Source organism: Gordionus sp. m RMFG-2023, chromosome 5, assembly GCF_954871325.1.
Source record: "Gordionus sp. m RMFG-2023 chromosome 5, tfGorSpeb1-WG-v2, whole genome shotgun sequence".
NCBI classification, from domain to species: Eukaryota; Metazoa; Nematomorpha; class Gordioida; order Chordodea; family Parachordodidae; genus Gordionus; species Gordionus sp. m RMFG-2023.
The window spans coordinates 31436419-31508507 of NC_088779.1; the positions used below are offsets into that span (position 1 = coordinate 31436419).

At 28.3% G+C, this 72089-nt stretch overlaps 5 protein-coding genes across 5 annotated transcripts in view; 2 read left to right on the plus strand and 3 right to left on the minus strand.

Annotated features, from left to right (window-relative positions):
• The first annotated feature begins 18593 nt into the window (after positions 1–18593).
• On the plus strand, positions 18594–22549 carry LOC135929260 (nuclear speckle splicing regulatory protein 1-like). Its single transcript, XM_065465762.1, has 8 exons — positions 18594–18635; positions 18680–18776; positions 18841–18912; positions 18969–19085; positions 19168–19375; positions 20474–20582; positions 20979–21070; positions 21766–22549. Exons 1-8 carry the CDS (start codon positions 18619–18621, stop codon positions 22500–22502), a joined length of 1449 nt encoding a protein of 482 aa, XP_065321834.1. The 5' UTR covers positions 18594–18618; the 3' UTR covers positions 22503–22549.
• Positions 22550–24315: 1766 nt separating this feature from the next.
• Positions 24316–28322, minus strand: LOC135930360 (collagen alpha-1(X) chain-like). The gene is made up of 10 exons (XM_065467145.1): positions 28305–28322; positions 27953–28009; positions 27678–27737; positions 27224–27289; positions 25936–26115; positions 25353–25407; positions 25187–25288; positions 24874–24963; positions 24607–24684; positions 24316–24539 (listed from the first exon to the last, which is right to left on the minus strand). Exons 1-10 carry the CDS (start codon positions 28320–28322, stop codon positions 24316–24318), a joined length of 930 nt encoding a protein of 309 aa, XP_065323217.1.
• Positions 28323–29328: 1006 nt separating this feature from the next.
• Positions 29329–35306, minus strand: LOC135930361 (collagen alpha-1(IX) chain-like). Its single transcript, XM_065467146.1, has 7 exons — positions 35297–35306; positions 34096–34146; positions 33662–33800; positions 31670–31895; positions 31263–31433; positions 29811–29882; positions 29329–29667 (listed from the first exon to the last, which is right to left on the minus strand). The coding sequence occupies exons 1-7, from the start codon at positions 35304–35306 to the stop codon at positions 29329–29331; spliced, it is 1008 nt and encodes a 335-aa protein (XP_065323218.1).
• Positions 35307–40821: 5515 nt separating this feature from the next.
• On the plus strand, positions 40822–45878 carry LOC135929470 (maleylacetoacetate isomerase-like). The gene is made up of 6 exons (XM_065466073.1): positions 40822–40953; positions 40994–41113; positions 43197–43358; positions 45185–45308; positions 45370–45472; positions 45530–45878. Exons 1-6 carry the CDS (start codon positions 40945–40947, stop codon positions 45648–45650), a joined length of 639 nt encoding a protein of 212 aa, XP_065322145.1. The 5' UTR covers positions 40822–40944; the 3' UTR covers positions 45651–45878.
• Positions 45879–48113: 2235 nt separating this feature from the next.
• LOC135929268 (nuclear transcription factor Y subunit alpha-like) overlaps positions 48114–72089 on the minus strand; it is a 29635-nt gene continuing 5659 nt past the window's right edge. The window contains exons 2-11 of the mRNA XM_065465773.1: positions 58945–59110; positions 53487–53658; positions 53098–53395; positions 52050–52165; positions 51599–51903; positions 50946–51508; positions 50372–50607; positions 49923–50046; positions 49335–49465; positions 48114–49119 (exon numbers count right to left, since the gene is read on the minus strand). Coding sequence (XP_065321845.1) covers positions 49091–49119; positions 49335–49465; positions 49923–50046; positions 50372–50607; positions 50946–51508; positions 51599–51903; positions 52050–52165; positions 53098–53395; positions 53487–53658; positions 58945–59110 — 2140 coding nt within the window. The 3' untranslated portion in view covers positions 48114–49090. The remainder of the gene's footprint in view (positions 49120–49334; positions 49466–49922; positions 50047–50371; positions 50608–50945; positions 51509–51598; positions 51904–52049; positions 52166–53097; positions 53396–53486; positions 53659–58944; positions 59111–72089) is intronic.

Genomic DNA, 72089 nt, shown 5'->3' on the forward strand with positions numbered 1-72089 from the left:
TTAAAACCAGGCTTCCTATGCACAGTAATAAAAGGATAAACCATGATTTCATAAATTTATATCACTAAAAAATTTTTTAAATCCTTAAAATTAAATTTTAAGAAAAAACTTTTTAAATTGCGTTATGTTTAATTTATAATTCAATAAAAACAAAATTTCTTACCTTTATATATATATCCGGAATTACTATTATTTTGAGGAACCCGGTCCTAGAAATTGTTCTTCCTTTATAATATCTAAAATTCTCTTAACAAACTATTTTGTTTTTTTCTCTTTTTTTAAATTTTCTTATTTTTCCCTAATAAGTGTTCACAGATTCTGATCGGTCGGCACCAATAATTTATTTCTCAATTTTACTAATTTAATTTAATATCAATTTCTTTATTCAAAATTTATTATTCATAATCCATACTTCTTTTTATTAAAATATTACAATTTTTTCGATTCAATCCACAAAAAGTAAAAACTATATATAATTTTTAGAGATATGGTTTTTTATTAAAATTTCAATATCAAAAAAACCTTATATAAAATAAAAAGTTTTCCAAGTGAAAAAAAAATTCAAAAGTAATTGCATCTGTCTTCACGAGAAAAAAAATAAAATAAATATATTCTTTTTGATTGACATTTTCATAATATATATGTATAACTATATATCATAATATTACAAAACTACAACACGCCCATCCTTCATAGGCCACGTGTTCCATTATTTCTAAATATAATTTCATATAATTTATAATATTCGCTTCATTTTCATAATCTCTACATTCTCTTCATTTATTTGAAATCATTCCTTCATAATCCTCAAGCCTTACATTTGTGTCATATAACTCTTGGTCATCATTACTCCCATATTTCAATCAATTTCTTATCTTCCAACACATCCGGGTTATATGTAACATATTTGATAAATATATTTTCAAAATATTATAATCAAAATATATGAAACTTCTAAATAAAATCTCTTTCCCAATATAATCACTCAATATTTTGGTCTCAAATGAAATTTGAATTTTCATTTTACATTTGTATTATAAAAAAAATGATTTTGTTAACATAATTATACTATACATATTATAATAAATTTGTGATCTACGCTATTATTTTGTTAAAATTTAATATAATTATGTAAATATAATTTTGTAAAATTTAATAATAATATGTAAATATAATTTTGTGACATATATATAATATTTTGTTAACATTTGTAAATACAATTTTGTGACATATACACAATTGTTAACATTTGTAAAATATATTTTGTGACATATATACCCTTATTTTGTTAACATAAAATACACTTTAATATTTTCTTTTAAAACAATTTAATAATTTTTATTTATTTCTCATTTAACTAAATTAATTTTATATCAATTTCTTTATTTAAACTCTATTCTTCATAATTCACAATATAATTTTCTTTTTATTAAATATTACAATTTTTTCGATTCAATCCACAAAAAGTAAAAACTATATATAATTTTTAGAGATATGGTTTTTTATTAAAATTTCAATATCAAAAAACCTTATATAAAAGTAAAAAGTTTTCCAAGTGAAAAAAAAATACAAAAGTAATTGCATCTGTCTTCACGAGAAAAAAATAATAATAAATATATTCTTTTTGATTGACATTTTTATAATATATATGTATAAATAAATATATATCATAGTACAAAACTACAACAGTATCATTAAAAAATGATTGACATTTAATTTCATATAAACAAAAGAAAAATATTTGTAAAACTATTACATGCCACCCAGCCAATGACATGTAAATTATATATAATATATTAAATGTAAATTATATATAATATATTAATTTTTTATTACTATAACAAAATAAAGAATATTCATTTTCCTTACGAAGGTATGATGCTATATGGACATCATCGAGTAATCTTTGGCTTGCTTTGAATGACGATAGTCATCAAGTAATCCATAATCATCAGGTGGTTGTGGGTTTGTTTGATTTGAATAACTTGAAACGAAGCGTTATACGTCATGTCATTGTTACGACAGGTTGGGTAAACGACTATTATATTGTCTATAATTAAACGAATTATGCCAATCAAAAAGGGGAAAAAAATATATATCAAAAAAGAATAACAACTTCAAAATATTACAAAACTAGATGAGGCACATAAAATTATTTTATTTACTATCACTCATTATTTCTCACATTAGCCTCATATATATCCATATTACTATCAAAATATCCATGACTGTAGGCGACAAGTTAAAACAAAGCCAAAGCAAAAAAAAAGTTATCTACACAAATAACTAGCTCAATCAGGCCAATCCCCCAATCCTTATTCTTTTCTTTCCAACTTAATTATAATAGCAACGGCAATTTCCATTTTTTCTTTTTCAAATGACTATCTACCCTGACATCTTGTTGGAAGAAAATAAATTTTTTTATCGACGAAAACAACTTATCATAAAAAAGAAAACTTATCTATTGATTCAAAACATGCCTCATCGCTCCTATGATCATCTGGCAAAAATTTATATACCAGATGAGAAAAGAAGAGCAGACCGTAAGAACTGAAGCTTAGATTAGTAGAATCTGTCAGAATGACCCCCCCCCCGAAGCCAAGAGAAGAGAAGAGAAGACCAGAGTATAGCAGTTAAGTTCATGAAGAGAAGAGAAGAGTAAGATATCCGTATAGACACCGCCAGTTAAGAGCAGAGAAGAGCACAGAATGTAGAACCGAAGAGTTTACTACGACAAGGACCCTCTCCTCACACATTTTATTTAATTCATTACCGTCAATAGCAACCATTTGGTTTCCATTAACGTTAATATTGTCCTCGACCATTAATTCCGTGGAATTTACATAGCTATCAGAATCAAGGGTTGAATTCCCCCTTTTTTTACGGTTAAATCCGTCCCTTCTATTTCTCCACATTATTAGCCCTACTTTTATATTTAAAAATATTAGGACCTAGCCCAAACCCGAACTACCCATGAATCTAGGAAAAATGTGGTATCATTGAGAATTACTCTCAACTTAGTTTTTGCCAAAACTACTATTTCCGATCCATCAAATTGCGTGACGCACATAGATTCTTTTCCAAGTATGCCAGCAGGCCAATATTTATAATAATTTTTTCTAGACATTATGGAAATACTAGCCCATGTGTTGAATAACATGTCGATGCCCCTCTAGTCAACTCTTGCGGTAACTCTCGGACAAGGATAAGGTTCTTCTAATCTCTCAGTCATTAAAATCTTATATGTTTTAATTGACTGATCAATATTTATTTCATTTAAAACGTCAGTTTCACTAACATTCACATTTGAACATAAATTTAACTTGGAATTCAGCGGTTCTCTAATAATATTCATATATTTTTTTGCAAAGGGGATATCTTTCCCATTTGAAAGTATTAACATCCCTTTTATCGGAATATTTAACAATACCTTTAGGATATTTCTCCAATCTATAATTATTAAAACCTTTAATAGTATTAATTTAATCATCAGGACAAATATATTTTCTATTAAAACAACGACTTTCATGAGAAACATATCTCATTTCAGAATGGTTATACAATTTATTAATATTTCGACCTCTCGATATGATTACACTTGCAATCAAATAGTCAATTTTCAGTACATTATGGGTACATGTATTGGTTTGCTACACCTTAAAGTTATCGCAATTTGGGAATAGTTTGTTATTAACATCAAGTTTATATATTTTATTATATTTCAATATTTATGGATAATTCAATTTATTCTAAAAAAAACTTTAATTTTCTCATCATATTTTATTTTAAATATTACGAATATCTTTTTTCTTATAAATATCATTAATTAAAAAATTTCAACTTAAATTTTCAATTATTTACTTCAAATTATTTATTTAAAATATTTTTTTTACTTTAAATTTTTCCTTAATTTTCCTTTCCTTGAAAATTTTGAACGTGAGGTGTATAGGTTGCATCGAAATTTATGAACTATTTTATCATATTTTGGCATAAATATTAGGCTATGGTTACTTGCCATTATGGTTGCATTTAAAAAGTAATTTTTAAATAACTTAATTAAATATGATTTTAATAATCATATATGAGGTATGAACCCATTAGCTTTTAATCTTTAGCTTACAAATTTTTCATTTTTTAAATGAACGCATGTTGTTTTTTATTTTAACATTAAAATATTTTATTTTATTTATTTTTAAAAAAATTATTTTTTATATATATAAATAAATTTTTGATAATTTTTTTTTTCGTAAATTATTTTATTTATTTTTAAAAAGAAAATGAATGCACATTATCAGATAAGGAAATATATAAGATGATGCGAAATTTAAAATGATATCGGCAACTTTATTAAGGAGTTACCAATTGATCTGATGATGTTAAGCTTTAAGAAATTAAGGGAAAGATGTGAAAAGATTTGTGATTTATAATACATGAAAACCAAGAAAAGGATAAATATATTGGGAAACAAGGAAAATATTAATAGTTTACCTTCATGTTCAAATCCTTAGAATTTGGTAAAACTTTACAATTAACAAAAAAAAAGCTTTAAACAGAAATTTCCATAGCAGGATATCACAAACCAAGAAAATCTACAATTTCGAGGAAAATCTAGAATTACCCATAGAGGCTCTATTACAATTGCCTAAAACCTTGTCATTTTACAAATTATTTTCAAAATAATTTAATTTATTTTTATTATATTAATAAATTTAAATATTGTAATCATTTAAAAAAATAAATGTTATGAAAAAAAAGTATCCATTAAAGAGTCTAAATTTATCCAGTTTATTGTAAATAAAAAAAATTAGGATATAATCTTTTTGCCTCAGTTTTTAGTTGTTTTTTTAAGTAATTTATATATGGAATTTTTGAATTTAATGTGCAATGATGAAAATTATATTTACAAATTAATCATAAATTCTAGAAGGTTTAATTCTAAGTTATTTCTAACAAGGTCAAAAATCATATTGATTAATAAAATATTTTGCAAAATTAAACTGATTATTAAATATATTCATTAGAATTTATAGCTTAATAAAAATATTCGCCTATAAAGAGACTAAAATTATCCAGTTTATTGTAATGCATAAAGTATAAAAAGAATTAGCGTATAATCTTTTTTAGTTGTTTTTTTTAAAGTCATTTAAATGGAATTCTATAGCTGATCTTTATTTTTAATGTGCAATGATGAAAATTAAATTTAAAAATTTATAAAAAATCCTAGAAGAGTCTAGTTCTAAATTGATTTCTAACATTCCAAATAAAATATTTTGCAAAACTTAACTAATTAGTAAAAATTATAGTAATTAGAATTTATAGATTGATAAAAATATTTGCTAATGAAGAGTCTCGTATAAAAAAGAATTAGGTTATAATCTGTTCATCTAAGTTTTGAGTGGTTTTTTAGGTCGTCATATGGAAATCTTTTGCAGTTGTTACCTTTATTTTTAGTGGTACTAAATTAAATATATATGATGAAAATTTATCATAAATTTCTGAAGGGTCTTCTATTAAAGCTGATTTATTTAAGATTGATTTCCACCTTTGACATAAAAAAAAGAGTATTAATTAATAATTTATGGATAAAAAACATTTTCAAAAATTTATTTATATAAATAATAAATAATTTTTTAAAAATAAATAAATATTGTAATGATGAAATAAAAAAAATGATTAAATTGTAACCATAGTGGCAAGTAACAATAGCCTAAATATTATCACATCGGTAATATATTATTATATCATAATCTCTTATATCGGAGTTATTTAGAATCGTTTTTCGCTAAGGGGATTGGAGTTCTTCATCATCGTTATTTTGGAAGAATATCATCCAATAAATTTTTTATCTTTGAAGTTTCTATCTATATCTTGCCAAGTATTTTTAATTAAAGTTTAAAATTTAATTTTAATTTAAAGATTTTTTTTTGATTTCCTTGGTAAAATGTATATCTGAAAATCTTTTAAATTTACTAATGAACTTTTAACCGCTGCCACCATGTTTAAATCGCGTTCAAAACAATATTTACTTAAATGATAACTAATTTAACAATTTTAAAAAAAAATATGTTCCATTTTTTCCTTTACAGTAAGGTTAAAATCTAAAATCTTTCCTTTTAAATGTTAGAATAACAATTTAAAAAAATATTCAATTTCCAGCACAATTATTATAATCCATACATATATCCTTTATAAATCAATACCATTAATTGACCCAAGCCTAATTAAGTGTATCAATATCTAGGTCGTTTGCTTCCAATCATTAGGAAAGTCAGACTTTTCATATATTTAATTTTGAATAATCCATTTCTTTCTTTCTTTCTTTTCTTAAATTTTTTTACCAACTTTATAATAATTTTCAAAAAAATATTTCTAAATCCTATAAAAATTATTCTACAAAAATCCTTATCCTAAAAATTCAATTCTTATTTATCAATCCTGGCCTCTCATGATCCTTAAAATTTCAAAAAATTTGTATTGCTCAATTATTTTATTATAAATTAATATATATATATATATTTACAAAAATTTACTATTACCTTTAAAATTTTAGACCACAATCGCCTGGGCTAATTATCCTGAATTTACGTGCTCCAATATTACACGTAACAAATCATAAATTTAAGGTAAGTAATTTTTCAATGATATTATAAAAACTTTTAATGAGAGCTGTATATCATAAAGAAAATAGTAGAAGAAAATGATATCGATTATATAATAGATTATTATTTTCATGTAATGTTTTATTTAAAATGATTTAAAATAAATAAATTATATATTTTCAAATATTACGCCATCTGGTGGATCTTAATTTATCAAATTTTAAAAACTATAAAACAGTTTTTGGAAAGAAATGAGCCACCTATTATGTTTCCTTCTAAATATTATATTTAAATATATCTATGTGGCCCACAAATCTAGTGGACCTAGGTTGGAATCCCAGCAAATATTTTTATTTCTCAATCTGGCAAAATATTTTTATCTTTCTTAATCTGGCAAAATTAATCAAATAGTTACGATTCAAAAGTTTTCAGCATTTTTAATATTCAAACTATTTAATAATATATTTTTAAATTTTTTAATATTCAAAATAAAAAATAAAAAATATTCGTCCAATAAAGATCAGCGTAGAATCTCATATCTTATCAAACATTTCATCTTCCATTACCATCTTATACATCATGTTATATATACTAGAACTAACTGAAATGTCTATGATATGTGTTATAAATTGTGACAACTGATATTTTTTAATGCTATGATTTTTTTTCTGAAAAACCTTTACATGGGCGTGAATTTTGAAAAGTGTCTATGGCCTAATCGGTAAGAGCGTCGATTACAAATCTGAGGGACTTAGGTTCGAATCTCAGCAATGATTATTTATTTTCTTAATCCAACTTGGTAGTTTCGTATTTTGACCCAAGTCAAATTAGTTATCTGACTTTTACAGCCACTTACTTCCAATCATTAGTCCAACTCTTCATATATTATATATATATTTAACTTTAAAAAAAAAATATTTTTTTTGAAAAATCTATTCTTAAATTATTTACCAACCTTTCTTTTTAAAATGGAGTACATTTGTGTTTCTTAATTTATATTTGAATTAAAAATTAATATATATATATAAACATTATTTTTTACCATTGAATTTTGGTAAACCACAATTAAGTGATTATCATTGATTTATGTGCATCAATATCACACGCTCTTCCAATAATATATCAATTAATATGAAACTTCTAAAACAACAACATCATTTATTCCGAACAATCATTCTAAGGAAAAATAACTTATGAAAATACACTAATAAAAAAGTATATATATAATAATAATTAATATTATTTTTATTATTTTATTTTGTATGTTCGCAACAGCTACAGTATTATTAATCCTACTCGTTCCTTAATAAATTATTAAATTATAATCTAATGATTATTGTGTTAAGTTGAGTATTAGTGCCTTAGAAATAATAAAATAGAAAGAAAATTAATATAATAAAATTATCGTCTTGATACCATATAAATTCTAATTCCTTAAACCTATAAATTATAAATTAATCAATTATAAAATTAAACATAAAAGAAAAAAAAGTAATAAAATAATCTAATTAAATTAAAAGAGCAAGGTTAAAAAAGAAATAAAATTCCAAAATTTAGAAGGTGGTATAATATTCACAAAATCTTAATTATACATCTTTCCTTAAATATTAATTTACATAGTTTAATCTGAATAATTAATTTCTTTTTATTTGTTTACAAGTACATTTGAAATAATTAGAATAAGATATCAACAACAATTATATATAATACATTAAAAATTATGGTTTTAAAATATTTTGAAAAATTGAAAACTTCTTGTAAAATTGAATATTTAAACTCATTGTAGAAGATGAAAGATTGAAACAAAATCTTAAATAACCAAAAATGGAATTGAAATTAAATACCATCAAATGATTTTTTTTTCATTCCATAAGTAAAAGGCGTAAACACAATAAAAATTATAAAAAAAAATTAAAAGTAAAATTATTTTACAAAATCAAAAACTCAACTTAACATTTGTTAAACCCTTTTTAATGTGGAAACTCTACAATTATCTCTCGTTTTCATCTTATTTACATAAGAAAATTATTTATTTGACAAAATATATTGTCTGTGCCTATCCGATCTTCATAATAATTTTGCTTATAGAATAAAAAAAAGAAGTAAATTTGCATATTATAGCACTTTCTAATGTATTTATTATATTCTTTTTATTCTATCTATGAATTAATTGTAAAATTTGTATAAATTAAATAAATGCAATATAAATATAAAATCGAACCATGAGATTTTTTTTTTGTAAAAAATTTTTTGAGATGGATGCCATGATGGAATACAATTTTGACATTTTCAAAGTGAATTACGATTTTGACATTTGAATAAAATGGAGGGAATTAAAGTGAAGGCAGGTAGAGGATGAGCTACCTTGATTTGGCAGAGAGATGGGATAGGGTTAGTGAAAAGGAAGGGATTGGTGGGGAGTAGGTACCTTCGTCATTGTTTTAGGGAGAAATAGAAGTTTTGATTCTGATAGCTTCACTATTATAATTATATAAGTTGTTAAACATTTCGAAATTCAATAGAGAAAGATTTTTTAAAATAATAAGGCGCCTCCTGGTAAACAGAATATTAGTATCATTACAAGTCAAAATTTTGAAATTTCCCGGAAATTCATATAATCCCATGGAGATACCGTAGAGAATAAAGATAAATTTAACCAATAATATATTTATAAAAGTAAATAAATTTTTAATCATTTTACAAAATAAATAGGTAAATTGAATGCACATTAAATAAACAGCTGTTTATCATAAATGAAGATATTAGTAGAAGAAAATGAAATAATTATTATACAGATAAAATGATATTTAAATAAATAAATTTTATATTTTTAATTTTTGCGCCATCTGATGGGTGTTAATTTATTAAATTTTTACAACTTCAAATACAATTTTTGGGAAAAATAAACAAATTTACTATATTTCCTTTTCCTATGATAGTTACATTAAAGGCATGAGAGGCAAGATTGATATTATTTAAAATTTATTTAAAAACTTTTATTTAATTTTTCTTTATCTAAAATCACTATATCTTTTTTAAAATTTTCAATACTATATTTTTTTTTACAATTTTCAATACTATAATGATTATTATTTTAATAATATTTACATATTTACAATTTACAATTTGTTTTAAAAAATTTTTAAAGTTTTAACATATAAAATTTACACAAATAAATTCCTGCTTTCAAGGCACGTGATGTACACTGGTAAATCAGGACAGATTAAATTCTTAGAATACATATTAGCATTATCCAACTATACGAGAATTGTTAGAATTTAAAATAACCTAATACCATCACATATTATAATAGCACTATGTCTACTGTAAAATTGATAGCTTCTAATTTGAAAGTTTGAAAACATAAAATTATATTGACATATCCCTGCTTTCATGGCAAATGGTGAATAACATATGCTAATTTGAAAGTTGAATGTATAAAATTATTATATTCTTAAATGCCTGCATCCAAAAATGATGAAATTGTAATACCCAAAAGTAGACCCACATATTATGTTGGATAGAAGTATTTGTTCTCAATGCAGATATTCTATTTGAATACTTGGAAATGGCCGTTTAAGCGCCAATAGTGTGAATGGACAAAGATGACCTCTTTCTGGCTCTGTTCCTTCTACCCCTCTTCTAGCAATCCCTCACAACTCCCTTTTAAATCCGACACAGTTATCTATTCCATCAAAATTGTGATGATATTACAACCTTGCTCGAATCTAATACAACTTCAAACATTCTCGAACCTAATCCTAACATTCATATCACTAATTCCTTCATTGACCAATTCCTTGGCCTTCCCGAACCTCGTTTGATCTCCAGATTTACATAAAAAATTCAATAAAATTGATAAATTTAGATATATTTTAAAAAAAATTCAAGATCCGACCCGACCCAGTCCAAATATTTACCCGGCCCGGCCCGAACCCGATTATTTTAAATAGAATTAGGCCCAGACATATGTTATTAGTTTCAACAAAATTATGTAAAATTTTTATTTTACACAAAAAATTCACTATAAAATTGATAAATTTAGAAAATATTTAATAAAATTTCCAAATTCCAATCCGACCCGGCCCGAATTTTTTTTAAAAATATTAGGCCCGGCCCGGTCTGAACCCGATTAATTTGAATAAATCAGCTGATCGCAAAATATATCCTACGTTCAAAACTGTATACACCGATAATATCCCTTTAAGAAATTAGGATATCATGAACAACTTTTAATTAGCTAAAAAAATTTTAAAAATTTTACGCCTAATAACATTTTAAACATATGATTTAAATCAAAACAATGTTTCATCCAAAGTTTATAACAAAACAATTTTTATGTCATTCGTTTTTTAAATTTTATACCCAATTTTCCTACCATATTCCGCATACCACGAGGTGCTCGAAACTTTTTTGCAGACTCCTTCAACAAGTTAATCCTATTTACTGTAAACAATCCGGCAAACCTATCCAATTGGAAAAACTTACTTAGTTTTACTAATTTCACCCTTAAAATACTTAATAATAAAAATATTCTATTATTCAAACATATTAAATCTTGAATTTCCCTGTTCAACCCGTATTCCAAACAAACCCCTTCATCTCGTACCCATCCATACATTCCACCCTCCATTCCCCATAGGGCTAAAATAGTTTCTAACAAAAAAACAGCCTTAATATAAACTCAGCCCTCCCGGCTATGACCTCAGAAAACTTCTTAGCTCCTAACAATGAGTCTACCTTAGAAGCTTTGCTTCTAAAACACCCTATATGTGATTCAGTATTTGCCTTCTCAAGCCAAATTGATCATATAGCCCCGAAATCAACATTGATGAGATTATCAAAGCTTAGATCTATCAAAAAAGACTCTTCTTGATGGCATTCACGCTATTTTCATACAAGACATTTTAAAACCCAACATTTCGTGTAGAACCCTCTTAAAGACCTTACCAGGTTACTAAATAAAATTCCCTCTTCCATCACCTATCATTCCTATTCTCTTTGGTGCCCGCCTTATAGCCCTCAAAAAAAGGATGCCCAGTATTCGCCCAATTGCTGTTGGGTTGTTCTTCCAAAGGACCGTCTCTAAAATTATTGCATCACGAATAAAGGAATCCGTCAACTTAGGTTTAGTGTTCCTGGAGGCTCTGAAATTTCCGCTCACCTTGCTCGTTTAATTATAGCTAACCGTATACCTGATGACGTGGTCATTAAACTGGATTTCAACAATGCATTTAATACTATAAAACGCCAACATTCGTTCCTCTAATGGCAACCAATACCCCGAATACTCTACATACATCCTCCACAGCTATTCGAGTCATTCTTTTTTAAAAAACAATAACATAATCGTATCTCAGGAGGGAATTAAGCAAGGTAACCCCTTAGGCCCAGCCCTCTTTTGCAGCGGGATTCACAAGATTATCCAGGAAATTCATTCTAAATCTAACCTTACTTTAAATTCCTGGTATCTTGATGACGGTATTGTCTCGGGTAACCTCTCCTCAATCATGTCCATTCCCCTCATCATTGAGAATCTCTCTCATATAAATGGACTATCTCTTAACATCCCCAAATGTGAGATTTGTTTCCTAAATCCCAATTCTATCCCTTCAGACATGGCATATCACATCACCAACATAGACGAGATGACTCATCTTGGATCACCTATATGAGGTTAAAAAGACCATCGAGACATTTTTTTTATCCAAATTAAATACATTATTTAATTACCTCCCAGCCCAACAATCATTTTTTTAAATAAAAAAATTATTTCAACTAAAATCCTTTACGCCCTGAGATCCTCTCCGATCTTTAAATTCCGTGACTTGCTTGTTTCTTATGAAACTAAATTAGGGGTCTCCTTGAAAACATATTAAACCTTAAATTTTCCAATTCATCTTGGCTCCAGGCCACCCTTTCCAGCAAATCTTGTGGTATTGGTATCCGATCGCCGATACAACTTTCCCTCTCAGCCTTTATCTCATCTCGTCTTGCTGCACAATCTATTATCGATAATGGGTCCACTCCTTAAGACATTGACCTCTCACAGGCATTCACCTTTTGGGACAGAAACTGCTCACCCACCCTTTGCCGTCCGGCTTCCAGCATTCAGAAAGACTAGAATGCTCCTCTGATCGCCCGTTCTGTTGATCGAACAGGCCCTTTAAGGACAATCTCAATAATCTAATATTATATGCAAGCCCAGGTTACAAATGGCTCGAAGCCATCACCAGTTCAAATCTTGGCCTCCTCTTGACTGGAGAACAAATATGCATCTCCATAGTCCTCCGCCTTAGCTGTAACGCCGTGGTTCCCTCCATTTGCATAGACGGTGGCCATCCTATCGAATCGAAAGCTTACCCCGTTGCACTGCAAGTTCTCTCATGGACGACAATCGCGTCATAAATCTATTAACAACATCCTCCTAACTGCTCTTAAAAAAGTTAATATTCCATCCTCCCTCCAACCAGTGGGTCTCTTAAATGAAAACGCCATACGCCCGATGGCATATCTCTCATTCCCTGGACTAATAGTCTCCCATTAGCCTGGGACTATACTTGTGTCGATTTTGCCGCCAAGTCCAACCTCTCAATTTCTGTCATCGAAAAGGCCAAAATCCTAAAAAAACAAATATGCTTGCCTCACTAATACCGTGTTTATCCCAATCGTTACCAATACCCTAAGCATGTTCGGAAGTGATGCTCTCAATTTCATCAAAACTATAGGAAAGGCAGATCTCAGGGACCCCAATGAAGGATTTTACCTTCGCCAGCTCGGTCAATTTTTTAAGCATTTACTCTTCTCTAGAATGATTTGCACCCTATTTTTTAAAAAAATTAAATAATTTATTTTATTTCATTTATTTTTTATACATACATATTTTTTAATTCATTTTAAATATATTATTAGTTTTTATTTATATATTTTTAATTATAATTCGTAAATGAAAAATTTGTGTAATTTTTATATTTAAATAAAGTATCTAAAATACACTTATAATAGCTTATTTATTTTATCATATTATTTTTTTTAAATTTTGTGTTGAATAAAATTTATCAGGTCTACTTAACCAATAATTTAAAATAATATTATATATATAGTATGTTTAAATTATTTAACAAGAAAGTTAATATCAATATGTCATTAATTAATTAATAAATTTTTCATTATATTAACTTTTATTGCAAAACAATACAAAAACTAATATAAAATTATAAATAAAAAACCATTAAAATATAAATTATAAATACAATGTGTATATCTATTTGGTTAAATTTATATTGTGTTAATTTAAAGTTTTATTTTGTCATCTTAATTTACCAAAAATAGAATTAAAATCAGTTATATATTTGGAATTAAAATATAAATCTTAAGTGGTGTTAACAATTTGATGGGCATTGCTTTGGATGATATATCCTAACTTCTAACATAACCCTTATCAGATAGTACATCATAAGTAGTAAAAAGTCATATTTTTATAAAAATCTATATTTAAACAAGTGTAAAATAGGTTGTTCATTTATTATTATTTCTGTATATATGTTAGAGAATCAGATATTTTGAAATATCACATAAAAATAATAGCATCATTACCATGAGAAGGAAATTCAATTTTCTATAGATTGCATTACATTTCTCAGAATTCTAATGTTTAAAGCGCGGTAATAGAATACTTTAAAATAATCGATTAAATTTTCTTAATATTACGCCATCTGATGGATGTTAATTATTTAAATTTTTAAAATGTAAAATTACCTTTCACAATAAATAAATAACCCGTTATGTTTAATTATTTTTATAAAATATTTCTTACATTTTATAAGCAGCTATCCTTGGGTATGTATTAAATTTTTACTATTATATCAGAAAATGGTCACATAAAATTGAAAATTGATATTAATATAATTAAAAGGTATGTGATAAAAATGGTAAAGATAATTAAAAATTTAATATTTTGTATTCTAAGATGTTGTATGTTATTAGCGATAGTCGCTAAACATCTATAAATTTTTTATATTATTTTTAAAAAATTATTAAAACTATATAAATCTATATTAAATCAGTGCTATTTTAATTATTAGAGTAACGCATTTAAAATTATATTTTCACTATGTTAACAATTGAAAAAAAAATTTCAGTGTCGAAAATGGAATATCAAGATTATTCATAATGTCAGAAATATTAATCAAGTTCTAAAAGTTGAAGCTTAATTAATTTAATATTATTATTATTTAAGTTATTTTTACAATCTTTTTTAATTTATTATAATTCATTATTTTGATATTTATTCTTCAATATAAAACAAGATTTAAACTAATACATTCAAACATATAGTTTTCTCATCTTTAGCATTTTGAACTTTTCCTAATACATTGCATATATTACTGTCAGGACAATCTGATAATCGTTGTACTTCTAATTATGGCTTTACAAGTTTCATTAAAAGATATATGAAATTACTACTTGTTTTTAAGCATTAATCGATATAATAGTTATATAATCATATATATAATATTTTTACAAAAATTAAGAGGTTAAGATATAAAACTAAAAGTAGAACTAAAATAAAAATATAATTTTAATAAGTTATTAATGAAATGAATGCGCGTTACATTATAAACATTATTTAATAACCAAAATATATAATATATTAATTTCTATAATATAACATTCTTCCTCTTCTAAAAAAGCCTTCCCATAAGTTAATCTAAGCAATTCTAAAGAGCAAGTTGTCGCATAAGTCATCTTATTCGTTGGCTTGTCCAAATCGTCTATTGTGTTTGTACGTTGGTTTGTTTAAATCGATTTTGGACTTTGGTGTGTTTAAATTGTAAGCTTGTTATTCTTATCATGTTGTCCTTATAAATCGTGAATTTGTCATGTAGCTTGCTTGTAGTACAGTCGTTATTATTATTAATTTTCAAAATTGTTATTATCATCCGTAATTTATGAATAATTAAAAATAATAATTCATCAAGTTGGATATAAGAATAAATGATGTTTAATATTTTTAGCGTTTTAGTGTTTAATTTAATTTATTTTTCGCGTTTTAGTGTTTAATCAATTTTTTGCGTTTTAGTATTTAATTTATTTTTATTTATATAATAATATTTTCAATCCAAGAGATTTGCAAATAAAATATTATTCACATTTCCCTCTCTTTAAAAAAAAATTTTTAATTTCACACCCTAGTTTTAATTCAATAAGTGTTTTTTTTAAATAATGATAAGATAATTTTTAGAAAATGATATCCTCATCATATCTCATAAATATTTTTCTAAAATGAAGATGTTTTTTACATAACTTCTCTTTGTCTCCAAAGCTTTAAATTTCAAAAACTTTTTATAACATTAAGTATTACTTTAAGAGTTATTCTATTTTTTAATTTTCTAATATCTGTATTAATAACAAATATTTCTTTTTATTTAATCATATTATTTTTATCTTTTAATTCATATGTTTCAATTACATTTTGATATAGACTTAAAATTATAGTTTATTTTCTTGTTTAGGATATTTAATTTTGTAATATTTTTTAATTATACTTAAAATTCTTAAGTATTTTCCACAATTGGTCATAATTAAAGAAATAATATGAAAAATATCAATAGGCATTTACTAAGAAATTCAACTGTTAATTTATTATTAAATAAATATTTTTTAAGGCTTTTTATGTATTCAAATATGTCCATTATGATTGATTTACATTTAAGTTATTTGTTAATTTATATCATAATCTCAGCATATAATTTTAATTTATAATAATTTTTCTTCTTACGTGGATTTAAAATTATTAGTAAAGTAAATCATCATTTGTTTATACCTAATCTAATGTGATGACCAATGCCTATTCTAATGAGATGACCAATACCCAACCTAATGAGATAACCAATACCTAACCTAATGAGATAACCTGCCTAACCTAATGAGATGACCAAGATCGAAGTAGGATGATAGGCTATGAATTCTATATAGTGTAACAATGATGATTTACAAATAATTCTAAAATCCACACAAGAAGAAAAGTTATTTAAAAAAAATTATATGCCAAATTGGTGACATTTTTATAATTTTATGTTTTAGTTTAATCGCGTTAACATTTAATTTTAAGATTTATAAAAGTTAATTATTGTAAAGTCATTATGATGCGATAATTTACAATTTCTTAAAAATGTATTTTTTTTCTTATAATTTAAATTGAGGCATGAGTAGGTGCTTTATAATTGTAAAAGAAGATATTTATTTAAAGATTGTTAATTTTATCATTGAAAAAATTGATTTATATTTCTCTTTAAAAAAATTATAATTTTTTTTAAATAATATTTGATACATTCAAATCCTCTCATAAGTATATTTTATATTTCCTTACTAAAAATTGTTTAATATAGTAAATATTTTTAATGGTAAATTGTCCTCAACCCACCACAACGTAATTAACTTTCACTGTAGTTATTGGGTATAGGCTCTTTTTTTTGTCCCATTCCCTTTTATATAATGCTATAGAGGTTTAAGTAATATTTTTCGAAATGTTGCGCCTACAAGTACGTGCGGCTTGCCCACAAACGTGTGGAGGGCTCCTTATATTTTAACTTTTATACCCAAATTTAACTGTTACAATAAGATGGAAATGAGGAAAACCTAGCGTAGCTCTGTTGCATTTCAACACTAGAGGGCATAAGCGCTATATATCACGTATCACGTAAATAATATTTGAAGATATTAATAAAGTTAAATTCGTAGTGTTTAAACTAATAGTTGAAGTGGACAACGTGATGTTATTAATTATGTTTATCATTTTTATCACTTACCTTTTAATTATATTAAAATCACTTTTCAATTTTGTTATGTGGCCATTTTCTGATATAATAGTAAAAATTTAATACGTACCCAAGATAGCCGCTTATAAAATGTAAGAAATATTTTATAAAAATAATTAAACATGACGGGTTATTTATCTATTGTATAAGTTAATTTTACATTTTAAAAATTTAAATAATTAACATCCATCAGATGGCGTAATAGTAAGAAAATTTAATCGATTATTTTAAAGTATTCTATTACCGCACTTTTAACATTAGAATTCAAATAAATGTAATGCAATCTATAGAAAATTGAATTTCTTTCTAATGGTAATGATGCTATTATTTTAATATGATATTTCAAAAATATCTGATTCTCTAATATATATACAGGAATAATAAATAAACCTATTTTACACTTGTTGAAATATGGTTTTTTATAAAAATTTGACTTTTTACTACTTATGATGTACTAATTTCTAAGGGTTATGTTAGAAGTTTGGATATATCCTCCAAAGTAAGGTCCTTCAATTTTTAACACCACTTAAAATTTATTTGAGATGATTACATATTCTTTAATTTTAATTCTAAATATATAGCTGATTTTAATTCTATTTTTGGTAAATTAAGATGTGACAAAATAAAACTTAAAATTAACACAAAAATTATGATTTATATTTTAATAGTTTTTTATTTATAATTTTTAATTAACAGTTTTAATATTGTTTTGCAGCTATAAAATATTTAAATTGTCGTCAAATGTAAAAGTTAATATAATGAAAAATTTATATATTAATCAATGAAATATTGAAATTAACTTTCTTGTTAAATAATTTAAACATACTATATATAATATTATTTTACATCATTGGTTAAGCATGACTTGATAATTTTACTAAACATAAATTTAAAAAAAATAATAAGATAAAATAAATAAGCTAATAAAAGTGTATTATAAAATTTAAAAACGAATAACATATATATTGTTATGAATCTATAAACTCGTCTGAGTAAAACATTGTTTTGCTTTAAATTATATGTTTAAAATGTTATTAAAATTTTTTAAAAATATTTTAGCTAAATAAAAGTTGTTCATGAGTTGCTAATTTCATAAGTTGGGATATTATAGGTGCTTACAGTTTTGAAGTAGTGAATAGAATATATTTTGTAAATTACTGTCAGCTGATTTTACTATAAAACGCCGTGTTTTATATTATATGGAAGGTGGTAAAAGGTATTTGCCCAATTTATTAATAAAGTTTTCTAAATTAATATCAGATATGGTTTAATTGATGCAAAGGAACTCAAAGTTTCTCTACAATTTAGTAAGGTTAAAGAAAAGCAACCGGCAACTATAGATAATAAACTGAAAGAGGTTCAATTTAAAATTTATTTATTCATCTTAATATATTTATGTATGTTGACAAATTCTATATTAGAATAATGAAAATGATAAAAGGTCAATTATGGAGGACTATAATTATCCTCAGTCAAAGTATGATGCTAAAAAGGTAATGGTTTTGTAAATATAATATTTATACATCACTATTTAAATCTAAAATTCAAGAAAAGCAATTTGCTTGAAGATAGCTCTGTATATCAGTACGATGAACTATATGATGATATGAAAGCTAAAAATGAAAAAGTACAGTTGGAAAAAGCTTTGGAAAAGAAAAGTCATAAGGTAAATATTTTGATAGGACAATAAGATAATATATTTATACTCTTATTTATTTAATGTATAATCTATTTATCCATAACAAAAGCCAAAATATATGACCAAGATCTTAAAACATGCTCAATTTAGACAAATTGAAAATGATAGGAGGGCTGAATCTAAAATACAAAGAGAACGAGAGATGGAAGGGGATGAATTCCAAGACAAAGAAACTTACATAACAGATACTTACAAGGAAAAGATGGAACAGAGTCTTTTAAGACTTGAGATGGATAAGAAAGCTGAAGAATTAGAAAGTTAAAAACAATTATATTTGTATATAATTTTTAAAAATTTCTTAATAAGTAGAATAAATTACAGAGATGTGCTATAACTGATTGGGGAATTCCTTCCAAAAACAACTAAATTTTTATGAGTTCCCTTCCCATAATTTTTTCTATAGCTGGAGATAAATTAAAATATCCTATTTTCTTACAAATAAGGGTGTGTGTGCATCTTAATATTAATTTTTTATTATCTTATGATTTAAATATTTGCCAAAAAAAATTGTTACAAATCTCATTTACATTATTTAAATGATCTATGCTTTATAAAGAAAAATATAGCATCACAACTTATAAAAATGAGCTTATCAATGATTACAGAATGCAGATATTGATATTGCAATAAATAGTAAAAATGAGATTGATACTTCTAATTTAGAAACATCATATGTACCATATACTATAATTGAAGAGCATCTGTCAGATTCAATTTCTTTATGCATATTTTTTTTGGTTTCAAAGGAGAATATTTATATTGTTATGCAACAATAAATTAGAATATAATTTAGATTTTAAACCCATTTTCAAAAAAGGAAAAAATTTCAAAAATACCCTGTTTCAAATTTTAATAAGCAGTTGCTTTGTACCCCCCCCCCCCCTTACTCCCTGCTGTTAAAGTCACTATATTGTTGATCTTTATTCCCTCCTATATTTTCAATTTTTTATAAAATGAAAATAATGTAAATAAATACAGATAATATGTAATTAATGTATTTTACCTCTGATCCTATTTTTTTTTCTAGCAAATTTAAATAAATCATAGACAACTGCAGAAAAAGATCCTGACCCATAAACAAAAAAGTACGCGAGATAAAAATATTCATATTTTAGAGAGAAGAATTATTTTTCTTCTTAAAATACACGGTGTTTTTATCTTGACCATTGGTATCAGATATAGACTTGCGTCGCTAGTTCAAATATGGCGCTATTGAGACCCCTGATTTTATTTTTGAATTATCAAAACTCCCACTAGACACGGGGTCATTGAGGGGTGTCCAGTTACATCAACAATTTCATGTTATTTGTCATTATTTTATTATAACTATTCAATTAAACTCCTTTTCTATCTAGATAAAGATCGGGAGAACCTGACATTCAACAAATTTTACAATAATATTTACAAGCTGAAGTTTGGTCAAGTATTAAATCCCAAGGTGTCTGACGACAGTGATCTCGATGAGTAAATTTTTTAACGTAAAATATTTTTTATTAGACCTATAAATCATCAACTTGTGCCTGCCATCAATGGACGTATTTGCTTACCCCATCCAACTTTAATCTTGATAAGGCATGCCAACAAATTTTTTATTAATTATAAGTTTGTTGTATACCATTAGATATACAACTGTAACATAATATGTTTGGTGCATTGACGCCGCCACCAAATCTTCAAGCGGCTGCGAAATCGGCGCGTTAAACGCCTATTCCATTGTTTATCACGGTTTCGATGTACGGGTGTAATTAAAAATATTATATTTGAATTATTTTAAATCTTGCAATAAGAACTATATTTGGGTGAAAAAAATCATTATCTTCTAAGAATATACATAAATCTTTTAAATATAAATAACTCAAGATCTAATCAAACAAAAGCGTCTAATGATGGCAAACAATCGCCAAAACTCGAGAGAAATGATGATCTAGAAACTGAATTATCATCAATCAAAGGTGATCAATGATAATATAATATTCATTATTTATTCTTAAATTCTTTTAAAAAGTGTCCTTAGGAGTCAGCTGAACCGCCATATTGTTTGCGCTTCGATTAAATGCATTAACGCGCATTCATATTTTGACGCTGTGCCGTTTTCAATGACTTTCCTAAAGAATTTAACTGTCCTTTGGATTGACCGTCCTACAGAACTTACTTATTATGAATTAATTTATTTTACTTTTCATTTTTTTAAGCAAACTGAAACCAAAAATTAATTACTCTATTTTATTTTTTCTTTAAACCAAAATTATATTTTCAAAAAAATTATAAAAAAGTTAAAATTATATTTTCAACAAAAAAAATATATATTCGACTCACCATGAGTCTCCTTTTTTCAAAGGCAAATAAATCCGCCTAGGTTATAAAATATTAATCCGTGCTAAAAAAAAATATATAAAATAATTTCACAAAAATAACCAACATGTATTAACGTTACAATAATAAAATAAATAAACAAAAATCCTATTATAACACATATAATAATAAATAAAGACAATCAGTCGAAGCGCAAATTACAAAATGGGGCTACAGGTGTGACTCCTATCTGTGAGCACTTTTTATTAACGAATCGCCAATCTAGTAATACATTTAATCCAATAGCAACCTTATTTCGTTATTTTATAAAAAAAAAACCTTGACTCCTAACCAGCACGTGATATATCACATGATCGAAAACGTAATCACAGAAGTCCAAAACACCGAAATGAAGATGATTCGAATTCAAAATCTGCCAAACACGTCAAGCCTCACATTTCGGCTCCGCACAAAGATTCGAGTGGAGGCGCGGAAAGGACTAAAAAATCAGTCGATAAAACCAAACGGCGTAAAGTCGGCTCAGAGGATCGCGTCGTTAAGCACGAAAAGCATAGAAAGCACAGCAGAGATAAAAGTGACGAACGCCGATCACATAAATCTTCCTCTAAATACTCTACCCAAACAACGAGAGAGGAGAGCCGAAAGGAAAAGCACCCCAGTCTTGCCAGACATGCTCGTAGGGATGAATCGAAGTTATCTGATAACGCTCGTAAAAGCGACAAATCTGGTCACCAAAAATTATCGACCCATAAAAAACTGAACTCCCGCAAAAAAATCCAAAAAAATCTGGGCTACCAATCGGATTTGAGCGAATCTAGCGCCGATATATCCTCTAGCGAAAGCGAGCGGGAGGAGAGAGAAAGGCAGAAGGTTATCGTGAACGAACGACTCAAAATATTTGCCAGGAGGAACACGGATTCCAATCAGATATCCCAAAAATTGGGAGAATACATCAAAAGATTGCAAGCCGCCGAAAGTAAAGGAGGCTTGGATCCCGGATTCGAAAGTTCCAGCCTTAGTACTACGATAGGATACGATGTTATACTGAGGCTATTCGCGATTGAAAATTAAAAAAATAATAGATATTTATAGAATAATAAAGAAATGTATATCACTCACTATCAGTTAAGTAAAATTAATTAACATGAACTCATCCCATGAACAATAAATATGCTATATTATATAGAATTGGAAATTATGATCCTTCTTAATTTCTATATAATTAATTGTGTTCTCAAAATTTTAATTTAGGGGGACTTTATTTTTGCCGGTATTATTTCCTGGCAGAGTTGCTAAAAAATACTTTTCAAATGGGAAAACGTATCTAGATGTAGATACTTTTTAAAAGTGTATCAAGATACACGTACAATTTTTATTTTACTTAAAGGATGCATAATGTTTAATATCGGATTCTATTGTTAAAATTTAAATTTCGAAGTGAGTTAAAAAAACAAAATTATCGAGCTGATATCACATCTATATACAAATATATAATTAAATTAATATAATTATTTGTTAAATTTTAATAACAAAACATTCTCAAAATTTTAATCATCTAGAAACCCTAAACCTGTTTATCTGTAGAAACATATTAAGCCATACTAAGCTCCTTCTACTAGCGCACATGACTATTTAGCTGCACTAAACACCTTCTACCGGGGCACGTGATTATTTAGCCACCTCCTTCTACCGGAGCACGTGACTTAGAGTGATTGTTATATTTAATGAACACATATTTGTATAACCATTAAATATATTAAAATCCTGATACTCATTTTTTAAAAAAAATTATTCAAAATTTGATGAGCGTCAAAAACTTATGTCAATATTTCTATCATCTAAGGGGTGCCCAAAAAAAATATAATTTTTATAATTATTTGATTTCTATTCAGAGATTGTCTTGAAACATTGATCTAAAAATGATGATCTATATTTTTAAAATTAATATTTGATTAAAATAAATTTAAATATAAAATTTATCGTGTTGACGTCATCAATTGTCCTAAAATAAAAAAAATTTCTGGTATATTTTTGTATTGAAATAAACTCGGACATATTATTAATTGTATTTAATTTAAATAATATATTTTTTTATATAAAAATAAAATTATATCTAAAAATAGATAAGTTTCATTTGATATAGAATCTGGATACTTATATATTCTATAAAAGTGATTACAGATACAACATTCTTGTAATCTAGATACAGTACCTATATTTGTATCTAGGCACTTTAGAAACTCTGCTTACTGGTATCGGGTCAATTCCTGGAATTATTTCATCTTTTTTTGTAGAACGCCAGTCAAACGGAACGAAAAAAACAATAAGCAGTCTGAAAAAAACACCAAAGCTTAGAGAGGATTTTGAAATTGGTGTAAAATTGATTCCAAAGATCAACCATTAGTGGGTTATAATTTGGTGTTCGATACTCTATAAATGATCAAACATTTTGTTGTAAACTTTAAAATTTAATTATGCATATTTTATTTATTATCTAGAATATGATATATATATATATATATATAATAATATAGTATAATAAATATATATAATATAATATTGTAAGTGTTTGGTTTTTTTTGTACATTTGATTTATTATTAATTAATATATAAAACAATATTTAACAAAGGGAATACTGGAACAGTTATCGATAAATGAAATGATAATATACGAATTTCAAAATGTAAAAAATAAATGCATATAAAGACAAATCAAATTGTTCATACATGTAAAGACAAAATACATTTTGCCATAAATTAATACTTGTAAAAAATATTCTATAATGTTTAAAATTATGTCTTCATTTTCCTTCAGTTCCCAGATAGAAAATAAGCAATGAACTAAACCCAAACAAGTCGATCTCAAATATCTTTTTTTTAAAAATTAATAGGGTAAAATATGATTATAGGTTGGTCCTTTGCTCCCATCGTTATTAATAGATTGTTGTTGCTGCTGCATGAGTCTCATCCTCTGATGTTCCGTATAGTAATCCATAGTTTGTCCTTGAGGTCCAACCTGTCCTGGTGGACCCCGAGGCCCTTGTAGACCAGGGCTACCTGGCTGGCCTCTCGGTCCTATTATCGAATCTCCTGGGGGGCCTGGTGGTCCTAATATTTTTTTAAATAGAATGTATAGCTTTCTTTATTAATAATTTTATTAATTATATACAAATACCAGGTTCTCCAGTAATTCCAGGATTTCCATCTATGCCTCGGCCAGTTAATCCCCTATCTCCCTTCGGCCCTTTTTCGCCTGTATTTAAAATAAAAAATAATTATATTTTAAGTTTTAACTGCGCGCTTTTTAGGATTATTTATTAATTGCCTGGTCACATTTCATAGTTATTATAGTGAGATTTTAAAAACGCGCAGGACAAATCGCAACGCGATAATGGAGATTATAAAAACCAAACTAATAATATATATACAAAATGAAGGTCACCTCTTTCCCCCATCAGTCCCGGCTCACCCGGTGCACCTGGCATTCCCGTATAACCTCTTTCACCCTGGCAACCCATCGCTCCTACATCGCCTAAATTTTTTATTTACGTTACAAAAATTAAAACTAATTTACTCTTTAAAGCGCATAAAGTATCAGTTCCCGATCCATTGATATTGCAAAAGGGACAACACTATGAGAACTTAAATAATACGTATACTTTGGAAAAAGGTTAAATCTTTGTTATGTTTAAAATTTGGAGGGAATCGATACATTTTAAAATGATCTCGTAAATATTTGTTTTAGAAATAATTACCGGGAGAACCCGGATATCCTGATTCACCTCTAGGTCCGGGTTTTCCTTCTCCAGGAGCTCCTGGCGGACCTTTCATTCGAGCTGCCAGTTCTTCAAATTTTTCTACAAATTGCATATAAACATTTTCAAAATGAAAATTGTAATCATAAAAAATGGTATTTCTTGCCTTGTATGATTTGTGACACCAGAAATTCAATGTCTTCCATAATAGCCACCATTCCCTTGACAATTCATTAAAAAAAAATAATTAGTCATTAATTCAAACTGTATAATATTGCTGTGGTAAATTTTTCTTGAATTCGTAACTATTTGAAATCTCTGATTTAAGTTGGTTACAGATTCTACAAGAAATGTACAGTACGTACTCCACCTTATGTTTATTACACAAAATTCTACGGCGAAATTATCTAAAATTCATAGAATATTACGCATGCTCAGATACAACAAATTTAAAAAATTGGCCATTATTTCAAAAAACACCATGTATTTTAGCTTTTTAACAAAATATATTTCTAACTTTTTTAGGAGTAGTATTATTTATCGAATAATTTGTGATGGAGGCCGAAGAGTGGCATTTCAAAAATATCATTTTAAAGCTTAATTTTTCATATTTGAAATGATAAACTGTCATTAGAGAACAAATAAGAATTGACATACTCATCATGGTTAAGGTTTAGTGATTTCATTGAAGATTTTTATTTCTACCATTATTTATCAGTTTTATAAAAAATGAACTTTATTTATATTACCGGAGGTCCAGGTAATCCTGGTTTTCCTGATGCTCCAGGTGACCCCTGAGATCCGGTCGGTCCTGGCTGTCCTTCTAAGCCCGGCATCCCAGGGGGACCCATCGAACCAGGCAGACCCCTATCACCAGCTGGTCCCCTCTCACCCGCCATGCCTGGATTGCCGTGCGAACCAGGCATTCCCTGTAAAAATTTTAATTTTTGAATATAAATGTGATAATCGATTTTGTATACTCCTTTTTATGACCTTTTTTTTATTACTAAAAAGAATAGGTTGAATGTAATGGAATCATAATGGTAATCAAAATTATAATAGTTAATTAATTGAATGCAGGCCACATACTGGCATAGTCAGGGACTTCTACCTTGGGAGGGGGGGGGGGGCTGTTGTGACGCAATATCATTATTGAAATTGTGGTGGGCTAAATAAGTAAAATTTTGGGATAAGGGATGGGTGACTATGTCAGTCTTAGAGAGTTGTTGAAGTCCCTTAGTGCCTCAGAACATTCTAACTAAATACGGCGTTTCAACCCTTTAAAAATTTCAAATCAGAGCTATTTCTGCTCTCACTAATCTATAAGAAGGATACTTAAAAAAAAATAAGATGATGATGCATGTTAATCGTTAAATTTTTTTTTAATACCTTTTTAAAAGTTTGTTTAAAAGAGCTATGAAGGGTTTTGTATATATTTACTCAGGTACAACTTCAAAGAAATACTATTAGATGTGTGAGAATAAGTGCGCTTATGTTTTTTTTATATGCCACACACATACTTTTATAAGAATGTTGTTTAAACATTTCTCGCATTCCACGGGGAAAAAAAATATTTAGACCTTTACGATTTCTTTTTGTATTCTTAATTCGTTAGACAGATGTTTTATTTTTTATTTTTTTACATCTTATCTTATCTAGTACGTGGTGGCAGACCTAATAACCTTCATGTTTTCAATTTATTGTATCATGCAATTTATTAGTGATCTGATATAGTTGGGCAATGGCGGCGAAATGTCGGTTATATTCGGCTCAATTTTTAGGCCGGCTAAAAACATATTGACTTATTCTTAGCCGGATAAAAAATTAGTTTAGCCCAACTATAGTTATTGGAGAACTTGGAAGTATTAAAGATGACATGCTTATATTAGTTAATTAAAGGAAGGGTTTAATTAGTTATTATTAAAAAAAAAGTTTCAGCATGCTATATTAACCGATTTCATAAGCGCAACAAAAAAAAGTGATCAAATTATATAAGCTGTGCCATGCCCATGCCAAATATGGTTATCAAAGTCTCACTCTGGGCCCTTGGAGGCTAGAATAGGACGGTGTTGGATTCACGTCAATAAAATTAAATTCATCAATCTTGGAACAAAATTAATATATCAAACTAAAAAAATTTTATAAACATTAAAATTTCAAATATGTTAAAATATTTTAAATTTTTTTAATCTAATCTTCTAAGATTTTTTGATTTTTATAAAAAAAAAAAAGAAATTCCAAATATAAAAATATTTTTTAAAATTAAAATATAACATATCCTTATATCTGGTATAATCTATTTTTACCTACCGCATCGAATTTTAATTTAAAGTGGTACAAAATGTGGCAACATTTTTGCTGTTATAATGTTCTATCTCTCACAAAGAATAAACCAAATGTTTATAAAAAAATATTTAAAAAAAAAACAAATATTTGCTAAATTTTGTTTTTATAAATATATCAGAATATTTTTAAAAATAAATTATTATACATGTTGAGCCTTCTTCATGTATCTTGAGTCCAAAAACGGGTTCTTTAATTCTAGATATATCTTTTCGAAATTGAAAAAAATAAAATACGTGAAAATCAAAAAAATAAACTTCCGTTTACATGAATTAAGCGGGGAAAGGATTTTTAAAGGAAATAAGATTGTCAACCTTCTTCCACTCAAAGGATTGCTCAACTGAAGGAATTTTATTTTTAAGAGTTTTAAAATTTACTTCAAAAAAACAAAACATGATAAAAAAAAATTTTTGATTATTAAACTTTCAATTGACGTTGTATTTTTTCATCCGTCAAGGCATCGTTGTCAACTTCATCTACCTAATACATATATGAATAATTTGTTATAATATCTCCTTAGAAAAAGAAAATTTTAGTGAAGATTTCCCTTGTAAAAATTCTGTAAATAAAATGGTCAGAGTCTTCAAAAAATAGTGATCACTTTAAAAAAAATATATATATATATATATATATATATATATATATATAATTGAAGATAAGTGATAATCATCATAGCAAACAGAAAGATTCAACACAAAGCAAGACAAGAATACTCAGAAGCGTTTTGTTTTAAAATAAATATATTTATATCCTCTGGTATTGTTGCTAAACTGACCGATAAGATTTTAACCATTGATAATATGTGAACCTCAAGATTTGACCAATGGAGGTTCCAAATCTTTTTGCCACTTATGAGAAAAATTCTCCAGGCTTACATGGTAATATATGTTTTGGCTAAAATATTAATGTGACCGTTTTTTAAAAATCGAACCCAAATTGGGCAGTTTAACAACAACACTCTCTCCTGGAACATCTCTCATTATAACTATGGAAAAATTAATAAAAAATTCGTTTACTTTTCAAAATTTTCATTATATTCATATATTCCCGAAACTAATTTATTACCCCCCAAGGAAAATTTTTAAAAACTTTTCCCAATGTTTGAATTCCTCAGAAGAACCAAAAATACTTAAATTTACAGCCCATACCCTGACACCATATCTTAAATACTTTTTAAGTATATGACTTATTTTAGAATTTTTATATTTGTAAATATTTTTAAAAAAAATTAACCACGAATCCTGGTGGCCCGACATCTCCTTTACTACCCTTTTCTCCTCGAAATCCAGATATACCATCATACCCCGGATTGCCTGGAACCCCCTAATAAAGATGTATTGATTAAAGGCTCTAAAGATATTTATCATCCTTGATACATTTTAATTCTACCATTTTGTGTAAAATTTAAAGAACTAATATTATTTTATAGATAAAAATTTGATAGCACAATGTGGTAAATTGATAAGAATTTTGACCTCACCTTATTTGAGGTTATATCGCGTTTAAAATTTTCCACAATTTTATCCAAAAAATATATGATTAACTCAAGAATTATTAATAATATAAGTGCAATAACTAAAAAATTCCTAATATTTTGTTGCTTTACTCTAAAAAAGAATGAAGAATCTAACCTTTTTTTTATAGCTTTAATCTGTCTATGTAATTAGTCAATGTATAACAAAAAAAATATCATAAATAATGTTTTACCATGTCTCCTTTCTCTCCCTTCTGATACTGAACACTATCCTTTCTTTGACAGTCTTCACCTTTGTCTCCCTTGTGGCATATCAAGAAATAATTTAACATATCAGTTTAAGATGGGGATAAAATGAAGTGAATATTATAAAACTCAAATTAAAGGACAACTCTCGAACTATTAAAATTTCTAAAACCTTGACTCCTGGTAGCCCCATTAGCCCTAGGTCTCCATCTTTCCCCGGAAGACCGGGTAACCCCCGCAAACCCGGATCTCCATTTTCTCCGGACGGGCCGATAATTCCGGTAGGACCAATTGGCCCCGGTGGTCCGGGTGGGCCTGCCGGACAAGTTTGGTCGCACGGTTCGATTGTCACTACCGCGGTTTTTTGATGCTGGTAAACCTTTTCCATATCCTGATAATCGTGATGATACATATCGTCCTAATTATATAAATAATATAATTTTTGTTAAGTCATTTTTTTCTTAAATATACGTCTTTTATTCATTTACATTCTTCCATTTTCATATTAAATTTATTTTATTTATTAATTTTTTTTTTAAATGAGAGATTTAAATTATTTACATTACTATGGGCGCAATATTCGTATTCTGGTAGGTTCAATTCGCAACTTATAATCATTGAACGAACATCGACCTATAATTTTGAAGAGTATAACAATCATATGAATTCAAATTTCATGAAAGGACTATAAAAAAATTTTGACCAATTATATCTTGATTTTAAGATACTGACTAGGTAAAATTAGCCAATCATATCTTGATTTTTAAGATACAGACTTGGTAAAATTAGTAGCCAATCATATTTTGATTTTAAGATATATATAAGCCAATCATATCTTGATTTTAAGATACAGACTAGGTAAAATTAGTAGCCAATCATATTTTGATTTTAAGATATATATAAGCCAATCATATCTTGATTTAAGATACAGACTAGGTAAAATTAGCCAATCATATCTTGATTTTAAGATACAGACTAGGTAAAATTAGTAGCCAATCATATTTTGGTTTTAAGATATATATTAGCCAATCATATCTTGATTTAAGACACAGACTAGGTAAAATTAGCCAATCATATCTTGATTTAATATACAGAAATAGTAAAAAATGGGCGATGTTCAAAAGCGAAGTCACGATTCGGGTTAGTAAAATACAGTGATAAACATTTTTTTTAAAATCAGGATCTAATAAAAGGAAGGCTGTTCGTAAAAATTAGTTTCCATCGCACTTCCCCCTTAAAAAATAATGAATCTAATAGCTATTATTCAGCATCTTAGATAATTCGGGGTTAATGCTTAATGCTGTTATTTCACAATTTTTTTAGAGCGATGAGGAAGTGGCTTTATTTCGTAAAATTTCGTATTTTATAAATTTAAAATAAGATTTATTTTTTTTTACTAAATAAAATAAAATAGAGAGCTAAAACCAACCAATCAAATAATTTCAACAAATCGGGCGAGCCAATGGGTTGAACAAAAATCTTAAAAGCCGGCGCAGGTTTGCGCTTAAAATTTTTCTTGCCCATTGCAGACAAACTCGATCCTGGTAAAATCAAGTCTTCTTATTCTCAAATTTTGGAATTTTCCAGTGTTTGAGATATAAGATGGAAAGATTTGATTTTGACAAATAAAAATAACACTCAAGACCCTCAGTTATATATATTTTTTGAGGATATTTAAGTTTAATGTATTCTATATATAAATTTATTTTATTAAACAAAAAATGAGAGACGGTGTTTTATTGGTTATAAAGATTTCGAAATGCCATGTTTTATTTTTCGCCCACCCACTGTCGCTCTATTCCACAATCCAACTCCATGTCCATAACAGATGACGCCTGAGTTTTTGGTTCCCGGTCTAATATACCCCATGGCTTAAAAGAAAAAAATCCAAAAAAAAATTGGCTCTCACTTCTTAAGTTCAACGACTAGAATTTTTCCTAATATACATTTAGATTGAATCCTCTAGGAAAAACTCATATTATGAAAAGTTATTTCTTATGAAACAAAACTTACTCCTATCGATCTTTTGCTGCCCTCTTTGGAAGTCAATATAAAATTTCCACTGGCTCCTAATTCCGCCATTCCACGACTGGAAATGATATCGAATTGTTTACAATCCACGTTAAGTTGTACTTCATTTTCCATAACTATTATTTGGAGTTTGTGCCATGATTTATCGAAGATCTTGATACATTTTTTTTTTGTACGAATAAATATAAAAAATGAAAATTTTTACGAGAGAATTTCAAGTGTTTTTTGAATTAGGTGTAAGGTAGTAGACTAAATTACTCTATACATATATGCAGAACATTTATATTGCTAAAATATTATTCCTAAGCCCTTCAAACTGGACTCATAGTAGTGTCGAATCATCTATCTGTCAATCAAAAAAAAAGAGTTAGCGCCTTTTACAATATTACCGGAACGTCTCTGAACACTTGCCATTGCCTGTCGAACCTTCGATCCAAAGAATATATTTCGATGCTTTTGTACTGGCCGTTAATCCTGATTCCTATGATTGGATGATTGGTGTCATTCGTTATCACGAATAAATTCCAAACATCATCGACAGACGCGTCTACCGCGTCTCTCTTGAAACTGGTCGTTAAAGTAAAGTGAGGAGGGAAACCGTACGGAAATAGTTTTCTAGGTAATAAGGAGAAGAACAAAAATTATTTGAACAATTAAAGATCCTTAATTTCTCGAGGATAAAAATCGCTTGAAATATATACGGTAAGTGCTTAAAGTGATGGCTACCATTTTTTTTTTTTAAAAAGCTTAAAATATTTTAATTACTGTTTTATTTCAATTTCAATTACCTTTAAATTTAATTAATTAATTGCCAAATTCCTCGATTAAACTAGATTTATATGAATGTATTTTTCTGTTAATAAGATTTAAATTAGGCATGTCTGATTTGGGTACGACTTGTGTCAAATCAAAAATCGTTTAAAAATAAATTGATCATTTTATAATGGAAGGATATATCATAAAATTGTTTTATCCAATATCTTTGAAATCATTAGTGTCAATGATTAAGGTTAGGTTGGTATCCAAAATCTTTAAATGGATTTTAAGTGTTTTCAGAAGGCAGTTCGAATATAAATTTTGCGCGTTTTGATGTCCTATTCAATATTCAGAATGCGAGAATCTATATAAACTCCCATGGCGCGTAAGATAAATATATACAAACCAAATGTTTAACCCTTTAGATGATCCAGAAGAACGAACCTTAATAAATAAAAAGTTGCTTCTGTTTCTTTATACTTTTTAGGCAAGTAAGTTTGGTACAAAAAGAATTTTAAACTTCTGATTCAGCATATTTATAAGAAATAGATTCTTAGAAACACACGCCAACATATTTATTGTTAACAATATAGATTAAAATAAATTACTAGGCTACTCTACAATTCTACTTTCTACGATCTCTCCTAAATCTTACAGAACCACCAACAAACAGAAAATAATAGGAAGATTTGACGGAAGCGACATATGTCGAGTTTTAAAGATTCCCATAAATCAGAAAAATATCCACTCCCCCAATCACTCCATTTACCGTTCCGATAGGTTAATAAACTATTATCCTATCTGCATAACCTTTCATTCATTTTAAATAGCGAAGGTCACGGTCCGGTCTTTGGTCCGGAGACCGATACCCTCGGACCGGACCACGGTCCTTAAGAAAAAGATCGATCCAGACCGTGGTCCTAAATAAAAAACATATTTTTTTTAACCTAATTTGATTTGTTTTATCATTTTATTAAATATAAGAGTATTATATAAACAATAAAATTTATCCAATGGTATTGAAGAAAATGATTTTGTACTTGTGAAGGGCATATTAAAATTAAGAGTAGATTGTGTTTTTTGAGATATTTTTATCTTCATCATTAGAAGTATATATTTTATGTTTCATCAGATGTCTGCTTAAGGTACCTAATTATTTTATTAAGAATAAGGTTAAGTTATTTTTACAATAAATTATACAGACAGTTTCTTAAAAAAAAAAATAGAAATATATAATAACTAAAATATTTTAATAATATTACTGCTTATTTTGATTGCTTAAAAAAATTATTGTTACTAGTTGCTGACGATACATTAAATTTGGTACTGCAGTGAACGCATACTCTATGTTTTTTATTGGGACTATAAGTAAAATGTTTCTTGGACAAACTTATGGTTTTCATATTGTAAAATAAAAATTAACAAAATCTAAAATAACTCATCTAGAAAAATATCGTAAAATAAGATATACAAAAAAATTATATTAATTGTATAGTAAAGCAAACTTAAACAATAATAAAAAACCGGTCATGACGGCAAAAAATAAAAAGACCGGTCCGGTTTTTAAATCTATTTAGATCTTCTTTTTTAAAAAAAAAAATTAAAAGATTCAATCGAAAACTAACATAGTCGGAAGTACAAATTGATTGCCTTTCGAATAATGGTATGCGATGGTTTCATTTCCGGTACTTGAGGATATTCTCTTGAGTCCCTTAAATCTTGTGATGTTAGCGTAACGGAAGAGATCTTTGTTGAGATTGTATTCTTTATATTTATTGATTAATCACGGTGGATTATACTTATAATTATTTCAAAGGTATATAATATATGTATGTTAGCGCCAATATGATTGGACAATTTAAAGCCTTAATTTTTGAGTCATCATATAATTTTATGAAATAAATCTATGGAAAATAACTAATATAAACTATCATTAAGTTCAAAAAGTTCACGTGACAAAATTGTCTGAAATTCACATAGGATATATATATATTCCAAACATGACGAAATACATATCCTGGAAAAATCAAAATTTAAAAAAAAGAAGAAGATTTGTTACCTCTGATGTATGAGCAGGAAGGACTTATCGGCGATTCATATATAGATTTAGCTTTAGATATAAAAATATGAATCAAAAATTATTATTAAATTTCCTTTTGGTTTTGATTCAATTCCATTCTTTTTTAAAAAAACGTTTTCTTATTTAAATTCTTTTGTTTTTTTTAAACGTTTTTGATGTTTTTTCTTATTTCCGCTTTTTATTTCCCTTCGCTTAAATTGCTTAAATTATTTGGTATAAGATATTTAAAAAAAAAATAATAATAGGGTTCGGTTCGGTTCATATTTTTTTTAGTGGGTATAGTTTAGAAATTATAAGTTCCATTTATTTTACTCCACTAGAAAAATTATATAAGGCGTGTAACAGCTGTGTCGAAAACTTGAAATTTATAAATTTAAAAAAAAAAAAATTAAACTTGTGGATAGATGGTTCGAAGTGATGATGGAAAATATCGCAACTAAAAGTATCATGAGTTTAGGAATCAATTATCTTTAGCGGAATTATTTATGTACACAAAAAATAAAAGGACTAGATATAATATAATTTTTAATTTTAGATCTGAGAATTTCTTTTATCGCTAACATTCATTAGACATCTTGGGCTTACGATGCTAAGACATATGGGCCGTGCCCTGGTTTTTTCCAGCTCAGACCTAACAGATTGAAAACAGGAAAACCCTCTCTTGGTTTGTTTTCTAAGAGTATTAAAATGAATATTTTTGGGAAGAGTCTCACAAAGATAAGCATGCCTAAATCTAAATACCCCTTTTTTAGAGAAAGCTAATATAGAGGGCTAAACTGCTATTTAGAAATACGACGAATTCAGACACGGCCTCATCTCTCTTATAAAAAACCTACATATACAGTGTTGAGCAGATATGTCGAAAATCATTTCCAGGTTTTGTTTAATTTATTTTGCAAATAAAATTATTTAATTTGCAATTAAAAAAATTGGACATATTTTTATCAAATCTTGATGAGGGGAAAAAAAGATGGGAAAGGCAAGTATTCCTAAGTCAGTCCTGAAGAAAAATTCGATGCACCTGAAGATCAGAGAAATATTCTCAATAGAATTCTCTAGCTTATTTAATAATATCACATAAATAATGCTCAATATTACAAAATTTATGATTAATAATTATCTAATTTAATCAATCTATCAATTATTCTATGCTATAACTGCATCTTTTTTTATTTATTACCTGATTTCATATTCTATACTACTTATTAACCAGGGAAATGACAAAAAAATTTATACAAATATGCAATTTCTTGTCAAAATAATTAAAAATCTTTGGCACCCTCCCTCCCCCCCCCCTATCCTTCAGATTATTCCGATCCTTAAATTAAGTCTCACCTAATGAAAGTAGGGAATGATGGATCAGCTATGGGCTATGTATTCGTGATTCTGAGGTTAATAGGTGGTGGGGGCGATATAAATAGAAGTTGAAAGAGCTAATCGATCTAGCATGGGGTTTAAGACGAAGACGTTTTGGGTGTTTCTCGACAGGATAAGGTGACTGCTGGTACACCCTTGTTTACAGATAATATTATTTTGTAGTAATAAAAAAAAATAGTGTCTGTTAATCGAGGTAAAACTGGAGAAGTTAGTGGAATGCTTTAGAAAGAGATACAGGGTGAAGATTAGGAGGAAGAAAATATTTACTTTATTTAAGTGAAGATTTATTTTCCTAGACTTAGTAATCACATTCAGAGAGAAAAAAAAATAGCTTTTTATAGTCATAAAAATTTGAATAATTTTAGATAACAAATTCAAATGTATTTAAAAATCGAATAATTTTGAAGGATAAATCATATTTTAATTACTTTCTTTGATATTTTGTAGTTTATAATCTAATGGATTCATCCATTAGTCTTATCTATTACATTAAAAAATTTAAATTCTTTAGAGAAAGAAACCCCCATTCAAAAAAAAAATGTATTTAGCCATCTTTGCAATTAGTTACCTTTATAACTTTTATCTTATTTTGCCATATCAAAAATATATTTTTTTTCCTTTGTTTTATGTATAATTATCTTTATCTTTTATCTTTATCTTTTCATCTTTGTAATTATTATTGTAATTACTATTTTTGATAATTTGTCTAATCTTATAAGATAAGGCTAGGGAAATGATCATACGAAAAGAGGAAGAGTTTGGAATGGAATGGAATGGAATGGAATGGAATGGAATGGAATGGAATGGAATGGAGGGTGGGGATTAGCGTTATCTTTTCCTTATTTTCAAGGCAGACTTCCGTTTAAAATAAGGATTGATTAAAAACCATATTTCATTTTCTAATATAAATTTCTCGCCTGATTTCCAGGTCCATTTGGCTCGTGAACTAACGATACAAATGACTCTAATTTAATCTCTAACAGATCTTTTTATTTTTTTGACCATATCCTTAAGTGTGGTTTAAATTAATAAAAGTGTTGCGACAAATAGGTTAGAAACCCCGAAACCCCTGTTTCCCAAACCCATAGAATTCTCCACCCTAAGACTATCTATCACTCTTTTCGAACGGTTTAATTTATATAATGTCTTCTTTCCTCATATCATATAGTTCAGAATTTCATTTATTTTAAAAAGGACCAGAAACTCTTTTTATGAACTCGAATCCTCCGATTATTTCCCAAACAACAATCTTAAATTCTTTCAAATTATTATTCAGGGAACGTTTAGCCATAATTTTTGTATCATGCTTATAATCTTCAAAAAATTATGGCACAAAGTCAACTAATGAATCGTGTAGAGAGAAAGGAGATCGGCCGGGGTAACATTGACCCTTGAGCACAAATAACATAAATTAGGTGTGAAGATGTATTTTTATATAAAACTTCTCTTCTACATTCTTTTTATTTTCCTGGTTTGTCATATTTTTTTAAAAACTCGTTAAAATTACGAAAGTGACCCTCTAGTATTTTTTTGTTTTTAAGAAAATGTAAATTTGTTCACATGATTTAAAAATTTGTATAAAGGTTCCATAAAATTTTAGCTATATAATAAAATTTATCGGGAGTTTGTAGCGAAATATGAAGTCACATAATACCGATTTGGGTAATATCACCTTGGGGGGGGGGGGTTATAGCTGTTATAGGTTAAACGGTTAAAAATGTTCTCTCCGATTAAATCTACAAAAAATTATTTTGGAATACTAATGTCTACACCATATACATGATATTTTCGAGTAAAAAGAAGCATTTATTAATAGTTTTGTGCTTATATGGAATAAAGGTTTTAGAAATAGCCTTAAAGGAATGTACGATGTGCCTGTGCTAAAACTGTGCTATTTCCCATAATTTCCTTACACATTCCATTATTGTATGTATTAATCGAAACTTATAATATTTTGTTGAACAAAATAACAAAATTGCTTTTAATTTTAATAACCACTTTACCCCGGTGCTTTGCCGTCTTACCCAAGTGCTTATTCATTTTACCCTGGGTACGGAGTTAAAAGGGTAGCCATAGTGCTTCACCTAAGGTAACATTCCCATTTACAATATCGGTTAATATGTCCCACATAAGATTGTGTGCGCCATTGACAAAATTCAGTTCTCAAAAATTCTCAACTAATCTTTAGCCACGAAATTGAGACACCTACGTTTTTAAATAGCTTTGATGACCAAATTTGTTGAAGTCTCAAAGATAGCAAAGTTAGGTGTAATTTTATTTGGACATCTGTTTGATTAATACGACTAATTTAATTTCACAAAAAGATTTGATCTTATTACATAATTTTTAGTGTTTACTTTTCTAGTAGTCTTAAAGGAATTTCAGAAAAACTTCCACAAAATTAGAAATAATAGGTGAATATCTTTTCTAATAAATCTATGGTTCAATAATATATTTTTAAAAAAAATTTTTAATTATTTTTTTGAAATTGCTTGGGTAATAAGGTAAAACATTGTATTTTATTATATATATTTTTTTCTTAAAAAAACACAAAATTTTTATAATTTTAAAAAAATAACGTTATTTTTTAATGTTTTTTTTAAAAAATTTTTCGCATATAAAAAATTACGTGAAATTTATTTTGAAATAATAAAATATATATCACACAAATATTTAAAAATTTTTAAATTTTCGCATACTTTTTTATTCATGGCTCTACATTTTTTCTTTTAAATTTTTATTGTAATTTTTTTTGAATTTATAATTCAGATGTATTTTTAAAAATAATGATTTAAAAAATATTTTGCTTTAAAATTATATAAAGTCAATTTATAAGAAATTTTTTCTAACCAAGTTTAAATTAAAAATGCAAATAGGACCTATTTTTTAGTAAAATAATATTGGAAGGTAAGGAATCTTTCTTTAGAATCCGTTCACAACAACCGGCTAGATCCTGAAAAAAAGTCCCTTCCTAACAAGGATTACATCCAGGTTGAAGCTTATAGCACCGAGTGACACAAGCTACCCGATAAACACTTTATGTACTAATATGTGGCAGTGACGATCCACACAGTGTTTAACAGTACAGGCATTGTATAAGCCTATAAAGATTCTCAGCTCCTAAAATCCTTAAAATTATATCTTTGAATCTAGAAAATAAGAGGGGTACCCGAAAATTCCTATCTTTTCATTGTTTTTAAAACGATTTTTTCGCGACTTAATATTTGTATATAATCAAGGCGAGGAGAAAAAAAAATTATATTTAATTTTAAGGAAAAAAAAATTAACCTTTAATATGATCCATTGATGTGAAAACAATTACAAATATTGAAGATTTTTTTTGCAGCAATTCCTGGCGAAAAAAAGTTGTTAAACACGAAATTTCAATGATAAACAATTCTTTGTTTTTTAGCGATTATCTTTTAAATTTATTTTGCGCTTCTACTTAATAGCGTTTTATCTATCGGGAAAAATCTAGCAAAAATATTATTAGCCTTAATTTCCGCCCATACATCAAATTTGATAATTTAATAAGAAACACATTTTTTTTATTCTCAACATATATTAATTCTATTATAACGTAGTTTTAGATTTTATAATATATACATAGAGAGATAGGTATTGTTGCGAATCAAGAGAACATATATTTAAAATTTAAACATTTTTTAAATTTATTTTTTGTTAAAAAAAATTTAATTTAATTATAATATAGTTTCATCGAGTCGAAATAGAAATATAATATATGTAATATATAATTAAACCTGTGTAACGATTTTATATAAATAATATACAAAAAGGGTATTCCACTAGGAAATTAGGAATAGCCAAATTTTTTTATAAATATTTTATAAGGGAAAATAAAGGGTTGGTAATCTTTTCATGCTATTTAAACATTTAAATAAACATTAATGTATTTTGGCTAATTGATAAATAAGCCTTTTTTCTATCTATTGAAATTATTCTTTATAATGCATTTATTTTTTGATTAGCTTTTTAAGTAAATAAGAATTCAGAGTGGAATTTCTTTCTTCGAATCTCTCAGTAAATTATTTATAAAAAAGAATTTAAAACACATTTTAAACCAAATGGCCCACAAACCACAACTTAAAGATAAAGGAAAAAGGGGGGTTATTTTTATCTTTTATAAGATATTAATATTATTATTTTTTTTTCAGAATTTAAATATAAAACATATGTTATAAATTTAAAGAAAATTAAAATATATTTTTATAATATATTTCCTTTTTTTACTTTACCATCCATTAGTTTATATTTTTTTGGGGAAAAATGCATATTATACAAAATTATGGGTTTAAGTAAAGCTAACTAAACATAGTATAAAATAAATTATATTTTATTGCTGTCTAAATTATTATTTTTTTAAAAAATTTTAAAATTGATGATGGATGTAAGTCTACATTTATAAAAAATAATGAGGATAAGTGTCAAAATGTATGAAATAAATAAAAGATAAAAACAAAAAATAAAATAGATAAATAATTTTTAAAAAAAAATTAAAAGAAAATTAAAACAGAAATATAAAAGATAAGAAAAACAAATAATCGAAAAGAAAAAAGTAGGAAGGAAAATTAAAGAAAGTTATAGAGAAAAAAAAAAGAAAACTTGGAAATTGGACATTAAAATTTCATAGTCTGTTAAATAAAATACATACAATATTCAAATATTATTATTTAGGAAATTGATATAAATTTGATTTTATTTTTTTAATAAATATTAATTTTATAGATATATAAAATTTAAAGATAATTCTGCAATTTTTTTAAATATTAATTAAATGAATTAAATTTAAAAAAAATATAATCTCATAAAAAAATATATAAAATTATTCAAAAAAAAAATATATATATAAGTATCAAAGGCTCTAAAAAGAGCTTAATTTAGTAATGAGTATGTTCCTAACAATTCAAACAATGCTATGTAATGAATATTCTTACAACTTGGGGTGAAATGGCAAATTGAACAAATACATTTATTATTTACATTAGAAATATTTTTGAGGATAATGCCCTGAGTAATGCCCTGAGATTTTTTCCATACAAATATGTTTTGCTCTTAGAAGCCTACAAGATTTACTATTGAGGCAAATTTTTCATAACATTCATTTCATGAACATTGAGTTCAATGGTTTTATTAAAACTTAGATAGGTATGGTAGATTAAATCCTAATTATTTTAAATTTATTCTATAACACATATATATTATTAAACAAGGAGCATCCTTTGAATGAAATCAAAATAATAAATAAATGGGTAATGTTTAGTACTAGCTTATATTACAACATAATTTATTATTAAAAGTAATTCATTCATTTAATTTATTTAATCATCAGCTGATTTTTAAAAAATTTTTCCCAACTTGAATAGGGTTTTATTATAAAATTAAAGATATATTTTCCAATATATAAAAGTTATATCAATAAATTTTTGTGTCATGATGAAAGTAAATCATTAAATTTATATAATTTTTTAATTTATTCTAGCCAATCTTATATTCTTATTATCGAAGCTCATGTTCTTATCGTGTTAGAATAGCTTTAGCCCTAAAAAATATTGATTATGAATATGCCCAAATTAATTTAGTAAAAGATGGTGGGCAACAGGTATTTTTTAGCTATAATTTATATAATTTTATTCCAGTAATCATATATTTTTATTAATATTCTTTGGGGTTACTGAGACTATATAATTCATAGTGCATTAATCATTATTTAATTCTCTTGTTGAACTGGCATAAATATACAGATTTGTTTATTTAACTTTGATATAGTTATAGCAATGTTTTTATTGGTACAGACCTGTTCACAAACATGTAGAAGTTGGCTTAAAATGAGCAAGGGTATTTGGTTAGACTAGACAAGTTGTAATATTTTTAAAGGTTGGGCCTTAAGTTCACAATTTTTTTCCAAGGATTAGAATTTAAAATTTATATCTTTTCTATCATAGAAAATTATTGTATGAATTTGGTAGAGGAATTTAGGGGCCAAGCCATATGTGTATAGGTGGGCACAAAAATCACAAACATTTCTATTATAAATAAAACAAAACTCTAAAGAAATGATCAAAGTTTTTAACCAGAAGGATTTATATGTTTGAACACTGGTTCCTCTATTAATGGTGCTGGTGTCATCTTTATTCATCAATACAAGAGGTCGCCACAGTGTCTTTAATGATTTTGTTAGATAATTTTATAATACAATACAATACCATTATAAATGTTACTATGTCTATATTCATATTAAAGCAGCAATAAAAAAGTCAATAAGAAAATGTTTATATATATAATACTGACATTTTTTTCTCTAAATTATAATAAAAATATGGTTTCTTGTTATAATGTTATCTTATAACAATTAATAATATCTTAATTTTATTCTGATTCCTAAATAATAATAATAAAAATGTTTCATACTGCAAGAAAAGGTTTTTTTTTAGTGGTAATAAATTGGTGGAGAAGCTTAGCAGCCTATAAATTTACATATATGTAGGATTTTAGATTGACCTAGCCTACAAATTTTCCTTGTGGAAAAATTTTTGCAAAATATTTTTAAAGGCCCAAGTCTAAGTAAATTTTTAATCAAGCAAAATTTATATCATTTTTTTTATATCTTAAGGTCTGGGCCAGTTAATCAAAATTTAGGGGGCCAATCCTAAAAACTTGATCAATAAATTCCACGGCCCATTTTGGGCAAAGTTATTCTGCGCTGACCTCTAATAAATCTACTCAAAAACGGATAGAAAAATGAATTATTCGTAATTGATTATTTTAAACGAATCGAACAATTTACTCTTCGTATTACTCGTACGAATACCAATTTATTCAATTCGTTCAAACGAATCTAATACGAATAATTTATTATTCGCCAACTAATGATATATGAGAATTTGTTTATTCCATCTCCTAAATAATCGAAAGAAAGATGATTAGTTTAAGAATTACCAATTATTTTTATTCGTTGATTATTCTGCGCTGACATTTAATAAATCTACTCAAAAACGGATAGAAAAATGAATTATTCCTAATTGATTCTTTTAAACGAATCAAACAATTTACTCTTCGTATTACTCGTACGAATACCAATTTATTCAATTTGTTCAAACGAATTTAATACGAATAATTTATTGTTCGCCAACTAATGATATATGAGAATTTGTTTATTCCATCTCTTAAATAATCAAAAGAAAGATGATTAGTTTAAGAATTATCAATTATTTTTATTCGTTGATTATTCTGCGCTGACCTCTAATAAATCTACTCAAAAACGGAAAGAAAAATGAATTATTCGTAATTGATTCTTTTAAACGAATCGAACAATTTACTCTTCGTATTACTCACGAATACCAGTTTCAATTCGTTCAAACGAATCTAATACGAATAATTTATTATTCGCCAACTAATGATATATGAGAATTTGTTTATTCCATCTCCTAAATAATCGAAAGAAAGATGATTAGTTTAAGAATTACCAATTATTTTTATTCGTTGAATCCAGAAAGATGATTGGTTTAAGTATTACCGATTATATTTATTCGTTGAATCCTGAAAGATGATTGGTTTAAGGATTTACCAATTTATTTTTAATCGTTCAATCCTATGTCTTTAATGATGCTTCGTTTTTCTACTTAAAACTGTTAAAATCTTTAGACTTCGATTTGTAAATGCATTAATAAATTTTTGTTATTAAGTTTATGCCCAATTACCAAGCTCTTAACCCACAAGGCTTAGTGCCAACTTTGGTCGTAAATGATCACGTGCTTAGCCAATCGATAGCTATCTTAGAATATTTGGAGGAAGCGTATCAAGACGCGCCAAGGATATTGCCAAAAGATTTGTACCAACGCGGAAAAGTATTCAAATTGGATATTTTTTATTGCTATTTGTCAGTATTAAGGCTAACCAAAATTCGAATCGATTTACCATCCAAATTTTTTTAAAAATAGTAGTCTGCTGCATTTAGACCGGATTTAAGAATCAAATGGAGCTAGTTACTTTATATACCAACGGATAGGAAAACCTGAGCAATTTGGCTGACAACGGTTTCTAGACTCGATCATGTAGCCAGCCACATTCAGAATGATTTAACGGTCTGAACCGGTCCGGTTGAGCTTCCTATCATTTTTCTACCTACACCGATATACCGATTTTTTTGAATGTGATTTCTAGTACTATTCGTTTTTAGGGCTCATCTTATTTGTTTTACAGGCTGTGTCCAAAACATTGTAAAATTTATTTCGAAAACTTTTATAACTTTATCGAAAAGGAATAAGCCAATGACCAAAACGTTTTTGTGAAATTTTGTAAAATTTGATCGATAGGTTTCCTTAGAATTTTGAAATTTGGACGTAACTTTTAAGAAAGAAAGAAAGAAAGAAAATATATACTTCTTTTATATAATTAGCAAATTTAACTTCTAATATTATGCAATTTGATTAACCTCGATAATATAATGTTAAATAAAGGAATGACAATTATAATATTCAAATAGCTTTGAATATGACCTTTTCATTTATATGAGATATTGAAATATAACAACTATCAAAGCAAAATGGTAAGTCATTTTTTAACTCTCAAAGGCATAAATTAAAATAAATTTACCTATATTTTATAATGAACTTTAATTTTAATGAATATTTTATAAGAAAAAATAACCATATAATTCGTAAAAATTTAACAGAATAGGTTTTTTGTGCAAATGGGAACTTAAATCGACAATCTAAGGATGAATTTTATATTAACCACCAAACACATGTTAGATATAAATCAAGCAAATTATATGACGATAGAAAATGATTTTAATATGTCTATTATCGGTTTGGAGGACTATTTCGCGACAATGGCAATTGAAGCGTTATTTTAGTCACCTATTGTCATACATTTATATAATTTTTAATACCTAACATTTATTCTGAGAGTGATATCATCAAGCTTATTATAAATTCAATGAAGCTACGAGCACTCATATGCCTTTCTTGATTGCGATTGTAATATATCGACTTCTAATAAATACCCAGGCATGCCATTCATACTGGATCTCTGGTTTTCCCCTTCTCTAACAAATATTTTTAAAAATTATTCAGATCTTTATTTAAAAAAAAATATTTAAATTTTTTTAAAATTTAATACCGTGATCGTCATATTTTTTCGGTATTCAACTATGATAAACAAAATATTTTTCCTATTAACCTACAAAAATATTTATTCATATATAAAATTAAATCGAATATATTTTTTTAAATAACATTTTTTTTTTATTATTAATTAATTGAATCTAAAGATTAAATAATAATTTTGCGGAAAGATTTTCGGGCTGGGCTCGACAACTTGCGATGCACGCGCGGGGTATTTTAAACGATTCGCGATTTAACAGCTGATCGATTTTTAAAATCTGTTTTACGAGACCAATCTTTATTTAATTAATATTATTTTTTTTTATCTTTAATTCAAATCACTATAATAATAATCCTAGAAAAATTGATTTCATAAAACAGATTTTAAAATACTGTCAGCTGTTAAGTCTCGATCGCAATCGCGCCGCTATTAATTAAAGGTTACGCGGTAAATGTACGCAATTATTTTAAGGGAAAAAAAATTTAAGAGTTGGGCCGAAAAATCTTTTTAAAAATTTTCACTAGGCCATGCCAATTTCTAATTCCTTAACTCATATAAAACGAAGGTTCGTTCCTTAGTGCAATTTATATGCAGCGATATTCAACCTATTCAAAATATGAGAGTGTTGAAGTACGTGGGTAACACCCACCCGGACTGGGCTAAGCACTGGGTCGAAACTGGATTTAACGGTAAAGATCGAGCCTAAAATTTTCCTTATATTCTAATCACCAACAAATCTATTATTTTAAGCCCTGGAAAAAGAACTCGTCAAGTGTTCGGGCAAATTTTGTGTCGGAGACGACATCTCCATGGCCGACATAGTATTGGTGCCGCAGGTTTACAACGCGAAACGGTATGCGTTGATTAATTTTTTTGACTTCCCCTCATTTATTTCTTCTTTACGATGTAGGTTCAATATCGACATGCACAAATACCCCAAGATTTCGGAATTGGATGATAAATTGACTGATCTTCCGGCCTTTCAAGCTGCTCACCCATCTAAGCAGCCCGATTGTCCCAAAGATAACTAACCCGAAGAACCAATAAAATCAAATAACCCTATATACTTGATTTAACAATTAATATTTTATTGATTATATTATTACTTTTGTTATCAGTTTTTTTTTATAATAGTAAAGTAATATTTCTAAATAACGTAAACTCTGTTTGTTCTCGACAGAAATATTATATATTGATAGTTTTTGCCATTAGCCAAAATTGATAAAAATGAAAATCATGTCTTAAATATTCTAAACACTTATACCGAATTTTAAAACCCAAATTATTTATCGTTATTATAGTCTATAGACCAATATAAAAGAACTATTTATCAAAATGGATCACATATTTATTTAGAATTCTAAATAGCAAACCTTGTAGACGACTCACTTCTATATATCAAAATTATAAAGTTCTTTATGCTTTTCTGGATAGAATGCTCTTCTTGTTCAGAATTAGTAACAAAAATTAAGGCGAAATTATAAATAAGTTGGATGATATTTTACCTAGCCATAGTAATTTTCAACTGTTTAAATCCTGGTGGTAAAATCTAGGATCTCCAAGAATAAAGTTGAACACTTGATCCTTATTGCGTATATATTGGAGTTGGGAGGTGTTTTTAAAAAAAAATGTAACCGACAATGGGGCAGCTGTAAAATAATGAAGTCTTTGCTTTTGCGAAATAAATAAGCCCGCGTGATCCATGAACATTTGAGAAAATTTTTATATTCGAGCTATGATTGGCTGGCTACGATCCGAAACTTCAAGAAAAAGGTTGAGAAGATTTAGAAAGCCATTTTATTTAGACTATTAGAAAAGATGCAAGTAGAAGAGAGAACATAATGACAGCCGAAGATCTTAATATCTACTATATATAAATTCCTACGACGAATGAATAAAAATTTAAGATTTTTAACCCGACCCCCTCAGATTTTTTTATAATTTTTACAAGAGTTTGTATATATTATAACTAAGAAATAAACCAAATTTAGGCCCTAACTCCAAACAGCGGTTGAGATATGGGCCTCAAAGTGTCGAAAAAATGCACTACATTTAATTTTAAATATCTTTGGATATGATTGAGCTAAAAGCGTCATTTAAATTTCTTTGTATAGCCTATGGCAGCCCTTTAAAGTTATATTTCGTCAAGAAAATTTGTGTCAAACACCGTAAATGGTCATTAAATCAAATTGTTTTTTTTTTCTATTAAATTTTTTCTATGTATAGATATAGGATTAATGAATAAATAAGAAAATTTTCAAACAGAACTGGACTCAAGTTTAAAGAGATATGGCATTTTAATCATTAGTCTATTGCAAATATTTTTAATTAAATTATTAATCAATTCTAATATAAGTCAAAAGCTATCAAATACTTTATGTTTGATATGATCTAAAAAAAATATTCTTTTAAGGGGACCTTAGTTAATTTATTTGATGAATTGAATTGTCCCTCATAAAAATAATTGAAAATATAAATCAATTTTTGATTATACTTTAATTGAAGACTAAAAAATAAATTAAGAGTAATTCACTCTTGAATGAGCGGTTAAAGGGATGTTACGATTATGGAATATTTTTTATACATATATTTTCCTAATGTAAATATTTCCGACATTTGAAGTTAGCAAATTTTATATTACATATTATTTTTATTGCTAAACAACATAGTTTTAAACTTAAAACATATGATAAAAGATAGTGCAAATAAATTTAACATTCCCTACATTAGTTGAGGTAATTATATTTTGGTCAAAAGAGGATAACATATAACTAGTGTTGTTAACCGGCTCGATTCTTAAAAACGGCTAACCCAATATTTTAGCCAAAAATCTTCCGCAAGACTAGAGATTTTGCTCATAGATAGCAGAAAGATTTGGACATCTAATTAACGAAATCTCGAGGCTTGCATAACATTTTCTAGCTAAAATCCCCTTCCTCTAGAAAGTCTATTGTGGCAGATTTTATGGTCAAGAGTTAAGATTTTGATAAACCTATTTTGGTCTTTAGATTTGGTCCCTTTCGAGTTTTTATACATTATTAGAGCGAAAGACCCTTGGGCCAACACAAACTTGAAAAGGACCAAATAAAGTCCCAGTGACAAGACTGATGCAGCCATTTTAAAAATCGCCGTTTAACAACACTAATCTTAACTTTTAACATTGTAAGCGTTTTAAACGTGGTCATTTCCCTCGAGAATCTAACACAACAGGTGCCAAGCCTATTTATACTTATTTATATACAGAATATCTGAAGCTAACAGTGGACTAAAATCGAAAAAACAACGTTATTTTTTCGATAAAAAATTTATTTAAAAAAAAGGAAGAATATAGAATATAAATAATCCGAGTATATATATAATAATATATTTTTTTTAAAAAAAAAAAAAATTTGATAAAAAATAAATTATAATATATTTATATATAAAAAAAACGAAAATATATCCAAAAATAAACATTAATTTTTTTAAAAATACAAAAAATGTTTATAAATGCGTTTTTTTTAAATAAAAATCTAAAAATGGGGGTTTTATTTTCGGAAGTAGAAGGGGGAAGGGTATATATATTTGGGATATTATACATGTTTAAATAAGGGAGTGATGGTTTATATTGCCTTTTTTTTCTAACGAATATTTTTGTACGCGATAAATAAAATAAATTATCATTAATAAGGTGGTGCATATCGGTTAAAACAAGTGTTAAGATGGTGGCTTTAAAAAAAAATTATTGGTCCAAATTCCCGGGTAGTGTTGTTGAACGGCTCAATTTGAGCCGATTTTTAAAAAACGGCGAACTCGAATATTTTATCCAGATAAATAATGTGCTGGCCTGAAGATTTTGCTCATAGATGCCATATAGGATTGAACATCTATTGGCGAAATATCGATGCTTAGGGCTATAATGTTGAATTAGCCGTTTTATAAAAATCGGCTGACAAACAGCCGTTTAACAACACTAGTTCTAGGGGTGGTAGTCCAAAATGCCCCAACTCCTATCAAATTATAATGTTAATAAATTGATTATTCCAAGTTGCCCCAACTCCTATCAAATGTTAATAAATTGATTATTCCAAGTTGCCCCAATTCCTATGCAATTATAATGTTAATAAAATGATGGTTTTTTTTAAAAAAAAATGACTGGAAAAATATTGTTTCATATAAATTTATTTGGTACCGCAATTTTTTTTAAAAAATATTTGGTTATTTTTACCATTCAAAAAAGGGAGAAAAAAAAATCACAAAAATTTGAAGAAATATACAATTGAGACTCTTATCATTGTAAATGCTTTTTGAGAGAGAAAAGAATTTGTTTTGGACTTGAAGAACATTTTAAAAATTAAATTTATAATTTAATATTTTTTTATAAAATAAAAAACTATTTTATAATTTAAAAAAAAAATTTGTAGAAATCTTTCTTTTTACAAAATTCGCGTTTTTATAAAGTTTCCTCCGCCGCTTAACGAACCACTACTTTTCAACGTTTCTTCAGTTCGAGTTGTAATGCTAATTAAGAAAAAAGAAGTGATTTTAATCAAAAAATTAAGATTTTTATATTAAAAAAAGGATTTTAATCAAAATTATTACTTTTTTTACGGTTCGAGAAAATTATAACCGTTCGCTCATGTGTTTAAGTTATAACGGTTCAGGATATTTTAAAAAATAACCATTAAATATCGTTTTGTTTAGTGATTAAAATCCAAAAAGTGTTAAATTTTTACCATTTAGAATTTCGGTTTTGAAACATTGCAACTCTTTCCTCATTTCGGTTATAATTTCGAATTTCATGGTCTCTAAAACGCTGTTATTTAACGAAGAATTAAGGAATCCATTCAAGTTTTCATGTCCATTTCTTCGCGATAATTATTTTTTTTAAAAAAAATAGACAAATCAAAATTTAACCCTAAATAAAAAGGGATAAAAATTTTGGATATAATTATGGCTTCTTTTTAGGAACTAAAAATAGTTTTGTAAATTTACACCCGTTTCTATATTTTCCTCTTGGATTATATTTATAACGTAAAATATGTGTTTTCGAGCGTATGTACCTGAGGTCTGCATTAGGCGGGTTTTTTGTTTTATAAATTTACACCCGTTTCTATATTTTCCTCTTGGATGTAAAATATGTGTTTTCGAGCGTATGTACTAGAGGTCTAAATTAGGCGGGTTTTTTGCCCGCTCACTCATACTTTCAAATGGTCGGGCCTTTTAGCTAAATACGCCCATTGCAGACTTCTAGTATGTATGGGATATAAGAGTTAGCAGTAAAATAGAATAATAAACAAAAATGAGTGACATTTTCAAATTACCTTTTAAGGATGGGTGGAGAAGTTTTACTCGTATAGTTATCTCCTCCGTTAAAATAAACGCCAGAATTATTCGAATCGATCATGAGCGGTTGATTAGTTAATGTGTTTGAGCTTTGCGTCCCTCCTATCAACCAAAAATATAAAAAATTTATTTTATTTATATAAAAGAAATTATAGGACGTTCTTCATAAATATAGGAGAGAATAAAGACTTCCGGTCTTCGCCATTAATCATTGCATTGTAAATAAAAATAATAGTGTAAATGGCATCATTATTTACCTCCTATCAACCAAAAATATAAAAATTTATTTTATTTATATAAAAGAAATTATAGATCCTATGTTCTTTCATAAATATAGGATATAAAGGAATAAAGACTTCCGGTCTTCGCCATTAATCCTTGCATTGTAAATAAAAATAATAATAGTGTAAATGGCATCATTATTTACCTTCGACAACATTTCCGTTATCGAACATCGTCGAGAGTTGGCTCTCAGTTCGTTTCACCTTGTTCGCGTCGCCGTTATTAATATTATTGGTGTTGGCATTGAGGGCGTATACGCCACCGTTCGATAAATTATTGTTATTGTACATTTCGGCAGAATGAACGGAAGAAAAGGAAGAGGAAGACGCGGATGAAAGGAGAGAGGTAACGGAATTGACGGTACCTGTAATGGTTCTGGATCTGAGGCGTAAAAATAATATCGGAGCTTAAACACAAGTTTTTTTTCAAGTAATGATTGGCTTCTGATGCCAATACTTTACCCAAACAAGTTTCAAAAATAAGACCAGGACACGGTCTAATCATCAAAATATATATATAATTCAAATGAATAATTTCATTTTTCTTTTGAAGGGGCGCTTGGTTGGGTGGGGGTACTTTGGACCAATTGTTTTTAATGACGTTGCAAATCTAATGAAGCATTCACTTTCTACGTGTTCCTATCCTATACCTTGCTGCAGGAACCTCTGATTTAAAAAGGGAGTCTTTTAAATATTAAAAATGTTTTTTATTTAAAATACCTTTGAGGTGGAAGAATCGATTTTTTGGATTCGTTGATGGAAATTTTGGGACTAACCTCAGGGTTGAGGGTGGTTAGATTTTGGCCATTTTTGACGAAATTACCGTTGCCCGTGTTTTGCGGGCCATTGCCATTTTCAATTTTATGGTTGTTATTGTTAAAGCATTGCGGGGAGTTCTTAAAACTGACCTCCGTACTTTTTAAATGTGTCGCGGAGTTGAACGAGCACGCTTCGCTATCCTTAAGATTATTATTGTAAATATTTCCGGAGCCAATATCAGTATCTGGATTAAAGCTTGGACCCTGGCAGTTCCTTCTAGAAATGCTTAGGCTAGGTGAAGATTCCATCTCTTGTAGCGATTTTTGCGAGCCCTGAGTTTGGGCTTGAGATTTTATTGGCGTTTCGGGGGAAGAATCGTTGGCTCCAAGCAATCTTTGTTTTCGCCGAGCTAGCGTGGCTATCATTTCCTGCATCATACGAGAATTTCCGCTGTTGTTAATGCTGCCAGGGTTCGACGGAATTATCGGATGTTTTATAGATGAAGCGGGGACCTGGGAAATGGTCTGAAAATTGTCACACATTATAGATATTGATTCGGTATTTAGGACATTATATATAGAAAAAATTTTAAAAATCAAAAAATAAAAAATCACCTTCAATTTAACGTTCGATATAGCCGCGGCCAGCTTATCGGTCACTTTCGGCAACGGAGGAGGGCGAGGAACCATCATCCCGTATATGTTTATATTATTTTTATCTACGTTATTGACCGAGTTATTCGAAATATAAATATTTTCTTGCCTAGGCGCGTTATTATTATTATTACTATTACTATTGACGTTTATATTGTTGGGGTCATTCTGACAAGATGGGTTGTACGGGACAACTTGTTGGTATATGAGTGGCTGAGGAGCCGTGGAATAATGGCCGTTAGCTATGTTGCCCGTCATTTGAGATCCTTGATTTTAGCGTTTTTTTTTGTTTTCAAAATGTTTGAATGAGAAGATTTTAAAATAAAATGTTCGAATCGAGAAATTAAAAGATGTGATATTAAAAACGGATTTAGATACAGCTGTTTTACATTTGTACATTTAGTTAGTAAACCTAATTGATGATATATGGGTTCGTTATTGTTGGGTAAGGCGTTGGAGACAGCGGTTGCCGCTACGGAGTTTCTATCCATTTCCGCCCATCCGTTTTCTGCTCTCTGAGGGGCATTACTATAAAAGTAAAATTAATAAACACAAAATAATGTTTTTGGCTATTTAGAATTTCGTTGTCCTAATAAATGTCTATTCTGCTGAGTGACATTAAATCGGGTTTTACAATATAATAAATGATTTTCTTATTCCATCCAATATGTAAATTTTGATCGAATCGGTTTTGTCAAAATCGCAAAAAAAACGACAATGTGTCCGTAAACTATAAAACAAATATTTTTTAAAATAAAACAATGCTATATAAATTTTTTTATTGAAATTGTAAGGTTTTTAATGTTTTCTTTCATTTAAACGCTATGATTTTCATATTCTTGCAATGTTTCTTTATATGCTTACTCTGTTTTTTAAACTGTTTGCTGTTTTTTTTTAAAATTCTCGTTGCTATATTCCATAATAATTCAAAATTGTGTTAATTAATATTTGCTAAGTTATATTCCCCCAACAATCCCAGAGCCAAGATATATTCAACCGTGTAGATCGAGTGATTCTTTGTTCCCCCAAAAATATAAAAAAGGAATAAAAATTTTATAATTATAATTTTAAATATAGTTTTAATATTTTTTTAGGCCAATAGGGGGGTTGGAGACAAGACGCATGAGCACAAAAATAAAAATTAGTATTAGCAGTTTATCAAAAGAAAATTTATTTATTTCAGTTGTTGAATTGTCGTTGTTGGTGATAAGGATATTATACATATTTTTTTACAAAGAGGATTGAGCAGGACCTGCCCCAATAACTGTTCATAGTTATTAATTAAATCAAAAATCGCATTGCTAAATTTTTATTTTTTTTATTTAGTTTCCTAAAAAAATTATTGATAAATTGATTATTTACCCATTTTTTTAAATATACATTTACATGATAACGCGCTATTTATTTCACGATAATGACGTTGTAACTTAAATTAATATTTTTTTATACTACGATATTACTTGTAACTCGTTCCGTAGTAGCTCTGCGCATTGTGATTGCGATTGGCGATTCCGGGGTGGTATTCGGAGAGCCGGGTATCGGACCCGGAATACCCGTTGCAATTCCCATTCGAGTAATGAATCTGATTATTCTGATTGGCGGAATTGTGCGAGTTGCCGTTGGAAGGGTTCCCTCCGACCGACTGATTCCTGTGATGGTGACCGGCGGTAACCCCCGTCGAGGCGATATTATTGTGAGACGGCGCGTGGTTATAACCGTTCGCACTGCCGTTTACGTTGGTTTTAACCGGGGATCGATCTTTTTTAACGGCAATACAAATATATGCGATTTAGAATTTTGATAAATTAACACTAAACTACATCAGAATTTCTAGGGAAATGCTATAAACCTAAAGAGTTAAGGGTAGACACTGCCGAAATAAGGGCGTCGGAAAAATTGTCGGCCTCTTGAGCGCTGGCGAAATTCAGCCCGTAAACTTGCTTCTGATCTCTCCATTGGTGGAAAGTCGGGGTGGCCTTGTTGTATTTCATATTTTTGAGAACGCAGCAATTGATGACGACCTAAATATTTTTTATTATTATTAAAAAAAAATTTAATTAAATTTTCCTGAATATCTCGGGGAGTATTCCTTGCCGATCCGCGACTAAAATGAATACGACATTATTAAAGTTAAAAAAAAACTTGGTAGAAAGATCCAGATTAGGATAATTCAACTTGATTGGATCAAACAAATGGCCAATCCTTTTAAATTCTTTTTTTTTTGTTCTTTTGTATATTTTCAACGAAATTGATATCGGAATTATGGTTTAAAAACTTAAATTTAACTAACATTTCTAAAAAATCCTTGATTATTTTTGGAAATAGATGTTCTATAGCGACAGACTTCTTAAATCTATTTCCGTTTTGAATTGTCCTTTAGAAGGATGCTGTATACAAACTAGCTGCTAGGTAATAAAAAAAAATTATATCTTGGAGTAGTTTGGATTTATGGATTGATTGCTTCGGGCATCATTCCGATACAGCGGCGTTTAAATTTCTCGGGAGTAACTAGGGAAATCCCTAGTTGTTAAGTTTCTATTAGACGGGCAGATCCAGCTTGAGATCAGCACTGACGGAAAAGACTGATTACGGGTCGGGTAATAAGAGGTGACCGACCCGAATCCCGACCAGATAAATATATATATAAATATCCCAAAAAAAAGTAGAATAACAAGTCATTTTTCAATTATTATTTTACATAGCATCCGTTTTAACCAAACTATTTTGTTATTATATTTTCGTATTATTATTACATTACAATATTTACATCATATTCTACCAGGTTGATTAAAATAAATATATTTATCTAATATCTATTTTTAATTAAATAGCCTCAAATTTTTAGATATTTTAAAATCGTTTAACTAAATCTAAAAATTTGGTGGAAGAATTATCAAAACGACCCTCCCAATTTAATTGTTTTGGCTCTTAAATTCCTGGCTATCCCTGCTTCCTCGGCTAGCAGTGAAAGAGCGCTTTCAGAGGTTGGTAGGGCCTTCGAAGATAGGAGACCGCTTCGAAACCTGACAAACTCGACTCCTCATTATTTATATATCACAATTATTCACCATGCGACACTATTGATAATGATACGATATCGATATTCTCGTTATTATTTATATAATCGCGATAATTTTTAAATTCGATCGTATTTTAAACTTTTTCTAATAGTTAAAACGGAATAAAAGGTGTGCACGTTTTCCAATTTAAATAAAATGCAACTTAATATTAAATATTGAGGCCAAATAAAAAAATTTTATTTAAGGTAATTTCACGTAATATTTAATTTCTTATTTTTTCGGATATGATAATATTCGCACTCATTTAAAAAAATTTGGTCGAGTTTTTTTTATAATTCTGGCTCAGGTCGGGAGACCTCTAAGCCAAGCAAAGACGGGCCCATACATATCGGTTTTTACTGAGTTATCCGGCCCGGCCCGAAACTCTTCGACCTGACCCGAGCTTTAGTCGTCAGTATCATTTTGTATTTCCGGCGTCTGCTTAATGAGGGAGGGGGGGGGGATCTGAAGGGATTTTTATTTTCTCTCTTCTCTTTTTTAAACAATTTTGTTTATTAAGTTTACAAAAAAAAAATATGAAATTTTCAACAATTATAAACAAAAATTTATTCCATAATATTTTTTTTTATTGCTAAAAAATAGCGAAGAATTCGGTAAATCATTAAAAAAAAAATTGAAACATTTTGTGAATCCGTTTGGCAAAAAAATTCCTAAAAAAAAGAGGAGAGAGAAGCTAAGAATTACAAATCAATAAATTGTCGCGTTGCGATCTATATTTATCATTTCTTTTGTGAAGTAGGGGACAAAAAAAATAATCTGTCGAAATTGGCATAGTCAATAACGCGAAGAAATGAGTTGTAAGCAATTAATTATAGGAATGGAGAAGGTGTAGATAAAAAATGGAAAAGATTCAATCCAAAAAATATTTACATCCTCCTCTTTGTTAAATATAAAAATGATGTAAAAATTATGTCAAACTTAAAACGAGGTTCAAAAAAAAAACATTCTAATCAATTAGTTTGGAAAAATATGGCGAATATTAGAGATTGGCAATTGGCATAGCCAAGTTGATATTTCTAGTAAACGCGATCTTTAGTAAAAAAAATCGTCGTATTTTTTGTATAAAAGCTGTGCCTATGATGGCCAGATATCTGAACTACTGAAGAAATCTGGATTTAGACGCGGCAAAAGATAGTTCCAACCCCAGCCAGAAGAGTTTGTTCATAAACCTTCCTATTGGACGATTTTAGGGCGCTAAAGTTAAAAGGGAAGATATGGGGTGGGGTTGATAATAAAAAATTTGGTCGTTGTGGGTAAGTTGCTATCTATGGTGACGGTTCAATTATTCATTTTTTAAAAAAAAAATGCGTTTAAATATGTGAATCAAATTTTTACCGGGGATAGCAAGGAAAAATAATACCCAAAAATTATGTTTAATAAAATAAGACCCATGATGAGCCTATTTAAATGAAAATCGCTCTTCCGACCAACATCTATTTCATCGTTTTATTGCCATTTTCAGAAAAGTTCCTAAAAAAAATTGAGTAAAATAAGGCTAAAATAGGTCTTGACCTGCTCGGCTCGACCTAACATTTCAGCCAATTTTGTTAATAAATGTCCAAACCTTTGTTCCATCTACCAGCAAAACCTCCAGACTTGCCTAATATTTTCTTGTCCAAAAAAGAAATACAAATAACCTTCATTTAATAAAGATAAAAAAAACCATCTTATTTGTTTTTAATCCAAAATATGAACTTTTGTTTTTAAAAATATTTCAAAAATTATATTTCGCATCTTTGTATCACGCAATAATAAGTTGTTAAAAGGCGGCCGGCCACTATTGAACTAAACGATTTTTAAATTTTTTCTTCACCTCATTCTAAATTCATGTTAAAAAAGATATTTTTGTTGCTTATAATAATCATATCTTTTTTACAAAAAAAATAACGAATAAATAAGGCATGCCTTACGTGTTACGCATTCATAGCAGGCGAAGCTTATATCGTTACGTAATTTCTGGTAATGATTCATATAAAAACAATGGCAGGTATTACGGATTTGAAATTACTCATTTTAAAAAAAAAATTAATCAAGAATTACATTTTTTATTTAAAAAAAATAAAATTCGAAACTTATAGCGATAAATGTAGGGACCTCTAACACTAGGGGAGAGGGGATCCCAGTAGGAGGAGATACCCTTCTAGCCATACATGAATCATGAATCAGTGTCATTCACTCGAGGAGAATCTAGGGGGTATTGGGTGAATGTAGAAAAACGTAAGGGTGAAAAGAATGTACAAAACAATATTGTATTTTATAAGTATAAAATGATGCCCTATAAAAGATTTAAACTTTACAAATATCATCAAGTGACAAAAGTGCAACCAAATTCAGGACCAAGGAAGACCACTTGGGTGTTGGCAAAAGAATGGTGTGAGCAATGCCACGACCAAATCTAATGTTAGAACCACGGGTAAATGATAAAAAGCTAGGCGACGCGATAATCCGAGAAATATATTTCCGCGTTGAAACGAATAAATCGAGATCGACAACACTAATTCCACTAATTGGCACTATCCCACTCCCATATCCAATGCTCAGCAGCAGTGGAATTGCAAATATGCCAAAAAACAAAACATTATCGAATTTTTTTTTTGAAAAATTAACATAATTGTGCCTTTAATTTTTGACTTATCAAATTTCAAAAAATTTTTTGTTTTTAGATCCCATTAATTTAATTATTATTTTATAAGGCGAGTAATATATAAGTATTTTAGTAATGATATGATATGATATCCATCATAAATCATGTAATTCATAAAAGCTATTATTTATTTTGAAGCTAATAATTTCCAGATGTAAATTAGTTTGTAAAGGGATTTTTTCGAGTCATAAATTATTGATCAAATTTTTGGTTATAATGAAAAAGGGGATACTACAATATTCTTCACGTTTTTAATATATAACATATGAATGACAAAAATGTTTTCGCGTGAATAAGCCATTAGGAGAAGATTGGATGGAAGGGGAATAAAATCCATTATAATAAAGGTCATTTTTTTAAGCGAAGGTCAGCCGAGCCGAGACAGTTATGACTAGTAGGCGTGGTTTAACGCGATTTGATCGATTTTAAATTAAGATATGAACCAAAATAATATTATGCAAACCTCGAGAATTTGTTAATAGATATTCAAATCTTAGTTTACGAATATCTGTTGCCTGCCGCTGATAGGTTTTTAATCTATGAGTAACTCTAGCGGAGGATAATGCATTCTATTACAAAGAATTTGAAATGTATTCATCCTATTTAAATTATCAATGTCAAACACGTAATTTATAGGGAGAAGATCCTTTTTTTTTGCCAACATGCGACCCACTTTTATAGGAGGAAAGATGACAATGAAAATTTCATTCACATTTAATCCTATTACATATCAATTTATTAACTAAAACTTATTTTATTTTTTTTTTAAAAAATGCATACAGATTTATTTTAATCTGTTACTTACTTATTACTTCGCTTTTTAAATCCAATCCTCTTTAACTTTCATCAATTCCTTCTCCATCCCTGGGGGATGGATCCATTCCATTCATGTATATATTCATTAAAAATTAAATTAGATTTAAGTGTCACACACACGTAAATTCAACTAGACTTGTATCGAATCTTATTTTTTGTATTTTAAAATATCGGTTATCGGGTTGTAATGTAATAGCTAAATTGACCAATTCGATAAAACAGATTTTAAAAAATGAACTACGATACAAATATAAATATTAATTTGGACCCGTCATATTTAGGCAAAGAGGTGTCTGGTTAAGTGTAGATGTTAGGTATATATATACAACTGAAGAATTTTCATGGAGCCGAGAATGAGAATTAGCCCTTTAAAAATGTCCTAGCTATTGCTGGACAATTATATTATTTTTCGGTAAAAAGAGCTTATTCTAACTATCCGCTAATCAACATTCGCGTCGTTTACGGTATGACAGTCAAAAAAAAATTGGAGTTTATCGCAGGCGTAAATAGAAGGATTTATATACCACACTCTAGCCATCAACAACTACGGGGAAGAGGTATTGGCGATTTTCGCTGACTGAGGCAGCGAGCCCTTCAAAGTTAAACATCTAATCTTTACCAAATTTAGCCCGGTCCGCGATAACATGTTAACTAAACCGCCGTTAACTATGTCCCGGTCTCAATTTAACTTTCCCAAAACCCGCGTTATCCGCTGAGGTTCAACTCAAAATGGCGCGCAAAATGACATGTGATATTGAGAGATTTACTTCGTGATCGTTGATCTTTCTTCCCACGACCCGGAAGGAGTTGTGAATCGAATGATGGTACACTTGAACCTTGGAGATACCCGGACACGTTCCGCAATGGGTCCATTTTTTAACGCCGTCGTCGTACAACATTACGCTGGCCTTCACGGCCACGATCGATTGTTCACTGTTATATAAAGGAAATAAAACGGCATACATTCATCTACAAATATTCTCGATACAAAAAAATTTGGTCATAAAAATAGGTTTGACTTCTCGATACACAAAAGTGCAGTCTGTAAATAGTAGCATGAAGATATTCCGGAAGTTAAAGATACTAATCATATAGCACAAAAATATTTTGTAACCTTAAACAAATTTAGCGTTACAGTGTAGGGACCCTGGCCAATATCAGGTGACCATATCTAATACACTGGTCAATATTAGGCCCTGCCTTATATTGTAACCAAATTTCGATGATTTTTCTATAAAATGTAACGGGCCAGGTTTTTGCCCGTCTTTAAATAAAAGAGATAAAGGGAATAAATTAGAAGTCACGCATATATTTCGTTCTATTTTTCTAAAGTCAAGGGGGGTATTCATTCCCTTACATCATGCTTCGTGATGTGTGGGTAAGGGAGCTTACGTGAACTGGGGTTAGGTGGTCTACATGATATAACTATTATTATAAACAATGATGAGAGTAGCAAGATCTCTTAAAATTTACTATTCTTTATTCGATTTCGAAAAAAATTTCAAAATTTTTCCCATTTGCCTAGCCTAGTTATGAGATGTGTATAAGAAATAAGGAAAAAATATATTATTTGTATTAGATCAAAAGATCTTCGCTCATTGTGAATCAGATACTTTTTAATGTTATTAACATCGTTAATCAAATAATCAATTATAATTATTATATAATACATTACATTACACTGTGAATGTGATAGATATAAAAAAAATTTTAAAAAAAAAACATCAAATAACTTGCCAATCGCGATAAATTACTGTATGGATAATATCATTTTACGATTTTATAACTTTTATTTATTATCGTCATAATCATAATTTTATGCCTTTTAAAATTTTCTCTAAGGCACAAAAATAAAAGGGAAAAAACATTATCTCGAACCGAACCCCTTACCCTCCCCTAACTTACCGGTTCGAATTTTTATTTTTCCGAATCCGACCCGACCCGGCCCGAACCCGAATTTTTTTTAAAAAAATTTTGCCGGCCTGGCCCTAATTTATTTATATATAGAAATAATTTTATAATTACTCAAAATAAACGATACATGTTATATGGCTACTATCTATAAATAAAATCACACATTTTTATTTTGCATAAAAAAATTCGACATAAAAATTGATAAATTAGATATATTTTTAAAAATTTCTAAGGCCCTACTTTTGCGGATCTCTAATCAAAAACCCGGTAGTTTCATTTCTCCCGTAATTTAGGGCAAATGAGAACCTAATTTAAATTCGTAGCGGGGCTGGATGACATAGAAATAGATTAAAATAATGAGTGGGATTGGGGGGGGTCAATATTTCAATTATAAAAATGTTGCATAATAAATAATAAAGCGTTTATTTCGCGATATTTTTAAAAAAATAAAATAATAATCTTCTTAATCTTTAATGATTAATCATTTTCTACATACTGTAATAATAATAAAATATATTATTATTTTTTTTAATGATAATCATATTTTATTTTTTCCCCCTTTTCCCATGTTGAGATTAAGATTGGTCTATTATAAAATCATTTTTTCTTTTAACGAGTTCAGAAATTAAAAGGATTATTGATTTAAAAAAAAAATATCTATGTATATAAATATATCTATCATTACAAAATAAAAATACTCGAGTGTTTCGTATTCGACCGTTGTTACTAGTGTTGTTAAACGGCTCAATTCGAACCGGTTTTTATAAAACGGCTCGATTCGAACGGGTTTTTATAAAACGGCTAACTCGACATTGTAGCCAGAAAAATGTTGCCTGAGCGTCGAGATTTCGCCAATGGATGTTCAATCCTTAGTGCCATCCACGAGCAAAATCTTTAGAATTTTCTGGATCTCGAATTGAGCCTTGTAACAACTCTAGTAACATTAGACGCAATGGGAACAGAAGGGAGGGATAAAGGGTTGCTCCAAAAATCAAACTTGAGTACCCGAAATTAAATAAAATTGGCCTAAGAAAGTCCTGATTGGTCAGAGCCGATAACGCTCTTGATTGGAAGCCGTAGATGTATGGTCTGTTCCCCACATTATAGTTTTAGACCAATAAAACGGATGGCATATTAAAAAAAAATCAGGCCGGGCCGTGCTAATAGTATCTCTGCGGCTTCTCTGATAAATTTCATTACTGGCTAAGCAAAGGAATCAAAGATTCCACCATCCATAAATTCCGAATCCAATAATGATCGACAAAATGTTGACAATTCGTCAAAATATATCAGAGTTGTTAAAGGATCTAGATACTTGTATCTAGATCCTGTATCTAGATATAAAAATGTGGTATCTTATCTGTATCTAGATAGATTTTTGATTAAAGTATCTGTATCTAGATATTATTTGAGACGATGTATCTGTATCTAGATCCATTTAAAAAGTATCTTTTAACAACTCTGAATTATATATAACAAAAAAAAAAACTTTAATTACATTACAAACAACGTATATTTTGAATTTTAAAAAATACATACATGTTGGAAATAATGACCTCGAGCCGAACATAATTTTGAAAAATGACGTAATAAATCTCTTCTTTTATCAATTCCAAAAACCAATAAATTTTTATAAATTTTAAATATAATAATGTAAATCCAATCCAATATTAATCACTTTTTTTTTATATAAATCTCTGTTTCTTGGAAACGGAATGGACTATAATGACCCCGTTCTCCCTTTTCCCTGTATAACATCGCATTAACGCATAAATTAAATTAACATTATATATATCTACGAATAAATTTAATTTAATTTTACATTAAACATAACAGCTCAAAAAAAAATAAATTTATAATGCGATTTTTAAATATTTTTCTTAAAAAAATTGATAAATATTTAACTTATGGCCGGCCATTCAAGTTGCGTTTTTAAAAATTAAAATTTTTTTTAAAAAATAAATGCTTTTTTCATAATAAAAACGTTTTTAAAAATTATGAAATAAGAATTTTAAAAAAAACATTTTTATTGTTCGTTTTGTGAGAGGGTTTAAAAAAAACTAAACAAAAGGTTAGGGGAGAAAAAACTTATAATTTTAATGGTTGCCTACTGGTAAAAATTAACGAAAACCAGAAAACTGCTGTTCGGCCCAAAACTTGGGCTCTGATTGGTCTAATTTAAGAAATACCGACCCGGTCAGCAGTACTGGAGAAGCAGGAAGCTGGAACTAGAAGCCTGCATCGAGCGGGTTTTTTTTATAATTTTAATGGTTGCCTACTGGTAAAAATTAACGAAAACCAGAAAACTGCTGTTCGGCCCAAAACTTGGGCTCTGATTGGTCTAATTTAAGAAATACCGACCCGGACAGCAGTACTGGAGAAGCAGGAAGCTGGAACTAGAAGCCTGCATCGAGCGGGTTTTTTTTATAATTTTAATGGTTGCCTACTGGTAAAAATTAACGAAAACCAGAAAACTGCTGTTCGGCCCAAAACTTGGGCTCTGATTGGTCTAATTTAAGAAATACCGACCCGGACAGCAGTACTGGAGAAGCAGGAAGCTGGAACTAGAAGCCTGCATCGAGCGTGTTTTTAGCCCAGTGTCCATATTTTGAATGGGCACGGTCGAGTTTTGGTCTGGTGACGGACGCGTTAAAAAAAATTTTATAGCTGGCGTTAGCGGGTAAATTTTTTTTAAATAAGTTTTATTTTATAATATTGCGTATTATATGTTTAAATAGCCAAACCAGCCATAAAAACAACGAGTGGAAGGGCTTTTTGGCTAAAAGGCCGCTCATAGCAGACCTGTAGCTGGATCCACAATTTTGCGTGGTCTTAGGTTAAATCTTTGTGTAAGAAGGGAGAGAGGAGATGGTAATTGATAAGATTCTACATTTAGACTCCTATCAAGTCAAGATCTCTGGGGTCAAGAATCAAGCAGAATTTTAACTTGCCCTTATTATCTATTTCTACACTTATTTCCTATAATATACCTTACGAATATATTTATATTTTAATCCTTTTTTTCTCAAAGTATTAAATGTCCACATGTGTAATATCATTTCGTAATGCACTACTATTTTTATAATACAGGAAAGAGAATGTATATAGCACATTTATATAACGTAATATTATTTTAAATTAAAATCGCAATTTTCAAACTAAAAAATCATCTTCCTTCATTAAATAACCATGTATGACTTGCCGTAATTATCGTAAGAATTATACATACTGAGATAACAATTTTAAAAAATAATAATTATTACAGCAAGTTAAACTAATTTTTTAAGCAAGTTGTCACAAATATTATTATATACTGTAAGAAGAAATGAAGGGGAAAAAAAAGCTTTTAGGTATTTCCTGTTTTTAAATCCAGTATTTAAAAAAAAAATACTTCCCTTTTCTTTATTATAACAAAACAAACAAAAGGGGGAAATAATATAAGCTTTTGTTTCAAATTTTTCATTTACAAAAAGTGTTTTTAAAATTATGCCGAAATAAGTGCATATTTGAAAAAATAACTTGAATCATTTCGTATCTTTCAATTCAACTGCAATAAAAAAAAAAGGATTTTAAAAGACGCAAAATGTGTGTGTGTGTGTGTGTATGAAATGTAATGTAATATGATGATGAATCAATTTTTAGGTTTTTAAAACAAGATTAAAAAAAAAATTTTTTTTAAATATATATATTAATGTTTTCTATGATGAAACATGAAAAGGACAACATTAAAAAAAAAATCAATAAAATATATAATTATTTTTTTTTAAGTATATTTTTCAATTGAGTTTTTGTATCGAAATGAAAATATTCAAATTGAAGTGTTTCGAGATAATATTATAATATTGTATGAATGGGGCGAAAAATATATTAACATCGGGAAAGAAAATTCTTGTTAACCAAAGAAATTTTGATTGTCGGGTTGAGAAAATTTAAAATAGTTTTTTTTTTGGAATATAGAGTTTCCTTTCCAATAATGGTCCCAAAAAATAGCCTTTTCACTTAATCATATTCTAAGCAATTTCCAATCATCAGTTCGAACTTATACATGTACTCATTGCTTCCACAAGGGTGCCAAGTGCGGGAAAATATCCTTAAAGATCTGCTAGGAGTCCAGTGTCCAAACATTTCATATGCTCGTTAGGGTTAAATCGGACCAAGAGAGACCGGGCGGATATAGCCCCTATTTAAATAAAATACTTAAAATGCTAGCAAGGATCGCTTTTTAACATAGGTGTCGGATACGGAAGGTAGCGAGGGAGCCAAAAATTGGCATATCATTTGAATAAATTTTGCTCGGAAATGTTGAAACACTTTAAAATTTATACACCCGTTTTTATATAATTTTTAAGCAAAAAGAGGGAAATTGTCTGCAATTCATTGCTCACGTGTTCGTCATCTTTAAGACAAATGATATAAATCCAAGGCATTCCGAATCCCCAGGAATTGGAATATCCCATTCAATGACGTATGACAATAATTAGACTGACGATTCATTCATAATAATGCATTATAAAGCGTCGTTGAATGCAAATCAGCTGGAAGACTAAGTGACACGTCATTTTGATGACCTATATAGGAGGATTCCGCCAGAATACTTAAAATTATCCGAATTTCGTCAGCCAAACACACGTTTTCTTGCGAGAATACGCCTGGGAATAATTATGAGATAACTCATTTGCGAGGCCCGGCTTTTATATTTTCAGGCAAAGCCCGGCCCGGATTTTTTTTAAAATTTTTATAGCTAATAATAGCGATTTGAAATATTTGGTTTTAAAATATTCGGCCCGGCCTGGGTAAATTTTCAGGGCCGGCTCAGCCCAGATAAATTTGAGCAAATTAAAAAAGGCCCGCGTATCGCGCCAGGCCGGTCTTTGGGCCGGGCTTGCGGGTCTCTATAATTCTTTATGCGTATTCGAACAAAACTGATAGCTACAATATGTAATGAAGAGTTGTTTTTTTAAGAGCGAAATGGCGACTCGAGGAAGGAACCAATAGGAAGATCGTAATCTTAATTGGTTTATTTGTTAACTTTTATCACATATTTTATGTTGTAATTATTAAAAAACGAAATTAATAATAATAATAAAAAGGGGGGGATTGTGGTTATGGACACGTGTATATTATTAGGCCATCTGTCATAAATGGGTAATTTATGATTTATTAAAATTTACTATATGTATTTCGGGATGAGTTTATAATAATGTACAATATAAATATAAAGGCAATTAAAACGTTGTTTTATCTATTATTTAATATTTAAGTATACGTAAATAGAGTCAAAATCAATTGCGCTCACCCACACCCCTCATTTCTTTTAACAATCTTATTACAAAAGAATTATGTATCTACACTTACAAAAGAAAATATGCTTTTATTAGCAATCTAAAAAGGTGTTGAGTAAAGGTGGTAAAAAAATATTATGAAACATTTTTTTATCCTGTAAAGTTAAAGATATAACAAAAAATAGAATTCGTGGACACCCCCCGCCATCTAGAACTTTTCTTTTAAAAAGATTGATTTGTTATCTTTTACGAGACGTGACTTAACATCTAATTTTAATCTTTTATCTGACCCCCCCCTCCCATCCACACACATCATAAAATAAGTTAATGAGCTTAGTAGTATCTATTTATAAAATATTGTTTAAATTAGTAAAAAAAAATATTTTATTTAATTTTTAATATAACTGTTGTTGATATGAGAGTTTATAATTATAAAACAGTTGCTTGCTGTTTAAAAGGTTGTAGTGAGTTGAGGATGGGGATTGAAAATTCTAAGATAAAAAGGTTCTGTTGGGTAACAAATATTATTCCAATTTAGAAGATTCATTAAGTATTATTCAGGAACTGTAGTTGGTGGGCAAGTGGGTGAGAGCGGTAAGTTTAACGCTTACCAACATGGGCAAGCAGGGAATTGGCCGATTTTGACGTTGAATGGCAAATAATGAATTTCAAATGATATTGTTGAGATTGGTGCGATTATACGTTGCGTCAAATATCATAAAAACGGAAAATCTATCGGCTCTACTTAAACAAGGCGACGTACGTTTTTTTTATTTCTTCTGAATTGCAAACGCCTAATCTCGATTTGTATGCACTATAACACGGCTTGGGGTGGATGGGGAGTGCACATATCAAATGCGTCGTTACAACCTAAGTTTGGTAGAATCTTAGTGAGAAGTCAGGATGAAGATCATCAGCGTCAATGGCTTGGTGAGTCTAAGGAAGAGAAGGGGTAAGGAAATGGTCATCAACAAGAAAAATCGATTTTGTTAAGAAATTACATGCTAAATAATAATACAATCGCAGGAATTCGATGAAACGGCATAGAATAAATAAATAAAGTAAGCCAGCCAGGAAAGAATGTTATAAAACAAAATTTCCCCCATATCAATAAATTTGAATTTGGGAGATATCATCAATCGCGATGTTCTTTTCATAAAATGGAAGTAGATAGGTGAGGATGGGGGGGGGGGGGTTGAAAACTATTCTGAACCAGAAACCTTCAAATCAGATTTGACAAAAATATATATTTGTATTTGGATGCTTAATCCTACAATATTAATAATAAACCAGTAGAGGTGAATTCTTTTGGCCCCACCTTGATTTTAACAAGTTCCCTTTTGGGGACAAATTTACTAAATCTATCAGGATTTTTAAATCCCAATTTCTTGGATTATAGATAGCAGACCACACTATAATAATGCAAATAAAGGATTATTTTATTAATAATATGGAAGAATAAGGTAAACTAAAATGATGAATCGATTTATCTTAAAAAAAATGCGCTTTACGAAAATATGGATATAGAACATTATAATACTAAACCAATTGGGTTTATTAATTAAATGTTACACTAACGTTATAGCAGCTTAATCGTAAAAAAAATCTTTTGAAATTTATTGGATTTTTAAAAATCCGAATTACATTTAAATTTTTGCATAATTTTTTTTTAATTTCATTTTTGATTGACTTAAATTTTAAATTAATCACCTAATATTTTCGTAAATATGGAGTATAAGCACTTAAAAGCAAAAAAAATCTTCAATATAATCCTCAAGGAAAAACAAAGAATAAATAAAAAATCTCCTAATTAATCACATATTATTTTTTGCGATTAAAAAAGAACAAAAGGGGAGGGGGAATGAAAGGAGAAGATAGTAAGATAGAATTTATTGAATTTAAAATTTTAAACAAAAAAAAGTAGGATAAGAAATCTAAGATAGATCTCGAGATTAAGGTGTTGTCGCTATTTTTTCGAACGAGACCCAAAAATTTTCCTATTTACATTGAATGATCACCTCCCCCCCCCCCTTATTCCTGCTACACCCATCGAATCATCTCACCTGATGCGATTGATCCACTATTATAACAGATGCAACGATGCCATATGTGCCCGCGGTAATAAGTGTCCGCTTTTGGTATCCGACTCGGTCGATACCATGATAACTAACGGCTACTAAATAATGTTTCAAGTGGATCAGCGAAGATAAACTAGCACGTCAATCACAAAATTAATAGAAAAATTGAAAAATGTTTGTTATATCTAAGCTAAAATGGCAGAGTATCAACAAACCTAAATTTTTTTAAAGAAAAAAATTAAGAAAAAAATCACGCACGACAAAATACCAAATTAAATGTTATAATATAAAATAATAATAAACTTTTGATATCAATTAATATTTTTTTTAAAAAAAAACTTAATTTCATTCTTTCCCTTGTTTACTTCATTTTCACTTTCTTCTTTCTTTTTCAATTTCATGTTTTTTTCCTCTAATTAGTTCCATTTTATTGTCATTATTCTCTATTCCCAGGTCAAGGGACATTTTTAAATTTATCCATTTAATAGAATATAAATGCCTACATATAATATAATTATTAGACAAATGAAATAATAGGTAACATAAATTTGTTAGAAAATATTATTTGCGAATAAGTGAGGGAGGTTGTTGGCTAACGATTATCTTTCTATCAAAGTTGTGCAGTATAATGGTCAGAGATACGAGCCCATGTTAAAGCCCGGCAAAATGGTAATAACCGAACCCAACAAAAATACAATAAAATTCGTTGCACTATGACCAGATGAGTACCAGCTGAATATCGATTCTTATAGTGTGGTATTCAATTTCCAGGAGTAAATAGCTAAGATGAATAAGCCATTTACTAAACATTTAGATATAGGCTAACTCAACATTTTCCAGAAAAATATTTAGTGAACTTAAAGATTTTGTTCATAGACGGCACAAGGGTTTGGACATCTAATAGCAAAATCTCGAAGCATATAGGCAATAATTTTCTAGCCAAATGATCTGTTTGAACAATACTGGCTCTTGATTTTGGCAGAATTTAAAACACATAACACATTGAAGAACAACAATATTGAATCCTTGTCAATCAATTATATTTTTTTCTAATAATCGTACTAGGTCGAAATGGGAATCCCCTTTTATATATTCTAGAAAAATCTGGAAGATCGTAATAGATAATCGAAAATAAGGCATACAAAACCTTCATCTAGCAAGATTACATTTTTTTAGGTTCTAAATTCCAGAGTTGTTAAAAGATACTTTTTAAATGGATCTAGATACAGACACATCGCCTAAAATAATATCTAGATACCGATATTTTAATCAAAAATCTATCTAGATATAGATACCACATTTTTATATCTACCTTTAACAACTCTGCTAAATTCTAAATACTAGTGTTGTTAAACGGCTCTAACTCAATATTCATCCAGAAAAATATAGCAAGCCTGAAGATTTTGCTCATAGAAGGAACGAAGGTTTAGAAATATATTAAGGAAATCTAGAGGCTTAAGCAATATATTTCTGGCTAAAATATTGAGCTAGCCGGTTTAAGTGCTGAAGTTTAAAATATTTTTTATTCAGCGTATAAATACAATTTTTTTGAGAAAGTATACAAAGGATTAATTTTTTTTTAGGCCTTAAATTACGAATACGAATGTAGAAAAATATTTTTAATTTTGGCACTCAAGTGATAATTTTATCAGAAATTATGTAATATAGATATCATGAAAATTATATAAACATGTTCCAATTATTATGAAGGTACTAAATATATACTTCACTAACAAGTATAAAAAATAATAGACCATCTCAAAATAACCCTTTCATCAAATATAAAGACAAATTTCTTATTGACACCTCTCATATAAGGTATATGTTGATTTCTGAACATCCATAATCAAATAAAGTGCAAAATTTTTGATTTACCCATCATGTAATTCCCCGTCATTCTTGACGGGTTATCTAGTGTATAATAATAAAGAATAACATTGAAAAAATAGGTAATTGTATTTCCTATTTTTTAAAAAAACGTATTGAAATAAATCATCAAGTCTGCACTGCGTGGCAATTTTAAACGAATAAAAGCACACAAAAAAAATATGATAATCTTTTATTTTTATAACCTACTTTCCCTTCCCTATTTTTAGTTATAAATTTTTCATTTTCAGCCAAGCCTCTTCTCAGCTCAAACTTGGACTTGAATTAGGAAGATGGAAAAAATGCGTTTTTTTTTGTATTAGGACAATTGAAACAAAAATATAATAATAATATCGTGTTTTTTTAAAAAAAATACTTTAGCAATGCAAATAGGTGATTTAATATTATTTTCGTGACTATTTTTTTTTATAGGATTCAAAATTGGATTTGACAATAACGTATGAAAAAAGGAACAAACAATGAAATGAATGAAGTAAAAAAAAATAAAAGAAATAAATAAAAAGAATCACCTATTCAAATCAGGTTGACATGTTCTGGGAATGGAACGGGAAAATGAAACGGAAATGGAAGTGTTCCGAAAAAATAATAAATAAAAATTTGTTTTTTATATTGTCATAATTCTACTTTGAATTTGAGTCTGGTTACAATAATTACCTATCATTTTCGCATCACGTGATTTTAAGAATTATAAAGTTTATAATAAAAAAAAAATAATTTTTAAGCCTTTATTTGATATATTTTTAACTGTTTTATATGATTATAAAAAAAATACTGTAGGCCAAAAGTTTTCGATGGATAATATCGTTACCAATTTAGTGTTTAGAGGGTGTACATCGACACACGGAACAAATATAAATGATAATTTTTTAGATAATGTCTTAATGTAAATTTTTTTGGAAAAAAACGCGTTTATATGGAACGCATCGCGAGCGGAACATATATTTTTGATAGGAACGGGAGCGCAAGAAGGGACAAAGTTTGGGGTCCCTGAGAATAATATAATAGGTAATGCTCCTTGCTCATGCTTGGTTTTGTGCGACATTTTCGGACAAACGTCATTTAAAGTAAATACAAAAAAAATTTACATGTGGACCCCCCTATAAGAAGTTTAAAACAGTTATTTTTCTGTAATAATAAATAATAGATAATGTATCAATTTTTAATTATTACGAGACTAATAAAGATATTTAATTGCCGTAAAAATCTCTTTGAAAAAGCAAAAAAATTATTAATTTTTTTTTTGTAATAAAAATTATATTTGAGAAAAATTTACGAAAAAAATATTTAAAAATATTATTTTTTTTCACACACCCGGGGCCGCAAAATTTTTTTTTTTTTTAGAAAAATTAAAATTTTTTAAAATCAATTAATTAGTTGGAAAAAAAAAATTATATAACTTTGGCGCCTAATATTAATTTCCATTTTGAAACAATTTAAAATAATTGTTAAATAAGGAAATTTTAAGAATTTCGGGCCGAGTAGGAACAGTGAAATGATCGAATGACCGTTTGTCCATCCAAATATTTTAGCCTTAATAAAAAGGAAATTCGATAATGGTTTTAAACAATAATATGCTATACTTATCTGTATTTTAGCAGATACAAACGTAATAAATGGATGTAACACATAATCTACTCCAATTATAATCCGAGATGCTTTGCTTTTAAATAAATTTCGTCTCATTTTGGTTTTTCGAGAGTAGAATAAATAGAAAGAGAAAATAAAATCTTTTGAATGTTCATGAATAACTAAAATAATAAATATATAATTTAATAAATTATTAAATGATTTGAATTGAATTAAATTTTGTATTAAAAACATGGGATGGGAGTTCCCTCACTCTTAGTTTTGAAACAATATGTTATAATATCGGTAATCTTATTCGATCATAACCATACGAATATCTTATGATTCGATTTTTTTTGTAGTAGGGCATAAATATATGGAGTATTCACTTAAATCTTGTCGCTAAATCATACGCTCCAATTAGGATGCGGTTGATGATATTGAGCCCAGAGGTCTGTGAATGGTTCTAATCGCTGAAAAATTTCAACATGTGGGTAGAAAATATTTTAAGGTGGCGATTGGAAGCGAAGATTCTCATTGCTTAAAAAAAATTAATTCTTCCATCTTAAAATTTTGCAGAATTTTTCAAGTTTTCGGCCAAAAAAAATAGTATAAAGTATTAAAAAATAAAATAAACAGCCAAATGGACATTATTTTAAATGTGTATTAGCCCTAAACCAATGATGTAACTACTAGATTGATTCGCTAATTAGTCAGCTGTATTGCCATTTTATGGTTTGCACTTCGACTTCTCAACCAATCATATACATCATGAAGAGGTTGGTTTCAGAAAAATATTGGTTTAAAAAAGGGGAAAATGGATGGCTCAATAGCTACCCAATAATAGGCGGGGTGGTATCTAACATTCGCCTTGCGGACCTTTCTCAAAATCACAAATAATTTATATTATTTTTAAAAAAATTAAGACGTCATTAATAGAAAGGATTTTATTTTAATTGGATGAGAAATATATTTAAATTTCACAGATACCTTGAGAGATATAGGTTAGGGTTATTGATATATTAAAAATGATTTTTTTTTAACAAGATGTATGCATTAAGCTAAAAATGGGCTATTTAAGGCCAATGACGTATGTATATACTGCTAGATTGGTCATTTGGTATCAGCTGTCGCGTCATTTGTGATTTGCACTTCAACTAATTGTCTTTATTTTATCATTATATC

Coding starts and splice junctions, on each gene's coding strand:
- LOC135929260 (XM_065465762.1), top strand. Junction 18,777..18,840: donor TAGATAATAAACTGAAAGAG/GTTCAATTTAAA, acceptor ATTCTATATTAG/AATAATGAAAATGATAAAAG. Junction 19,376..20,473: donor GAAAGCTGAAGAATTAGAAA/GTTAAAAACAAT, acceptor TTTTCTATCTAG/ATAAAGATCGGGAGAACCTG.
- LOC135930360 (XM_065467145.1), bottom strand. Junction 27,290..27,677: donor ACATGAAGAAGGCTCAACAT/GTATAATAATTT, acceptor TTTTGTTCCAAG/ATTGATGAATTTAATTTTAT. Junction 26,116..27,223: donor CTAGCCTCCAAGGGCCCAGA/GTGAGACTTTGA, acceptor AAATTTTTACAG/GGAATGCCTGGTTCGCACGG.
- LOC135930361 (XM_065467146.1), bottom strand. Junction 31,896..33,661: donor CAATTTGTACTTCCGACTAT/GTTAGTTTTCGA, acceptor CTTATTACCTAG/AAAACTATTTCCGTACGGTT. Junction 31,434..31,669: donor AAGTGTTCAGAGACGTTCCG/GTAATATTGTAA, acceptor AAATGTATCAAG/ATCTTCGATAAATCATGGCA.
- LOC135929470 (XM_065466073.1), top strand. Junction 43,359..45,184: donor ATTTGTACCAACGCGGAAAA/GTATTCAAATTG, acceptor TATAAAACGAAG/GTTCGTTCCTTAGTGCAATT. Junction 45,473..45,529: donor CAGGTTTACAACGCGAAACG/GTATGCGTTGAT, acceptor TTTACGATGTAG/GTTCAATATCGACATGCACA.